The following is a 69,872-nucleotide window of genomic DNA, read 5'->3' on the forward strand; positions in this document are numbered from 1 at the left end:
TGAGTCTCCCCTCCATTCTCCGGACGGTGCAGATGCCTGGCAGGCACAGAGGAGGTGCTGGTGGTGATATTCCCAGTGGGTGCCCTGCCCAGAGAGACCTGAAAATAAACACTGCAGAGCCCCAGAGGAGGGAGCAGCAGGAGCAGGGAGTGGGACAGCCCGGCGCACAGGGCAGCCACACACATCCATGCTGTTGACAGAGCCAAGAGTAACTCCAGCATCTCTATTTGCTGCTGTTTAGAAAAACCTCCCTCTCCAAAGGGTGAACTTCCCCAAAGACAGGATCAATATTTATAAATGCCACAACTTCCGTGCCCTGGTGATCCGTATGGGGCCCGGGGCGGCAGGGCTGCTGCATTAACAGTGTCAGTCACCTCTGTGTTCCCCAGGGCAGGAATATGGGCTGGGGCAGGCGGAGGAGGAGGTCTGGGCTGGGCAGGGAGGTTGCTGGGCAGGGGCAGCTCACACAGACAATGACTTTTCCTCTGTGTGAAAACATAATGAATCCTTGAGGAAATTCCGTGCCAGTGCTGACCCAGTTGGGTTTCAATTGCCAGGTAGCACTGGCCAGTGGTAACCTGCTTTCCCATGTCAGAAAGGGCTGGGGGCTGCTGTGTCACAGCAAAGGGAGTGTGGGGCACCCCAGGACACAGAAGACTCTCTCCATCCTCCCATGTCCAGGGTCCAGATCAGCCTTCCTCTTCTCAGGAGCCTGTCCTGCCCACATGGGGAAGAGTTTGAAGTCAGTGCCTCAGCTTTCAGAGAGTCAATAAGGAACGCTGCAAAGAAATAACTATTTTAGAACAATGTGAACTGGGCACTGAGTTCTCTGGATTGCAATTTCCCAGGCCACAATCGGGCAGCAAACACAGTCCTTGCCCAGCTCTGGTCCTCTCCTACCAGTCCCCCTCTCACCAGAAGTGCAGTAACACAGCATGTTTTCATGGGTGACAAAGATGACTTTAATAATTCCTCTCCTTTCTCTCACGCCTTGCCATCCCCTCCACTGTTCCTACCCAGCTGACTGTGGGCTGCTGTAGAAAGCAAATGGGGGTTATATTTAACCCCCAAGTCATCTCCACAGCTTGATCTTTAGCACAAACAAATGTGTCAGCAGATGGCAGGGACAACAAGCTGTGGCATGAGGACGGAGAGATGATTACCAGCAACTTCATAAACTGATTTTCTCTGACACAAAAAGCCTCCTTTGTAACATCACTTCCCAAAATGTCCTGCCTGGCATTTGGACTGGGATATCTGAGAGATGGCATATGGGCTGTCGGTTGCTCTGCCTGAATCAGCTAGAGATAGGTCCCACCTCAATGGATTCCAGCCATCAGGGCCTCTTCTACTCAGCCTTCAGTGATCCCACCACACAGGACAGGTCCCAGTCCATGAGAAAAGACCCTTCTGAAGTGGTTAGAGCACTACTCCTCCATGATGGAGGCCTGGAAGCAGGATGTTTCCCAAGCAGGATCATAGGGCATAGATCTACTCACGTGGCTGAGTGATGGAGAACATCAAGCCCTTCTCTGCTCTGCAGCTCAACCCTGCTGCCTGGAGAGGAGCTCGTGATCCAAACCATGGCACTACCTTGGCACCATCAGAGGTCTGCAGGAGTCTCCAACTCCTGCTCCTCCAGCAGTGGTGGGAAAGCAGAGCGTGCTTTCTGCTCCCAGCCAGCAGCAGGCACTGGTGTGCAGCCACCGAGATCCAAAAAGGGGACTGGATGGAGCCTCTGCCCCAGCAGGAACATGGTCCATGCAGCAACTGGGGCAGGACGTGCTGAGGGACATGTGCCCCCGGGGCAGTTTGGAGGGAGAGCAGCTAAATCTGCCAGCGAGCGCATGGCTGGAGCCCTGCCAGCACCTGCCCCCTCTGGAAATAGCTCTTACAGAGAACGGGCTGCAGGCACGGAGTCCTCTTCCCCTGTGTTGTTACGCAGCACATGATACATGAAGCAAGTTGGCAGCGGTCAGTCTGGGGAGAGTTGCAGCAAGGGAGGGAGCGAGATTAATAGGAAAACAAATCAGCACCTAGAAACGGAGCAAACGGACAACATGGAGGGACTCAGACCACCGGGGATGCTGGAGCGCAGACAAACCCATGCACATGCACGGAAGGAAAAACAGGCTCTGAGCAGAGCTGGCCACCAGGAGTAAGAGAGGAAAATTAAAGGAAAACCCTTGACTATCTAAGTGGGGATATGATTTCTGGAAGAACAGACCCTTCAGCCCAGGAATGGTGTTTGAAGCACTAGAACAGCTGAGAGAGGTGTTGATGGGTGCTGTCACCAGAAAAAATGAGAGCACAGAGATACTGGTTTTTACCTAAAGCCAAGACACGGCAGAAGAAATAGATACTTGATTCTGGAGTGGGGAACTCTGCATCAGCACGGGCCTGCAGAGGTGGTACAACAGAACCTGTAGGGGAGATGCTGACAGAAGCAGATCTAACACAGAAGAAATGTCACAAGACTAACAGTTATGAGTTATGAGATTGTTAATGAGAGGTAGCTGCCAGTGTTTGGGACATGCTGGCTGAGAGTGATGTACAATGGACACAAGAGAATAGCGTGGGCAGCAGTGGAGGAACTGCTCTGTGCTCAGTGCCCAGTGCAGTTTGCAGCTTCCAGATCCAGGAGCAGGGATCTTGCCAAGGCAGAAGCTTGCTGCTTTGTGAACAGAGCATCTATGGACAGGAAGGAGGTTGCACTCAGACAGAAAACAAGCTGCTGACTGCATCCTCTGGAAGGGAATGAACCCTCCAGCTCTGCAGTGCACACACTGAGGGATCCCCAGTCACCGTGAAGAAGCACTTACTGAGGAGCTTTGGAGATCAGCTCTGAGAAAAAAGGGTTCAAGTAAGTTGAGCTGGGCTTACCTTGCGCTGCACATGCAGATGGATCTGCAGTCTTTTAGCTTGCTACAGCACTGGCATGACTGGAAGGAGAGGCTTAAGGGAAGTTACAAAGATCCCAACAGAAGCAGGTACTGAGACAGGGCAGTAACTTGTACGGCAAGGTTGGTGAGATCACAGAAAATCAATGTGACAGACACCAGCAGTTCCTACCAGCAGGTGAGGGGTGAGCTCTGGACCACATTTAGGGTGGGATTTTGCTTAAAAGAGGCCAGGCACTAATACCAGGGGACTGAAGAACTGACATCATGGACAGATGCCTAGGCATGCTGACTAGAGGATGAAGGCATGCCTGGAGTGGTGCCAGGGCTGGATATTGATGCTCAGCTGAAGACAAGCCCTGTGCCCCATCCTGAAAGGAATCTCTGCAGCCTCCTGAAACTCCAACCCATCTGTGAAAAGACAGGAAGAAACCTGATCGCATTTAGTAATGGGTCACAGATACACGAACACTGCAATAGCAACCACAGAGCCCAGGAACTGGAGTTTCTACAGGACACTGAAGTCGGAATCTGATGCAGGAGATGGACTGAAGATACATTCAGAAAGCCTGATGTCCTCAACATGTTCTGCTCAGACACTGGGACACCATACTCAGCAACAGAGTGGACCCAGTCTGGCATCCTGTGGGAAGCTGGACACAAGAAATCTTTCCCCACATACCCCACAGAAGGGAGAAGGAATGGCAAATGCCAAGAAGAGGGTCCTTGGAGGGGGGGGACCCTGGGAATCATTGCAATAAAAAGCAATAAAGTCAAAAGACAAGGAAGCTGGTGAACCAAAAACTACAAGAGGGCATAAGGAAGTCAGTCACCTCTTAAGTGAAAATTCAGTTTGGCTCGAGAAACACAGCAGTGACATACTCCAAACCCATTTACAATCCCTGCTTCTTAATGTGAATGTCCCCTTCCCCAAAAGACCTCATGACAATCAGTTTTGAGGGCAGTTTAGCTGGAATAACAAGGCAACTTACAGTGTCTGAGTATAAGTGTGGAATGGGCTGGCAAAGGCAAGAGGATGGGGCAAAAGGAGGGACAGAGACTCGTCTGCCATGGAATAGCTGCTCCCCTGGGAGGAGAAGTGAGAGGAAATCTGGAGTTTGGTACATGGAGAGTGCATTTTGCTTGGTAACTCCCAGTGTCTCCTCTGGGACAGCCTGGAGGGGTTGGGCATGGTGTTCTGCTCCATTAGTAATTACTTTATGCCAGCACATGTAAATAATTACTCTGGCACAGCCTCCCAGCCCAGTGCTGTGTGCAGTCCTCCTAAGCCCTTGCAGCATTGACCCCGCAGCACAGCCTGCTCTGCCGGCTCCCTTGGAGGCCGACACTAGGAGCAATGAGAGTTGTGTTTGCACACGGCCAGGCTGCAAGCCCCTTGCATCAACAGAGCTTTGGAAACTTAAGAGTCTGTGCAGGTGGAGTGTATTTCCATGTGAACCAACTCACTGCTTCCCCTCAAGAACTGATTGTGCAGCCCACCCTCTTCCCTGAAATCAAGAGAGAAGCTTTGGGGTTAAAAAGATGGAAGGGGAAAATGCTTACAGAAAAGGGAAGCTAAAAGAAGTCTCCATCACTTATTTTCTGTGAAAGGTTTTGCCTGAGATGGAGTTCACGCCAAAGCTACAAACCCAACTGAACAGCGAAGCTTCCAGTGGAAACGAGAGTCTTTGCAAACTGATGTGCCTCTGAACGGTACGAGAGGAACCGAAATCTGCCTCTTTCTGAACTCCAACAGTGCCCTCAAGTGCTCAAAGGAGAAGCCGCAAGCCAGGGATGGAGCTTGCCAGCACCCAGGCTGCAGTGCAGAGTACAGATTATGAACTAGGAGGAGAAAGATGCGGCTGTATGGCCTGGAGCGTGGCTCGCTGAGCCTGTGCTCAGCTGAAATGGCTGCACCCCCCTGCCTGACTTACTTTTCCCTTCGTGGGCAGGTCTGCACCATGTGACAGCCCTGCTGTCACCAAGAGATGCTCCAAGAGCATCCAATGCAGATCCGTGGTCTGTGTTGCCTGGAAAAGATGCACATGTCAAAAGCTTGTGAAAACAGCGTGGTTAGGACTTGACCACTGAAGTGATCCCACCCAGCCAGACCTGGGCACGTCCCTCTAGAAGAGGGGACCTCCTCTGGAAAGGAGAGGACTGAGCTTTAGCATCCCAGCTCCAAGGGGAGGTTGTGTTTCACCCCATCTGACTCCCTGCTGTGAGCTTTCCAAGCTGTGTGGACAATTTTGGCACAGCAAGGCAGAGCAGTCTGTGCTCCTTCAGTGAGCTCTGTCTCAGCAAGAGGGGCTCTTTCAGGGAACAAGAGATAAGGCCTGTTTGGATGTGTGGGACCTCTGCCTGCTCCCAGTGAGACATCAGGAGCAGGAGACGCTGTACATGCTCCTCTGGGCTCCTCTGTGACACAAGTGACCCCTGATGGTCAGGATGGTGAGCTCAAAACCAGCTCACCTTGGCCACATCTTCCCCTATGGGTTCCCTGGAGAGTCGCTTGGTGGAGCTTTATCCTACGATCCTACACTCAGGAAAGAAAACACTTGGTATGCTTCCCTCACCAGCACTTGCTGTATGAGAATTAAGGTGTTTCTAAGGGACAACAGGATGTTACTATGATGAGAATTGACAACGGTATGTTGGGACACTGTTTTTGTCCCATTTCTTCACCCTCATTTGGGGAGGCTGCTCTTAGCCTGGATCATGGCATTGATTTGATTTACATGATGTGGTCCCAAAACCCCCAGAGAGCTGGCAACCTGGTCTACTGGAATGTGTTCCTGCCTGTGGCAGGGGTTGGAACTGGATGAGCTTTAAGGTCCCTTCCAACCCAAACCAGTCTGTGACTCTGTCATTTTGTCACCCTAGGAAAGGTTTTTGTAGGAAAGGTTTTGCTGCTCCAGAGAAGGCACCTACTGTAACACACAGCTCCTGCTCTGCTGTGGTTCATCACTGCCTCAGACGGCATGAGATGATCCTGCCAGCAAAAGCAGATCCAGCAGTGATGGGGATGGTCCTTCTAGTGCAGCAACAGGAGCACTTGCTGCCCTTTATCTCAATGCTGTTTTGGCCAGTGCCAGCCCCTCCCTGCAGCAGATGGGGAGCAGGTTTTTCATCTGATGCAGCCTGGTCGTCACCTTTAGGTCAGGAGCTGTCAGCAGCCACAGAGCAAGAGCCACTAGTCACTTCTCAGGGCTTCAGCATCAACTTGCTTTGATCATCACCAGTCTGGGGATAAAAATAACCAGATCTGGGTCCAGCACTTTCTCATGGGGGTCTCTTCAGCACATAAATAGGAACACTTAGGAGAAAACTGGTGGAGTGGGAACTGGCATCTCTAACAGAGACAACTAGTTGCTGGACACCAGCAAAGGACCGTGGTCTGAGCAGGTCCCCAGAAGCCTCTCTCCAAACCTCCAGAAGAAAATCTCCTGTCCTGCTTCTCTTGCATTCACCAAGTGACCTTGAAACCTGCTGCTGCAATGGCATTTCTACTCTAATGGCCAGAATTGTGGCCGAGGATCCCAGCCAAAAGGCATTTCCTTGGCAGAGCACAGAGGCCCCAGAGCAGAGCAGGTCTCATCATGACACTGTGGGTTTCTAATTAATACCCATTTGTTTGCAGGCTGATCTACCCGACCACATGCCAGCCCCAGGATTTCATCCGCATCCCTGTGGGGAGGGCCTGACCATCACCAGGACCCACAACCTCGACCCTGCCACCCCCTGCCAGGTCACACAGAGTCTGGTTTCAAAGCTACATAATCAAGGGTATTGCTCTCCTCACCTCCATGCACTTATCCCGAAATTAGCACTTGTTTATGCAAATGAGCTGGCTCATTAGGTCTCTCCCTCAATCCATCAAGAGATGGCAGCAGATAGTCCCCTTCCAGGCCCAGGAATACAAATGGCAATGCCTGAGCCTGCTGCTTGATGCATATTCTAGCAATTTATTATATTTTTTTCCTGCAAAACACAGCCAAATTCTTTCTGTGACCGTGCAGAGGGCAGAGGACACCGCTCAAGTTAACACACAGGAGAGGGATCACATCTTTGCTGTGGGGGCACGATTCACACCCTGCGGAGGTTTGGCGAGGCCGGGAGGGACACTTGGTGGCCTCTTGCTGCTCCCTGCACTGATGGCCGGGGGCAGCCCCATGCTGGGGCCATCTGGAAGCTCTCAGAGCTGCTGAGATGAAATGCACCCAGAGTCCTGCTCTGAGCTGCGGCTGGGCCAGGTCACTGACAGAGACAGAACATAAATACACCCAGGTCTTGGGAAGGAACATTGAGCACCCCAGCCACACCAGAATGAACTAGCTTGCAAAAGACCTTTACGATCAAGTCCAACTGCTCCCCAGCACGGCCAAATCCACCACTAACCCATGTCACTGAGGGCCTCATCTACACGGTGTGTGAACACTTGCAGGGACGGTGACTCCAGCACTGCCCTGGGCAGCCTGTTCCAGTGCCTGAGCACCCTCTGGGGAAGGAATTGTTCCTCATCTCCATCTAAACCCCCCCCGGTGCAGCTTGAGGCCGTTTCCTCTTGTCCCATCCCTTGTTCCTTGGGAGCAGGGACCAGCCCCCTCCTGGCTCCATCCTCCTGTCAGGCAGTTGTAGAGAGCGATAAGGTCCCCCTGAGCCTTCTCTTCTCCAGACTAAACCCCCCCTCCGGTCCCTCAGCTGTTCCTCATCATGCTCCAGGCCCTGCACCAGCTCCGTTCCCTTCTCTGTCCCCGCTCCAGCACCTCAATGTCTCTCTTGCAGTGAGGGGCCCAGAACTGAACACAGGATTCGAGGTGCAGCCTCACCAGTGCCCAGCACAGGATGCTGTTGGCTTCTTGGCTGCCTGGGCACAAGCTGCCCATGTTCACCGTGATACACGGGGGGGGGTCTCGCCACCTCTGCCCTGGTGCTGGCTGCTGGGCGGGCACAGCCCGTTCCACCCCACACCCCACCACACACACAGAGGACCTTGAAAAGCAGCTTTCCAGCACCCAGGACCCCCCTTGTGCTTCTCCCTCGTGCTTCCCGGGGCCAGCCATGCACTTGGGGTCCCTGCTGGGGTTCCCAGCGAGCCACCTTCTGGGTCGGCAGACCCCAGCCTGCAGTGCGGGGCCCATGAGGTGCAGGCTGGCTGGGGACGGGAGGGCAGGGGACACCTTCGTGGGGGCCACGGGAGGTGTAAGGGGGCACTGCAATGGATGTTGTACTGACGAGGTGGCTCCGAGGGCACCTCGGACCCGCCGCCATGACCGCGCGCTCCCTCACAGCGGGGGTAGACCCCCGCCCATACCCCGCCCTGCGTCACGTGGCGCGGGAGCCGTCCCGCTGCCCCTTCAAGATGGCGGCGCGCGGAGGGGAGGGGCGGCTGTTGTTGAAGCTTTATTGTTCCCGCGGCTTCTGCCTCCGCGCGTTGTGTCCGCCGCGCCGCAACCAATAAAGGTAACCATGGCGACGCCGGCCGGGCCTGGGCCTGGGCCTCGCCTGCGCTGCGGGAACGGCCGGGCCCGCCCGGCTCCTCCTTCCGCCGCGGGCCGGCCCGAGGGGCTCGGCGGGCGGCCGTACCCCTTCCGTCCCCCCTGTGTTGTCCACGTCTCCGGCCTCCCCCGCCAGGCCCGGCCTCGCTTCCCCATCTCGAGGCAAACCCGCGCGGGCGGCCCGGGTTCTGCGGCGCCGGGGATGGGGCGGTTTTGCCTCGGCCCTGGGCAGCGGCGCGGGAGGGTCTGTCCGCGCCCGTAGGATGGGGCTGGCGCCTGCGGGAGGGCCTTGTTAAATGGGGGTGTGGTTGGGTGCTGCACGGGTGGCCAAGGAGCCGAAGGGTCGTTGTCTTTCTCGTTAGAGCACTGCACTTGTCCCTTCTGCCAGAGGGAGCTGGTTGATTGCATTATCGCTATGAAAATACTATAGGGGTCTTCCCTTTGTAACCTGCACTGAAAGGTGCTTCCACCAGAATTTCTGGCTCTCTGAGCTGGATTCCACGGAGTCCCGAAGGTGTTTCTTGTTAGATGCACTTCTCAGCCTCTTGCATAGAATCCCAGACTGGTTTGGGTTGGAAGGGACCTTAAAGCTCACCCAGCTCCAACCCCCTGCCACGGGCAGGGACACCTTCCACTAGAGCAGGTTGCTCCAAGCCCCCGTGTCCAACCTGGCCTTGAACACTGCCAGGGATGGGGCAGCCACAGCTTCTCTGGGCACCCTGTGCCAGCGCCTCAGCACCCTCACAGGGAAGAGCTTCTGCCTCAGAGCTCATCTCAATCTCCCCTCGGGCAGGTTAAAGCCATTCCCCTTGTCCTGTCCCTACAGGCCCTTGTCCAAAGCCCCTCTCACGTTTCCTGTATCCCCTTTAGGCACTGGGGCTGCTCTAATGTCTCCCTTTAAGGAACCTTCTCTTCTCCAGGCTGCCCCAGCCCAGGTCTCTCAGCCTGGCTCCAGAGCAAAGGTCACTGAAGCAAGTGCAGGACCCAGCCCAGGAAGCCTCCTTGCCCCTGTCAGAGGAGCACACCCCATCGCTGCCCATTCTGGATTTGTTCTCTAGTGCTCTTTGACTCTGCAGCCTCCCGGGTACCACAGCAGCCTCCGAAAAACAGGTACCTTTCTGGTTTTCTTGCTGAGAAGTTAAGGACAGTGACAGCCTTAAAGCAGCATCGGAATACTCTGTGTGTGCATTTACCAGTTTCCTGTTTTCTCATTACTAAGATGATGACCTTAGAAAGAGGCATATTGGAAAGCCAGAAAATCACGGACTGCAATTCAATTTTCTTACCCCTCTCACCAAAAGTAATTCAGTCTTTGAAGTGTTGAAAGATGCTGAGGGGTTATTACCTGCTTCTGAGGTGCTCCAAAGGTCCAGAGTAGGCAGCTCTCCCAGAGGATAATGTAAAATCCAGCACCAGGAGCTAGGGCACACCAATTTGGTTTTCAATCTATTTTATTTCAGTTCAGAGCATCAGTGCAGACTGATAACAGAGGAAAACAAGCAACGTTTTGACTAAATTCGGCACGCTGCAGTCTCTAAAGGCAGCAGAATACGCTGCTCAAAAAGCACCCAACACTTCAGCTATCTGTCTGAATAGAAATATAATAGTTTGGAAAATGAAGAATTCCACACCTACATTTAAAAGAACTTTCTGGAGTGGTTCACAGCTTCTGACCAGGCAGGGTACACAGCTCAAAGAGGGGAGATTGAGATGAGCTCTGAGGCAGAAGCTCTTCCCTGTGAGGGTGCTGAGGCGCTGGCACAGGGTGCCCAGAGAAGCTGTGGCTGCCCCATCCCTGGCAGTGTTCAAGGCCAGGTTGGACACAGGGGCTTGGAGCAACCTGCTCTAGTGGAAGGTGTCGCTGCCCGTGGCAGGGGGTTGGAACTAGATGAGCTTTAAGGTCCCTTCAACCCAAACCAGTCTGGAATTGTATGATTTTAGCTCCCTTGAGCAGAAAGCTGTGAGTGCAGTGCACAGGAGGGCTGCTCCTCTGAGACCCTCTGATCATCTCTAACAGAAGTTGCATTTACTTAAGGCAGACAAGTTGAGTTTTTCCATTTTGCTTTTCTCTTTCTGTCCCTTACCCACCCCCCTACCCCATCCCACCCTGCCTGCTTTGTTTAGCTTTTCAGAGCTCGCCTAGGAATTGCTCCTGGTTTGCATCGGGTGTGCAGGTTGTTGTATCCATCCGTGCATGGCATCGCACTGCGCTGTGCTGGCAGCAAGAGGGAGCACAAGGCTGCGGGTTTGTGCCTTAAAAAGCCGTGTGCTGGTCTTGCTTAATTCCTTGGCAAGGAATTACTGCTATTGGCAGTGCAGCAATAGTAGTTGGTCTGGTTTTTTTTTAATTATTTGTTTTAAGCTAAAATAAGCCTGCTCCATGTGCATCCCAAGGAAGAATGTCAGGCACGGAACCCAGCTTCAAGCTGGCCACTGAGATGCTACTGATCAATGCAGGAAGGAGCTTTGGGCTTGTTAGTATACTAACTCCAGCAGGTGTGTTGACCAGCACCTTGTAAAAGCCCTTAATTGTGGCAGTGAGGGACACACAGAATCCTTTTGCTAAGGTCGTGGTGGCATTAAAATTCTTTCTGTGCTTTGTGATGGGCTTTCTGATGGTGTGAGGGTGCTGTGGCAGCATCACAACTGCAGGGGAGGGGTGGTCTCACTGTGTATCTATCTGTGGAGCACCCATCTCTGCAGCGTCTAATTGTTAAAGTGCTTGGTTCTAAATTTCGATTATCTTTTGATGAACCTAGTGATGAGGATGGCTTTGGAATCTGTTGAATCTAGATGGGAGTAATTGTATGAATAATGAAGAGAAGTAATTTAATTCGGAAACTCTTTTTCAGTTCTGTAGGTTGAATTGCGTGTTCCTGTTTCCTCCTCTGTGGAGGAGTATTGGTGCTATCAGCATATCCTTTTCCTGTTCTAATGTAGCTTAAAGAAAAAGACATGATCCCCTCAAACTGTGGAGGTATGTGGGGGTGGAAACACCTAGGAAAAGGAAGCTGAAATTGGACAGCAGAGGATAATGTTTGCTGCAGACCCATTCTGGACCTCCTGTACCGGGGAGGATCAGAAAAAGAAGGATCTTCTTTGCTGAAGTGGGTGTCCTGAGAGCAGTCACAGATGATAACTTCTGCTTAAGGATGACAGGAGAGCCTTTATCAACATGTGGGTCAAGTAGAGCCTTAGGAATTTTAGGCACTTGTGAAAATTTTGCTCAAATTGGTTGGCTTCACAGTCTCACTGGAAATGGGTGGAATGAAAACTCCTAAGCCACCTTGGTGTTCCCCCTGGGAAGCTGGCGGGACAAGGCTTAAGATGTCCCCCAGTGTTCCTCAAAAGGTTCATTTTGCAAAGCCCGTTTGTCATACAGCTGAGATGAGCAAATATCTGGTCTCCTTTGTACCCCTTTCTGGCTTCAATGAACCAATACTGCAGCAGAGGGTAGTTCTGGTGTGGCTCAGGTGTCAGCGGCCCCAGAAGCAGCTTAAACCATGTTTTACCTGAAGTTTGAAATCCATAAGAGGTTCCCAGTGAGCCTGGCTCCAAAGAGGATGCTGAGAAGCAGCTTTAAGCTGAAAAGTGACCAGTGGTGCTGGCAGAGGCCTATAGCTCTCGCTCTGCAAGCACTCATCACTGCTGAAGTATTAGTTACCTGCTCTCAGAGAGATTCCCAGTTCAGCCCAGTCTCTCAGCCAAATCTCCTGAAAGCCATCTAGAAGGTGGCTGGGAGATGAAGCCAGACAAATTTGGGTAAGAAACGAGGCATGTAATTCAACAGAATAACTATGGCAGTGAAGGGTCCTCCACCTAAAAATCTGAAAGTTCTTACCATGACCAGGCACCTTGCTGGAAGAGCAAGGAGGAGGCATGTAGGAGGCAGTGAGGGAGAAGTCACGTTGCTGGTGGTGGTTCCTCCTGGCTATAAGCTTTGCAGAAAAGCCTGAAGCATGTTCTAAGTAGGGGGCAATTGCCTTGAGGATGGTCTTGGCCCTCGTTAAAAATGTCTCTTCTCTTTGGCAGTACTTTGGTTCCCTATAATTAAAGAAGTAAAATGTATTTAAACAAGTACGTCTGATCTAATTGTATTTTCTAGTGCTCTGAGTTGCTGTAATAAAGGAGGGGAGGTGTTGCTAGGCTGCTTAGAGCTTTCCTGTTTCGAGCTGTCATGGGCAAATATGTCTTCTATATTCTTGCCAGGAATAGAGGGAGCAGACGGTGCTGCAGCTTCTTCCAGCTTGCTATGGTGGAAGCAATGGGTTTTATGCAGAAGGCTATTTATGGCAAAGTGAGCAGACATCTCTTCCAGGACATTGATGTTTCCTGCTTGTCCTTTTGTAGGAAGAGCCACAACTATTACTATTTAACCAGCAGATTCAATTTCTTCTCAGATACTGGAAGTCCTTCAGCTCCAGAGAAGGAGTGGGTGGACTAAAACAGCTATTACACTGAGCCTGGCAAAAGAAACGGATCTGTTTCTTCTCCCACAACCAGCAGCGACTCCACTGATGGCAGCTTGGTTACTCATGATTTACAATGGTGTGGGAGGATCGCAGAGGCTGTGTGGTTCATAGGCTGGAAGTGCAGGTGGCTGGCCCTGTGCACGGGTGAGGGGCTGGATCTGGTACTTGCAAAGCAGCAGAGATGAGCTGCAGACCAGACAGCCTTTGGTAGCAGTGTGCCCAGAGAAGCTGTGGCTCCTGGGAAGCAGGAGGGTGGGGTATCAGGGGCTAATTAGGTTCCCTACCTTCCAGAAAAGGCCCTACCTACCCAGTGCTCTCACTTCAAAGGTATTCAGATGGGGAACATGACACCTCTGCTTTGAGGTGATGCCAAAACCATCTATGATCTTACCCTGATGGTTGAAAAGCAAGTTATAGTACTTCATCTTTAAAGCACTGGGGAGCTCTTGGCTGAGCAGGAGCACTCTCATGCACGGGTGGTATCCACCAGCTCAGCTGTCTGTGGCTTTGGGCGGGAAGTCCTGCTTCCCACAGCCTCTGAGCTCCAGAGGGGTTGGCACCTTGTGAGACACCAGCTCAACCTATGCCCAGTGTCTGCTTGCAACTTGCACTTCTGTGCAAGCTGGGAGTAGCTCCGAGCCTGCTGTTGCGTGAGGCAGCGCTTAGGATGGTGTATGAGCATCGTCACACCTCATGCCCTGATGATAGGCAACATTACTCCTGTTCTCTACAAGACAGTAGGAAGCTGAGTGCAGAGATGTAAAGCAGTTGAAGGTCATGTAAATCATGTCCATCCGGGTGCTCTTCCTCCAGCACTCATGCTGTTTTGTTTCAGCATCATTACCAGCACCAGTGTTAGGCAGCCTAGAGTGTAGACAAGGCAGTAACAGCTTTATCCTGTCTGAGATAAAAACTCCAGATACCCCACTGATAAAATTCTGTTGGCAGGTGTCCTATCTGTTCTCCCTCCTGCAGTGATATGGGGGAATTAAAAGGAGGGCTCTAGTAGATGGGATTAGGGCTGTGGACTTCTGCAAGAAGTTACAGTTTGGGGTAAAAGACTTATTAGGACTGTGTTGTGCTGAGAAGGGAGGTGCTGAAGGCTCTGGGCTGAAAGCAGATCTCCATCTCTAGCGCTCATGTGCCCCTGCTGATCTTAGCAGTGACATTGGGAGAAAATTAACTGGTCCCAAACCACTTAGTGCTTTGCAGGGCAAAACTAACACCTCAGGTTCTCCTGTGTTTGGTGGATGATCTGAACAGGTCTTCCTACACCTGCCCTTTCAGAAACCAGGTCCAGCTTCTGGATGCAGGCAAAGCCTGCCACTTCAGTGCCTGATCTGAAGGGTACTTACACCTCCTTGAACTCCATGGTAGGAGGCACATCAGGGAGTCTCTTCTCCCTTTTTATGCCACCTGGGACTCAGTATTCATTCCCAAGCTCTTTCTGAAGTATTTCTATTTGAAGAGTATCTAGACTAGCTCTAGCAGAGTAAGTTGATAAATTTGGGGACTGGAAGTTCAGTCCATGGGGCCTCTTGCTGTAGCTACTGAACTGCAGTGTAGTGAACTACTGGGAGGTGTAAACTGAAAAGTAATTTTTGCTTCCTCTCTTTCCGTCTGGCTCCTCTCTGAGTGAAATGCTAACTGCATCATTGTTTTTTTCACTAGCAGGGCTTTGTGAAAGCAGTGTGGAGACCGCAGCAGGAGGAGGCCAGTAGACCCTGTCCTGGTACCATGGAGCTTCCTGGTTACAGCAGGCAGCTGCTGCAGCAGCTTTATGCTCTCTGCAAAGAGCAGCAGTTCTGTGATTGCACCATCTTCATTGGGAATGTTCACTTTAGGGCACACAAGGTGGTTTTGGCTGCTGCCAGCCTGCTTTTTAAATCCCTGTTGGACAGCACAGACACCATCTCCATCGATGCTTCTGTGGTGACCCCTGAGGAGTTCGCGCTCTTGCTGGAGATGATGTACAGTGGCAAACTCCCACTGGGGAAACACAATTTCACCAAAGCTATCTCTGTGGCAGATAGCCTGCAGATGTTTGATGTGGCTGTTAGTTGCAAAAACCTTCTCAGGGACCTCATCAGCTGTTCTACTCAGGACCAGGTAGTGAGCGAAGTCTCCAGCCAGGTGGCAGACTCATCTGAAAACCATGCTGAAGCTAATAACCTGCCCCAGTCTGAAAAACCTGATGAAGGAAAAACAGATACCCTCCTCCCACAGAAAGTTTCCCCTTTTCCTGGCCCTGAAGAAGCAGAAATGGAAGCAGATGTTTTTCCTCCTGGCCAGGAACTTACTGTGAATCACACGTGGGTTCACCAGGATGGGATGTCGAGTGACTCCAGATCCCTCCAGGAGGACCCAAGCTCTCATCCTGATCAGGCTGCCCGTGCTGAGCAGGGTGGCTGTGCAGAAGAGGAGCTTCCTGAGCCTCCAGAGGAGAAAGGAGGAGCAAGGAGGGATTTAGGTGAGACTTTGCAGGTCTGGACCCAGCATTGCCTCTTGTTTGCAACCATGTTGAATGATGATTTCCTGTTATTGGGCCTCTTTTCCTCTGTGTTTGTTTTTAGTTTGCCCTAGGTTGGGAGCAAATCGTTTTCCTGCAGGGATTTCTTCCTTTGGCACTGTGGAATACTCTCCTTTGGTCTTTGCAGTTGCTTCATGCTCACCACTTTACCACAGCCATAGGGAGCAAAACTTTTCTTACCCATGCATGTGATTGCATCTGACGTAGAGTGAGATCTGCATTAGTGCAGAATGTGAGGTTGATAAGGCAATCTGTATAACAGTAAGTGAACAGAGTTGCCTGCTAATGCTGCTTTATCCTTTAAACTCCTGTTCAGCATGGGAGGAAAACAGAGGCTGTACTGGGTTTAAAATAAATGTTCCATTTATAACTGGTGTTAAATAAACTGTTGGTTTTCCCTCCAGGCTGTGTGATATCTTCAGAAGGGATTTGTGAGTCACAGTTTCCCTATTATAACCAATGTGCTGGTTACAAACTGGTGCCTTTCAATCACATCATGCTTTCTGTGAATCCCTTCAATTAGCAAATAACTCATCTTGTTTCTCTCACACAGCAGCAGACAGCAAAAGCTGTAAACTGGATTTCCTTCTTCGATATGAAAGCATTTTCTCTGAGGCCCTTTCTGATGCCCGGGCTGTGCTGAACAGACTAGAAGAGTGCAGAGAAATTGATGCCTCTCAAAAGGAGGTAGGTGTGTTGACTTGGGTGAATGATGCAAGTTTTTTCTATCCCCTGCTGAGGGCTAGAATAGTTTGTGTCCTATTCAGGAAATTGTTTCATGGCAAACTGGGGCTCTGGTGCCTGGCTGTTTGAAGGGCAACATGTGCTCACCCGAGCAACACCCTGGGCAGAAACATCTGTAACAGCAAGCTGCTTGTGCACGTAGGTAAAGAAGTGTGTATCCTGCCCTGAAGACATCTTCATTGTGTTGTAGGAGAGCTCCACCACTGATTTCTCTCCTCCTGTTTAAGGCATTTGCTTTGGGAACTATATCAACTTGTCAACATATGAGATCCCAAAATAGGTTTCCCGAGCCCTGGGTGAGGACTGGCCGTGGAGCATCTGCTCTGCTCTGCGTGTGGCAGGCTGCTCGTGGGGGGCGTTGCGGGGGGCTGCGGGTTCTGCCCCGTGGTGCTTTAGAGCTGTCATTGCTGATGAATGGTGCTCAAGTTACTGCTGGGGGCTTATTCGAGTCTGGTGCTTGCTTTGTGCTCGAGGATTCTCTGGGCTCCAAATGATGAAACCAGCCGTTGTACTGGCTTGAAGCCGCCACAGAAGCAGCAGATCAGCCTGTGCTGGTGTGGCAGTGGTGCAGGAGGACACGGAGCTGGCAGTGGTGGTGTGTGTGGTGGGTGCTGGTGCTGGCTGCACTCTGCTGTGTCATCGCAGGCTCTGCGCAGAACACTGCGGCCACTACAGAGCGAGGTTGGGACCACGCTTGCTCTCTTCACCCTGGTAGAACTTTTACCACACCAGGCTGCATGAGCTGCCCTGTGTGCCTCTTCTGCATGTGGAAAAATGGGAGTGTGACTGTTTTATGGCTGGTGCTCCAGTGGCTCTGCAGTTAGCTGACCTTTTGAAGGCAAGAAGTGATGTTCGTTGGGGGGCTGTGATGCTCTCTAGGTTCCCATGCCCTTGCTAGCTGGGAGGGTGTCTGAATTCAAGTCACTTGGTCCCTCCAGCACCAGTGTGACCGCAGGACACGGGACATCTGGGCTGTGGTGGCATTCTGCTTTTAAAACCCAAGGCATCATGTTTATTAGGAAAAAACCCGTATGACAGCAGGGAGGAGAATTCCCTTGGGTCAGGGAGTGCAGGTTTCTTTTCTGATAAGCCTTTCAGTGTTCCAGGAGGGATGCCTGTGTTCCCTTAGCTGCTGACCCTCCTGATGGTCCCGAACTGAACATCTTTAGGAGGGAGACGTGGGTCCCAATTCGTGTTTGTAGCAGCAAGCCCAAGCACTGAGAAGCACCTGTGAGCGCACTGCTCTCAGCGTGCTTGCATGCCTTGGGAAGGATTAGGGTTTCCTATGTTTGTTCATCACCCTGATCAGAAAAATAAGTCAGGTTTAAGGTTTTACCTATTCTGCACCTTGGCAATTGGAGCAGGGCAAGAAGGGTGCTGTACAATGCGGATGGGCACTACCAGAAGGGGTCTGGCAGCTCCATGCACCCGTGCAGGCAGGCAGCACCCATGCCACATGCCTTCCCCTGCCTGCTTGTGCTGCTCCAGGGTCACAGGGCAGAACCTCACTGGCAGCCGTGCTGTCTGGCTTCTGCTCTGCATAACAGCCCCGTTTTCTGTTGCTTTCCAGTAACTGTTGTTTCATGTTTCTTCAGCACCTCCAAGACCCAGCAGGTAAGGTTCACACACCCGTGCCTGGCCCTTTGTGCTCCCAGATGAGCTGTTGCAGCAGGAGCCAAGCGCGGGGTTGTCGAGCTCAGAGGCAGTTCGGTGTCTGACCACAGAACAGCAGCTGGACAATTTTTCTGCAGCTATAAATAAACACTGAATAAATGAGAAATGGATTTTCTTTAAGCCTCCCAAAAAAATCACTTCTCGGCTGTGACAAGCATGAAAAGTGCCAGCCCCAGGGCAGTGGAGGGGACAAACTGCAGCCTTTTGTGAGCAAGGGCTTAGCTAGATCTGTCCCTCTCTGAGCTCCCCTCTAGGACAAGCAGGACCTGTGGGCACCAGCACTCAGTCTGGGCTCTGTTTGCAGCAGACAGAGCAGCTTTTTCTCCACAAGAGCCTCGTGTTTTCCATGGGGGAGGCACAGTTATGTGTTTCTAAAGTCATACTTAAAGTGCAAGTTCAGCTCCAAAGAAGCCAGGTCGGGATGTGTAATTAAGGCTGAGATTTGTGCCAGTGGTAGACATGAATGGATTTGGGTTTTTTTTCCTCTTTCCTTTCCCCCCCACCCTCTATCTCCCAACTTTTCTGTATTATTTTGCTGCTCATTTGCTTGCAGCCTCTTTGGTGCCTCGGGGCGAGTTGCAGTGGGTCTGGAAGCAGGTGAGATGCCATTTCTTTGCAGTAAGCAGTCTTGCTGGGCGCGCTCATCCTGCTGCAGGGGGATCTCCCACCCCTCCTGCACATCCTTCTTCTGCTCAGAAGCCTTTTGTGGGTGGCTGTTCTCTGTAGGCAAGCAGCAATGGACAGCAAAGCCTGGGAATGTGGGGGTTTTGCAGGGCTGTCCTGGTGTTCAGGCTCCTCTGATTTCAGTGGGATTTTGCCTTGGACATAGCCTCTGTATTTCTGGTCCTTTGCTTGTGAGCTTGTCCCTGCATGGGTGCCTTGTTCCCTGCAGCACTGCTGTCTGCTCCCCTCCGGTGTTGCTGCCTTCTTTCCTTCTACCTCCAGTGGGGGTTTGTTAGGTCCTGGGCTTTTTCCCCAAGGAGGTTTGTGGTGCAGAGCTTGCTTTTATGAGAATTATTGCTTCTCTCCAAGTTTGATGTTACATTCTGCTCTCTGGGCTGAAAAATGCGGATGAGTTGCTTTTCTGTTTAGGGAGATGTGATTTTGGGGGGTTGTTTTTGTTTTAGAGTCTCTCTGTGTGTCTCACATAAACTATTCCTATCTAATTTGGTTCTGGCTTGGATGAAACCTGCTTGGAAATGAGAACAAGGCTGAAATTGCAGTAATTTGGGGAAGCGTAGAAGAGCTTTGCTGGTGTCAAGTCTTATCTTCCTGTGCTCTTTTAGAGAAACTCAATTCAAATTATTGCACAGCTCATTTATTCCCTGTGCTACTGGGTTCAGATGAAGTGGGGGAACACTGATACTCCCGCATAGAATAAATGTCACTGTGCTTGTGGATCATTTCCATTGCCTATGGGCCTGTCCAGCTATTGTCATCCTTTGTTTGCAGCTGCAGGGATTTCTGGATGCAGCATAAAAAAGAAGTTTCCCGTTGTCTTCTGCATCCTGATTAGGAGTGATGGCTTCTGAGGGGGTTTTTGTGGACACAGAGCTGGAGAACTCTTTTCCCCTGCTCTGATGTACTTGTGTGGAAGTTTGGGCTGAGGTTTCTGAGTAGGGAAACAGTCTCTCTTGGTTTCCCGCCTCAGAGAGATGGTCTCTTGCTCCATTCTGGAAGCTGGATGTGTGCTGATTTGTGCCATAAAGGGCCAGTTTGGCCATGAAGGCTCTTGCAAGTGTCCCAGAAAATGAAAGCCTAATGGATCAGACTGTACGGTGCGGGCATGTTATGACTAAGTGGAAGCCGCGATTCCAGCGAATATCAGTGTCTCTCCGTTTTCTCCAGGATCTTTGGGAATTGTTAGTGCTTCAAAGTAAGTCTAAAATGCACTGTGTGCTCTTTCAAAACAATGCTAAAAGGCTCTTGTGTTCCCACTGAGCAACGTGTCTGAGGAAAGGTCTTCTGGAAAAAGACTATAAATAGCAGAGCCTTTCAGTTTCTGAAAACTCATTTCCATTAAGCAAATCCGTGCACTGAGGAAGGGGTGTCACCTGAGCCCTGGGTAGCAATGCTGAGCTGATTTGAATTAGAAAAAAATGAGAAAGAAAGAAAAAATACTGCGACAATGCAAGTTACTTTTCATCCATGCCATAAACCCACGAATTTGGCAGGGTGATGAGCCCCTTGAGAATGGTGAGAGTCAAGATGGTTTGTGTTTTACAGGTTTATTCTGATCTGGAAGGGGCCAGGCATGCAAACCTTGGGAACAAGCATGATCTGGTTATCAAGTCTCATTACAAATTAATGTTTGCATTAAAAAATACCTTTCAGCTGGTTCTTCAGCATGGCTGCAGCATCCCCTTTCTTCCTTTATAACGGAGCCCTTCATGTCCATGTCCCTGTTTGGCAGGAAAAATGCCATTAGTGGGTAAGAGCTGGGACTCCTGCAGCTTCCCCTCTGTGGATACTCTTTGCGATAGGTCATTGCACTGTCATGCTGCCCTAATATGTGAGCATTTACACCTGCTAGGAAAAGCAAGTCCACCATCCCCCTGGTGCGGCCTCAAGCAGTTGCATTCACTCTTTTTATCATTGAAATAAAAATGACAATGACAGCAGAAAATGGTCGCTCTCTCTGGAGCTGGGCTAAGCTCTCCACTTCAAAGGTACGTTTGTAGCATCCCTGGAGTCTCTGATAAAGGAGCCTGCTCTGAAAAGCTGGCATCTCTCCTGGAGAGCTGGGGAGTGTGTGTCTTCAGGGGCGATATTTACGGCGTTAAAGGGCTCCAGGGAAATGGGAGCAAGAGTTCCAGCTTGTTTCTTTTCCTTTTATTTCCGTAACTGCACAGGCATGTTTGCCTCTGGTCGCTGTTTCGGGTCACTGGAGTGGGTTTTGGAGCTCTGGGCATGATTGCCAGGCATGCAGAGAGCCCACAACATGAGGTTTGCTGCTTTCTCTCCAAAGCTTTCTCTGGGAGGTGCAACTCCACCGTGACTTGAGGATGGAGATTCCTGAAAGTCCCACTTAAAATGTTCTCTGCCTTCTGTGGAAGTGATCTCCCCTTTTTCTGCAGTGAAAACCAGTATCCCCTGCCCTGGCTTTGGGCTTCCAAAGTACCGGTGTTTAAACCATGTTTTATTAGGTCTCTTATTGGCATTTGGCTGGTGGGGGAAGAGATGAAGTGATGTTTGGTGCTGGAACCAGCTCCAGTCTGTGGGACTTGCTGTAAAGGTAAGGGCAGGATGGCAGGGCTTGCTGCCTTCCTTCACAGGGCCGGTGGCCACAGACTGGAGCTGGAGTTCAGTGGTGGGTGTCTCTGTGGTAATTTTGTTGTTTTAATTTTTTGTCCCCTGAACACAACCCCAGGATTATGCTTTTTGTGTCAGTTTGTACAGAGCAGTTGATTCTGTTGTTAAAACCTTCCCTGTTGTGTTGCAGGCTCTGGTTTCCTGCCTGGCAGAAACAGGGGAACAGTCAGTGTTCAAGAAGCTGCTGAGCAAAGTGAAGGATGCTCAGCCCCTGGATACTCAGCCCCTGGATGCTCAGACCCTTGTGTCTTTACTGAAGCTGTTTCAAGACACAAACCCCAAGCTGAGAGTGGCTTTGCTGGAGAGGCAACAGGGCAGTGGAGAAGCCCTGCAGCAAGCAGGTAGGGAATTGAGTGCAGCCACTGGCAAAGTGGGTGGGCAACCTTACAGCCAAAGTGGGTCTCCAGAAACCCTGTGTCCTCACTCAGATTCAGGAGGTTTCTCTCATGCTGGCCAAGATTCTGGAGCATTTCCATCCTGCAGCAGTGGGTGTGGGCAGCACAGGGCTCTCCCCATCACTGCCTGCAGGGCTGGATCGATCCATGGCTGCATGGGTCAGAGCACAGCTGAGCCTCAGGACTGAAAGCTCCTTTTTCACTTGAGTCTGACACAAAGCAGTGGCCTTGCAAACCTGGTGTTAACCTCCAGCTTGCTTTATGGCTTTGTGCTCTGTTAGATAAATGAGACGTTTTCCTTTCATAGAGTTTAAAGAGAATAGTAAAGTGTTTTTCCTCTGCTGCTTGTGCTTGGGATGAGCTTTGCTATTCACTTAGATCTTTCACAGAGTCTCACTTGCTTCAGGAGCCTGTCAGTTCCTTCAGACTAACTTTGTGTTTCTGAATCCTTTTTCCCCCCAGAGAGCACAGATGAGGGAGAGACGCTGACTGCTCGCTTGCTGGAATACAGGGAGGAGCTGATCCAGAGCGTGACACAGCTGAGCCCCATCCTAGAGTTCTTGGAGGCAGCAGAAGAGGGATTCCTGACTGCCTCGGAGAAGCGGGTAAAACAATCTGAAATAAGGAAAGCTCTGGGTGAGGGGGGGGTGTCTGTGGGGCACTGTCTCACCGCTCAGTTTGCCAAGTGATGTGCTTGCCTCGCCTGGCAATTTCATCTCCCTTTTGCACAGCACGGGCTGCACAAGTGTTGTCTCGGGTCCTTCTGTGCTGAGCTGTGGGTATGAGCTGAGCTGCGAAGGCAGTCTCAGGATGATCACAGCTTGGTGCAGGTTCAGATTGCCTGGCAAGCAGGAGAGGTGCCTGGTGCTCCTATAGACTCTGAAAATGCCTTTTTGTGAGCCAGGAGAAGGCTCTCTAGTTATTTGGTTTCAGCAGAACCACTAATAACCTCTGTGCTGCCTGCTTGCTAATGAAGTCCTTGTGTGGGTGGTCATCAGCTTACCTTTCAGCTGACTCTCCCAGCATTAACTCTTTTCTTAACTCCTATCACACAGTTGCCTGCAAGAGCAGCACATCCACTGACTGGTATTTTTAAAAATATGTGTTTGATGTGTTGAATGCAGCAGTTGGTGGCAGAACTGTTGCTTTCCTGCAAGCAGTTGCGTTATGTATACTGATTTGCAGAAGCCACAAAGGAGAAAAGATTTCCTTTGTGCTTTGTGGGGAGCTGGCTGTACCCTGCCTGTGCAGCTGAAACCTGTTGGGTGCCCTGGCCTGCTGTGTTCAGCACGCATCCTGCACACCTCCTGTCCTGGTTTGTCCTGTCGACATGAGGAGGACATGGAGCTGCTGGAGCAAGTCCAGAGGAGGCCACGAGGATGATCAGGGGCTGGAGCACCTTCTGTACAAAGACAGGCTGAGAACATTGGGGCTGTTCAGCCTGGAGAAGGGAAGTTGCATGGAGACCTTAGGGCAGCTTCTAGTATCTGAAGGGAGTCTAAGAGGATGCCGGAGAGGGACTCTTTGTCAGGGACTGTAGCAATAGGACAAGGGATAATGGGTTTAAACTGAAACAGGGAAGTTCAAGTTGGGGATAAGGCAGAAGTTCTTCCCTGTGAGGGTGCTGAGGCGCTGGCACAGGGTGCCCAGAGAAGCTGTGGCTGCCCCATCCCTGGCAGTGTTCAAGGCCAGGTTGGGCACAGGGGCTTGGAGCAACCTGCTCTAGTGGAAGGTGTCCCTGCCCGTGGCAGGGGGTTGGGACTGGATGAGCTTTAAGGTCCCTTCCAACCCAAACCAGTCTGGGATTCTATGATTCTCCTGGTGGGCTGGGCTGTGGCTGGCAGCTGATGAATTTTCCCCTCCCAGAGCAGCATGCCTCAGCCTGGAATGGGGCTGTGAGAGGATGGAGCAAGGTGTGTGTGCAGGAAAGGGCTCAGTGTCTGCTGGGGGTATTGTGGCTGTCAGCAGAGACCTGCACGGTGGAGCCTGGCACTGAGCCATGAGAGCTGCATCAGCAGCAGGGAGATGATGATTTTTCATATATCCCTGTTCCTTTTCCCTGCGCTCTTCTTTTTGTCTTCATAAAATCAGGTAGTTAAAAATGCAGCCATTTTAAATCTCCTTTCCATTGAAAATCTAACAAACAAAAAACCCCAACCACCAATGCGCCAAACCATTCTGCTGCCATAATTGTGCTCCTTGGGCACAGGATACAGCCCTGGATTGCATCATCACATACTATGGGACCCCAGCCTCGTTTGGTGAGGGGGTGATGTTGTTGGCTATTTCTTAGCCTCTTCAGTCACTGTATGCTCTGTTTGCTGCAGAGCCTCCAAACCCTGCTCCAAATACAAAATCCTTCTCTCCACGGGATCCCTCGATGCTCTTGTTTTAGCCCCCAGGTTCCCAGGTAATAATATTTGGGGAGCACACCAGTGGGGCTGGGTGCATAGCTTTGTCTCTGCTGTGGCACAGGAAAATAAAGCAGAATTGCCAAGTGTAGAATGACCTCAGGGGGTGTGTGTGTGTGTGTATTACTTTTTTGCAGGCTTGCTTTATTTGTTTGGGGTTTTTTTTTCTTGCCCTCCAGACAAGTGGAAAAGTGCTTAATTATTTCAGAAGTTAAACTGATTAAAACAGTGGGCCTATGGCATATGTGCATTTGAGATCTCTGGTGTCTCAGGTGCAGCACTGGGAAAACAAAGATGGAATTAGCAGCCACCTCTGAAAGTTTCATCTTACCTGATTGATCCAACGTTGCACTAGAGCTCTGGGCTGGCAGAGATAGGATCTATTTCTCCAAGGGTTCCTAAAGACGAGGCTTTCCTTTCTCTTTTCACAGTCACTGCCACATTAGCTACACATTTATTCAGGAAGACAAGGGAGTTTTAAGTGTAACAGCCTTTTTTCTAGGCAGCTGGGTTCTTCCTGTACCTGGTCCAAGCTGTGCGTGGAGCAAGTCTGATTTTCTTTGCTGGAAAACACGTACATGATCTGTTGTGAAGCCTCTTTGTAAAACCCTGGGTTTTGGGGAGAATTTTACCTAGCATTTCTTTTTTTTTTGAGTGCTTAACTTTGTGGCTTTATCAGTGTTTCTGTAGTGTGGGGAGGTAGGGTGGAGGATTTGGGGAATGGCTTGGATGCAGATTATCACTTAAAATGGATAAACTTGGATACAAAGGAAGAGCAGGTAGCCTTTCACGCATGGTGTCCTATGGCTTAGGTTGTTGCAGAGTTCAGAGCAACCAATCCACAGCCCTGAGCTTGGAGCAACAAGAGTAGATGGTAGAAATATTCATCCTTTCCTTCTGTCCAGGCTCTCATTTAGAGGGGACGTGGGTATTTTGAGCTATGTGCTTTCCCTCCCCTTTGGCTCCAGTGCCTACACAGCTCGATGCTCAAACCAAACTGCTTCAGAGCTGGGACAGAAGATCATAGAATTGTAGAATGGTTTGGGTTGGAAGGGATCTTAAAGATCAAGGACCTTAAAGATCAAGATCTAGAAATCCTGCTGCAAGTAGAATGGGGGGGATATTTTCTGACTGTCCACCCACTGGTGTCAAAATAAGTCTCAAAGTGTCAGTGCTGCATCTCCCACTGCCATGGACATTACTTCTGCACCTGTTGACACTAGCCTGGGAGCAGTGGTAGGTTACACCATGAGCTCCCCAAAATGATGCTGCTCTTGTGCCTGTTTTTGTGTTCAGGACTTCAGACTGAGTGATCCAGAGTCAGCTCAGTGAGAATTAGATGGGAGGATATGTCAACAGGTTCACTAACAGAGTTTTGGCTACAAAAGGACAGATCTTTAGAAATGAGAGAAACTAATTAGTGAGATCAGGTGGTGGTGAGTGCGCAGGAGGAGCTGTTGGATTAGCTTCTTTTATGTTAAAGGTAGGAGAACTGTCTGAAGTTTGCATCCTGAACAAGAGAGGAGAATTTGTATGAGAGGTCACAGACCTGAGTGAATGGATAACTCAAGGAGGAGTATTAGGACCTACAAGGAATGGCTGAAATGTCCAACAGGCAGAGAAACGTACTTTAGAGGTATGAAGAGAGGCTTGTGGCGCATCACAGCGTGTATCGTGACAGCAACAGGCATTTGTCTGACCACGTAAAGAAAAAGAATAACAAGAGATGACCTGTAAACTCACAGCTAAGCCTGGTGCCCCGTGCAGGAGAAACACACAAACAGACATTTCCAGCAGCTGAAGTGAGATCACAACTCAAGAGAGGAAGAGCTGACGTGTGGCTGTGAGAGTGACAGTAAGGTTTATTCCTGTATTTTCCAAGTTGAGTGGTCCCTACAGTTGGTGACCAGGACAGAGATGTAAAAACAGTTGTCTAGGCAGTCAGCTCTGTGTGTGCACAGGAATGTGTGTTGGGACAGGCAGGAGGGCACTGTGTGTAAGTAAATGAAATGGGATAAAATGCAGCAAAAAGTGTTAAAATTGCTTCTGCCTGACCTGGAACCTTCATTTGATGAGATAAAATGTTTGGGGTTTTTTCTGCCTCAGTCTAGATTTGAGCAAAGCATTTGAATTTCATGTGAGGAAATTGTTAAACTAGAGGAAGCGGTGCTACTAAAAAAGGATAAATCTTATCGGGAGTTAACTGCAGATTGTGCTGAAGGCAAGACTGACAGGATGGAGCAAGGTTACTAGTGGGAGTCTTGGCACTTACTTTAATATTAACACTAATGTTATTGACACAAAAATACCAAAGCATGCTTAGGAGAACTTGCTGATGAGCAAACCCGACATCTTTTGTCCAAACAGAGGAAGATCTGCAAGAGGGAGAATAATTACATGGCCTGACAACTAAGTAGTGAGAATTGAATGTCGTGGTAGTCTAAAATGAAAAGTTTGCATTTGGATGTAGTAATGAGAACTAAGACCTCATGAGAAATTTCTGTGTGCAGGTTCAGTTTTGTTCGAAAAAGGTGAACTCGTGTTGATGCAGAGACATCTGGAGTTGTAAGATTATGGGAGTGGAGAAGCTGTTTTAAGAGAGGAGTTGCCTTATTTAGACAGGTGAAACCAAGACGGAGAGGGAACATGATTGTGCTCTTATAAAGAAATTGGAGAAGAAGGGGAAGGTAAACCACAGAGGGTTTAGAAGGCTTTTTAAGCTAAAAGATAATGTTGACACATGAAGAAGTGGGTATGCACTGGCCATGAATAAATTTGAGCTGAAAATTAGAAGAATTAACAGGGGAATGAGGCTGTGGAAGGACTTTCCAACCAGTGCAAAGGGAGAAAAGTGTAACTAGTTTTAGGACAGATCTTAATTTTATTAATGGGGCTGTGTACTGTAGTGCTTGTGGCAGCAGCGAACTGGGCTGGTGACCTGCAGAGTTTGTGCCAGTCCTACAGGTCAAATGCTCAGGAGCACAGCATTTGCAGAGAGGGGTCAGCCTGTATTATCAACTGGCTTTCCCTTTTAGGAGCCTTGTAGGGATTAGGCTGGCGTACTAGAGCTTTTCCAAGCCACAGTGACTGCATCTCACTTGAGATGTCTCATGTGGCCTCGTCATAGAAATAATCATTCGATTAATTTGGCCTTCTATGAGGGGGCTACAGAACTGATAGATAGGGGCAAAGCAGTTGATGTCATGTACCTGGAATTGTGCAAAGCGTTTGACGCTGCCCTGCATGACAACCTTATCTCTAAACTGGAGAGACATCAATTTGATGGATGGGCCACTCGGTGGATAAAGAATTGGCTGGATGGCTGCACGCAAAGAGTTGTGGTCAACGGCTCAATGTCCAAGTGGAGACCAGTACCAAGTGGTGTCCCTCAGGGGTCGGTGTTGGCACCAATCCTGTTCAACATCTTTGTCGGTGGCGTGAACAGTGGGATTGAGTGCACCCTCAGCAAGTTTGCTATTGACACCAAGCTCTGTGGTTTGGTTGATATGCTGGAGGGAAGGGATGCCATCCAGAGGGACCTGAACACGCTTGAGAGGTGGGCCAGTGCCAACCTCATGAAGTTCAACAATGCAAAGCCCTACACCTGGGTTGGGGCAATCCCAGGCACAGCTATGGGTTGGGCGGAGGAGAGATTCAGCGCAGCCCTGCGGAGAAGGACTTGGGGGTGCTGGTCAGTGAGAAACTGAACATGAGCCAGCTTCAGTGTGCGCTTGAGCTCAGAAACCCCGTGTGCTGGCTGCATCAAAAGAAGCGTGACCAGCAGGTCGAAGGAGGTGATCCTGCCCCTCTACTCTGCTCTAGTGAGACCCCACTTGCAGCACTGTGTGCAGTTCTGGTATCTCCAACATAAGAAGGACATGGAGCTGTTGGAGTAAGTCCAGAGGAGGCCACAAGGATGCTCAGGGGCTGGAGCGCCTCCCGTACGGACACAGGCTGAGTAAATCGGAGCTGTTCAGCCTGGAGAAGAGAAGCTGTGTGGAGACCTCAGAGCGGCTTCCAGTGTCTGAAGGGGGCTACAAGGATGCTGGAGAGGGAAATTCATCAGGGACTGTAGCTATAGGACAAGGGGTGATGGGTTTAAACTGAAACAGGGGAAGTTCAGGTTAGACATAAGGAACAAGTTCTTTACTGTGAGGATGCTGAGGCTCTGGCACAGGATGCTCAAAGAAGTGGTAAATGCTTCATCCCTGGCAGTGTTCAAGGCCAGGTTGGACAGAGCCTTGGGCGACCTGGTCTAGTGTGAGGTGTCCCTGCCCATGGCAGGGGGTTGGAACTGGATGATCTTAAGGTTCTTTCCAGCCCAAACCAGTCTGTGATTCTATGATTCTATAAATGATGAGAGGTTTTGTTGTGGGTTTTTTTTCTGTTCATCTCTGTCTTTTGACAAGCAAAAAAACTGGGGAGACAAGGGCAAAGACTGCCAACTGATCAAGTATTTGCTGAAAATATTGAAGGAAATGCTGTTTTCACCCCATCTTTAAGTCTGTTTTTGTTTCCTTTTGAAAAGAAACAGAAGTGGCTTGTCAGCCACTTCCAAGAGCTAGACTTGGCAGAAGAACCCACCAGGGTAGTTTGCAGGGTGACACGTCAGGTATACCTGGGATGTGTTTAGATGTTCCTGTAACTAGGACCTCATGACACCTCCCAGTTAATCAAATTAGGGGAAGCAGTGGGTACGGATTTACTGCAGTCATGTATACTGTGACACTGTTCCTGTTTCTGTGATCTCTATTCAGACCCAAGAGTTTGTAGGAAGCTCTCACAAACAGGTTCTTGGCTGTTTCTTTGCTGCAGGTGGTTTTGGATTGCTGTGGAGGCAGCTCTCAGAGGGAAGCTGTGGACAATCTACTCAGGAAGGTGGATGAAGAGAAAACCCTAAAAGTGGAAAGTTTGGTCAAACTTCTTGGGGCTGTGAAAGCATCATTCCCTGGTCTCCACCTTCTGCTAGACAACTTGGTGGCAACAGCAAACGTCTCTGATGGCAAAGGTATGGGCGTACTAAACTTCAGAGCCTGGGAACTCAGTTCAAGGAATTGCCAGGAAGTTTGGATGCTTGTCTGGACTTCACCATGCTCTTATGGTCTTGCTTTCATGTAAGGGAATGGGATGGCTATTTTATTCAAACAAAAATGGACTGGGAGCACTGGGGTAGGAGCACTATGCCAGGAAGAAGGCTCCTGCTTTGCAATGAAATGAGCAGTGTGGGGCAGAAGCCTGTTGGCTCCTTCCTTTTAGTTTGACACTGATAGGGTGGAAACTAGGATGTCATCTCTGGAAAACAGGAGAACATTCCCTCCAGTGTCAAACTAATTTTTGGTTTTGAGTCACTTGAAAGCAGCAGCATGAGTCTCTAATAAACAGAACAATTTTCACAGAATAAATGCTTCACAGGTGAAGGCATCTTTACCAAACTCTGGTCCTTTGGTGACTTTAACTTGTGGTACTTGGTGGCTTTGAATGCAAATACCTAAAAATTCCCCAAAGTCAGTCTTGACATTAAATACAGACAGTGTCTTACCTGCCTGCTGTCCTTGTGAATTCCTTGTGATTGAGTGAGGTTGTGGGGCTGAGTTTAGTTGGGCTGAGCTCCTGTCCTCGATCCAGGTAGCATTTCTGCACAGAGTGGTTGCTGATTCATGGTCTCTTCTGTGGAGCAGAGTGTGATGATGGGAACCCCACACATACTGTCTCCATTAGACATAGTTATCTTGGACAGTCAGTCCCCTGCTGTTTGTTTTGGTGGGTTTTAGTTTTTCTTGCCTGCCCGTGGTGGTGCAGGGGCTCCTGAGATGAATGGTGGGACAGCTTTCCAAGTTCTGGGTTTAGGCACTTCCCCGAGCAATTCAGAGAGAGAGGCAAATTTCACCAGCTCCGAATTCACATAAAAATTAAAAACTAAATTAACACACAGTGAAATGTAAATGAGTGTTTAATAGAAAGCAAAACTGTGCTCATAATGCTGATAATTTCCTCTGTAGCAAACGTTCCCGACAGGCAGTTTGCTTTGTCATTTGTTAAGCATGATTGCTTTCTTAAAACACCAGACTCCCAACATGGTTAATTATGTAGTGGTAATACCCAGTGCAAGGAGGAGCATTCCTTAATTACATAGAGCTGAATCTCCTCAAATTGCAGGTTGAACAAACAGAAGCACAAATATTTCTTATCATGAAAATGAAGAGGGAGGGAATGATTTGAGCCACTGGTGGCATCTATTGATGTCCTGTGCTGTCCTGCTAGCAGAAAGGAGGACGTCTTGACAGTGGCACAGGGCGTGCTCTGGTGATGGAGCTCACCTTGGTGCAGCAGCAGAGCTGAGAGCACTTTCCTAACAACTGAAATTTAGGTAATAAAATCAGAAACATTCTGATGGGAGAAGAGAGGATATATTTTTCATTTGTAAACCATCCTCTGATCCCTGTAGGGCACATCCAAGTCATACCTAAACCTTACGGAGCTCAAGTGCTTAATGAATTTCCTTTAGCTCTGCCAGGGAGTAACTCATGTCTCTAAGAAATCTTTGGATTTCAGGAAGTTTTTCATATTGGCTTAAAATCTTGCAGTGGTAAGTCCCAGGGCCTGTCACTATCTCCTTCCCCATCCTGGAGAGCTTTCTCCTCTTACCCAGCACTGTGTGCCTTCTGGGTCTCAAGCCTGTATTTTCTTTTCACCAAGCTGTCTGTATTTAGCTGCTTTTCTCCCAGGCAGTGCTGTGTGAACAATAGATTGTTCTGTTTGGTACTGCACCAAAATGATGAAAAGACCTAAGCACACACAGAAAACGTGCACAGATGTCTTGGATGAACTACAGATTTTTGCTTTGGTTTCTCCTACAAAAGTGTAACCATGCATCTTCTCCAATTTAGTAACTCCAACAGTGAAAAAAATCCTTTTCAGATTCATCTATTTGGCAATTTCCAGTTTTATTTATCAAATAATCTGGTCACAAGTACAATCATATATTACTTTTGGTACTTTGCCCAAGTCTCTTTGTTACCCTGTATAAACACTGTTCCCCTTTCTTGAATTAGTCCATTGTTGGGTAAGGGTTGTGATGTTACTCTAGAGTGACCATTTCTCAGATTCATTAGGGCGAACTTCAGCAGTCCTAGCTTGGAATTAGATGTGGGAGGAGGAAGGTGTTGTCTTCACAGACAAGGCCATGTGTTTACCGGCTGAATATGGCTAAAAACTGAGACGACTCTTCTGGGCTCAGACAAGGACTGAGTCTTGGAAGGTATCTGAGTGCCAGAGATCTATTTCTGAAGGCACATATGAGCAGAGGATATTCTGTGTTGTTTTTGATTTGGGAAAGTTTTGATTTGTCATATTCATCCTGTGCTTGAAGGCAAATCCAGGTGTGCTGAGCATTAGTGACCCAGGGAGAACTGGCTGCCTTGGCTTGTTTGGTCCTTGGCTCTGAAGCCCTTTGCAAGCTGAGCTGTTCTTATTTTCATTCACTTGCATTCAGCTGAATGGAGCCCAGAGGATTATGGAGCCAAACTGTTGAGGCAATACCAAGAAAACTTCGTGGAGCTCCTCACAGACAGTGAGGTGCTGCTGGAGGGCATCTCTGCTGCACAGAGCCTGGCTCCTGCTGAGAGGGAGGTGAGCAGTCTCCTGCATGTGTGCAAGCAAGTACTGAGCTTTGATCATAGAGAATACCAGGTTGGAAGGGACCTCAGGGATCACCTGGTCCAACCTTTCTTGGCAAAAGCATGGTCTGGACTAGATGATCTGGGCAGCACCCTGTCCAACCGAATCTTAACAGTGTCCAACGCTGGGGAATCCACCACTTTGCTGGGGACACTATTCCAATGGGTGATTGTTCTTACTGAAAAATTTTCCTCTTATGTCCAGTCAGGATGTCCCCAGAAATAACTTGTGCCCATCACCCCTCATCTTTTCCATGTGGCTCCTTGTAAAAAGGGAGTCTCCATCTTCTTTATAGCCACCTTTTAAATACTGGAACATGGTGGTAAGGTCTCCCCTGAGCTTTCTTTTCTCAAGGCTGAACACATGCACTTCTATCAAGTCCTGAGGAGTTTATTTGCTACCTGTCATGGCTTGGTTTGGAGCAGTCCTCCAGCAGGACTTGATTTAATGATTCCTTAGTAACCCATAATGGGAGTGAAGCAGGTAATGCATATGAAGGTGAAAGTCGGCAAGTAGGAGTGGCTGATTTGGGCACTGAGGAGAGATGCTCAGCTTTGGAACGAGTTGGGGAAGTGGGTGATGTGTTTGGATGAAGAGCTGGGCTTCCAGGAGGTCGCCAATTCAGCTGCACCATGAGCCAGGTCTCCAGCAGCGTGGTAGCAAGGGAAGCCTGTCTCTTGGGGTGAGCGTGCTGGAGGGCAGAGGGATGGGACCCTGTGTTCGTGCCTCACTGTGGGTCTGCCGCAGGTGATGGAGCAGGTTGTGAAGTGTGGGGCCGGTGGCTTTGCCCCCCTTGCGTCGGCAGCGCTGGAGGATCGGTCCTTGTCCGTCTGTGCCATCTGGCAGCTGCTTCTGGCTGTGCAGGGGCCTGCGCCGCTGAGCCTGCTCATGGAGCAGATCCGGAAACAACCTGGTGCAGAGCTCTTCTTCCAAGCAGGTAACGGCCTTGGTGTCCCCCTCACGCTCTCCCTGAGCTTCTCTCGCTGCTGGCAGAGCTGCTTTCTGACTCCTCACCCTCTCCCTGAACGGGAACCCCTTTTCTTCCAGTGGCTCTCAACACCCGTGTCCTCAGTGAAACAGTTGATTGGTTGGAAAAGCCCTTTGGTCTGCAAACACAGCTGGCTTTGCTTGTGGCTCTGTGCCTTCAGGTTTTGAGAACTGGCCACCATCCTGCTGTAATAACCATCTGCAGGCCCATCAGGCTGAAAGCAGGCGTTTCATCTGAGGTCTTTGTGCAGCCACCACACCGTCCTCTCCAGAGCCTTGGCCTTTGGCTTGGAGATTTCCTACTTTGAAACCTAAATTGTGCTTTTCCCCCAAAAATCTCATGCAAGTGTGAGGGGTGCTCAGGTTAATGGTCCTGTGGGGCTGTGCAGAGCCCATACTGGCCCTGTGGGCACCTGCCATCAGATGCCTGTGGTGTAGCTGTCTCCATCCAAACTCCTCTCCTCCATGCCCTCTGTGCCCAGCCTGGAGAAACCAGCACTGGGCATATGGTGCATCCTGCTGCTTTTTATGTGGCTGTCCTTGGATGAGGCAAATTGTGCCTAAAAATGCCTGTTTCTCAGCAAAAGTCAGAGTGGGATGTCTATAACTGGGGGTAGGGGAGAAGAAATCCTGAGTTTTGGGAGAACCATGCCTGCTTCTTGAGGTTATCACCGTCTCTTTCAGCAACATGCTTTGGAAAACCTGATTTTCTCACTGAAAGTTGGGCAAGCGGTGAGAAGTGAGGTCTGCTAGGGCTTTATGCTTGATGTCAGTGCTGCAGTCAGTATAACCAAAGCTTGCCTGCAGTTGTTTGCTGTTTTCTATGCCCTACAGGAGTCATTCCTGCTGTTAACTGCTCAGCTTCAGGAATGGGCTGGACAAAGCTAAGTAAAGTTTAGGCCTTCAGGTTCTCTTTGAGTTTCGTGTTTTTAAATACCTTTACTTTTCATCCTTAGTGGCCAACAGCGAGAGCACAGCCATTGAGATCATCCTGAGGCACAGCAAGCTGATCTCAGAGGCCATCCAGAAGAGAGGGGACCTGGAGGGCTTGGCCCCGTGTGAGGCAGGACTCACAGAAGCAGTAAAAGAGGTACGAGGAGATGCTGGCATGGTTCAGAGCTCAAAGGGTGCGTGGACAGGCCCTCGCGTGCACTGAAATCAAGGGACATTACTTAGGTTGGGGAAACCATCCAACATTGGAGATGCCCCTCTGCCGAAGTGAGAGTGTGTTTGGTGGGTTATGTAAATTCTGCGGGAGTTTTTGGGCAAAAGAAATTGCCAGTGAGATTCTCAGTTTGTGAAATTGTGGGTGTTCAAACACAGCAAAACTGTTTCAGCTCTGCAAGGGTGCTCAGGTCCTAGGGAAAGCAGAGCTGCCAAGGAGTGGGTGTCCATTTCAGTTGGCTGTTCCAGGATATGTGAGAATGAAATGCTCCTAGAAAGTGCACTGAGGATGCCATGATTGTGTAGCACCCCAGAGTGCTTTGCCTGTTTTCCCTCTGGCAAGGAAAACGGGCTGTGTTGGTAAGGAGCTAGCCTTTTCCACCCAGCAGTCTCTGGTTGCTCGTTCCTGCTCCAATAGCTGCTGCTGGAGATCTGGATGGGTGAGGTACGTATGGGCGTGCACAGATCCTCACCTTGGGTCTCCTTGCAGTGCCTGGCTGAAGCAGGCTTGGGTTTGGAAGGGAGAGAAAAGCCCAGAGAGAGGAGAGCTGTGTATGAAGCACAGGTTTATGAGTTAGGGAAGCTTGTAGTGCTGTAAGGCATTGAGGAGCTGCTCTTTCCATGGGAAGGTGGGTTTCAGTGAGCTAATAACAAAACAGAGCGTGAAATTTTCATTTGTTGTAACTTTTTTTAATCCTGAAATTCCCTCAGCTCATGCACATGCATCGGTGGAGGGGCAAAGACCCGTATGGAAGAGGGTTTCATTTCTTCTTTCTCAAAGCAGGTTCCCAGCAGTAGAGATGAAACAAAGAGGATGTGCCCGCATCCCGACCTTTCACAGCCCAAAATCTCTATCATGTGATGTTTTCTTCTTCTTACTTCTCCAGCTGCTGAGTATTTCTGCTCAGAAGGAAAGTTCAGAGGCTTCCTTGAAAGCAGCTCTGAGCACAGCCCAGGAGAAGTCTGTCCTGGCCGTCAAGATCTGTCAGCTGCTGTGCAATGTCCATGAGTCCTTCCCAGACCTGCAGCCAGTGATGCAGGAGCTGGGGCATGCAGGTAAGAAAAACACAAACTTTTGTCCTTCTATGATCTTTTAGACACAGTTATAGGGGTCATGGGCAGTTTGGTAGTGGACCTCACTGTCCTTCCTGGACACTGGTGGCCTGAGGTCATTTCACAGAACTACCCCTGGCCAGATGTTGGGATTGTAAGTACAGGAGGATTCACAGGAGTGACCTCTTGGATCCAAGCACTGTAAAGTGCTTTTCTTCTGCTGGCAAAATGCCTCATATTAATGTTTTGTACTTTACAAGGGTTGTGGAGACTGTGACTGACCTCGTACTGATATTCCTTACCTGCGTTTGCATTTCTACACCTCAGCCCTTGCTCTGGAGACATTTAAGCCACTTACCTATGTAATTTGTATCTATATTGCCTTATTTTTCAGACTTATTATCCTTAAGCTGTGGGGTTTCTTTGGCTCTTCCTGTGATGTTGAATCTCTGTGAGTTTGGGCTTGTATTACAATCCCGTGACTTCACATGTATATGTGTGGATACTTTACAGGCTCATTGCAGAAAGGTCACGTCAGGACGTGCTTGTCTTGTGCAAAGATGACCATGATGGTGCAGTTTGTAGTCCCAGGCTATTATTTTCTAAGTTAACTTTCTTATAGTGCCTTAATTTGATCTTACTGTGTATACACTTTACAGAGCAAATGATCCCCTGGGAGGGTCCCATAGCAATAGGGGAATGTTACATTCTGTACTAGTTTGGCAAAGGGATGAACAAAACATACGCAGAGAGCAATTTGGTGAGCTCCAGAAAACAAATGCATGGTACTAACCATGTGTGAAACCCTGCCCTGAGCTGTGGGATGCTTTCAGCTGAGCGAAATTGTATCTGTGCATCCGTCATTTGAATGCAGAATGCTTAACAGAATAATTTGGTGCTTTAATGAAAAAGATAACAGAGGGCCAGGAAGCTAAATGCAGGTTTGCATTCCCTTGAAGAGGATGGAAATGGGACTTGCTTATTCGGTTTGTTCACAGACATTTTTATGGCATCGTGTTTCCCAGCGCATCCAGATTCTTTGGGCTGCAGAGTCCACTGGGATGTACATGGCGGGATTTTTATCCAAGCACAGGCACTGGTTCAGCTCAATCCATCCCTATTTACTCGTGGTGCCAGAGCTGCTTAGCTGATGGAAATACTAGCAGATTGCTAGGTGGGTAGAGCAAGCAGGTTGTTAATGTCTCATCTTTTCTTAGGGGTTGAAGGTTTGATTTGCTTTGTCTGAAAATTTGGGTCAGGGCCATGACTGGTCTGTATGAATGAACATGAGCATCATGGCTTTGACACTTGCCATCATTTCATGTTTGACAGTGACAGGCAAAGCCAATATTCCCTGTGTGCTGGGAAGGGACAGAGGGTGACCTGCCCCTAGGATACTCTCTGCACCCAAGGTTCATTGGCTTGCCTGTGCTCTTGTGCGATGAGGGAATGTTTTTGGAGTGGTAGATGGGACTGGGTGACCAGGAGCAGTGCATGTACAGCAGAAACCAAGGATCTGGATTACTCTCCAAGCTGTAGGTCTCAGAAGCACATGCTCTGCTCTGCTTTCTTGACTCAGTGGCCTTAGTGGTCTCCCTGAGAGATGTCCTGTACTGTACATCCAGTATTCATGGCCAGTTCAGATCTAGGTCCTCTTTTCTAACTCCAACAGGAGCTGCCACCATTCCAGTTGGCTTTTTCACCATGTCATGGCTCTGATGAGGAATTCCAGAGAAAAGGTGATTCCGTCTTACCTGCCATTCCTTCTCTGTCTCCTTCTGATGCTGCAGGCACTTGTCCCACTCCCCTTGACCCTGTCTGGCTCTCTGACCCTAGAGGAGTTAAGCCAAGCAGAGTTGCACATGCCTGTGAACGTGCAGCCCACCTTAGCTCCCGGACACCTTGCAGTGCTCAGCAGTGGGGGAGGCAGCTACATTGCTCTGGCAGATGCCTGCGTCTCTGGCACCAATATCAAAGAGAGCACATTGCTGTTACTAAGTGTCTTTGCAGGGCTTCAAGCCAAGGTTGAAATGAAATCAAGCAAGGAGCAGCATCAAAAACAAAAGCCCTGGAAAAACAGTATTTACTTGGCAAAAAAATATAATCTGTATGAAGTGTCCCAATCTTCCCAAGGAAGATTGCCAGTTACCAGCCCCTTTTTTGGCATCCTACAGATCTTTACAGTGAACTTCCATATCTTAATTTCTAGGTCAGTCTCCTTAGCTCTGATATCACTGCTTACCAGTCCTAAATGTTGCAGGTGGCTTTATGGATCAATAACCATGTGGCTCTTGGCATGAGATGTGAATGATAGCTGCGGGCCTCGTGTTTGAGGGCTGTGAGCCTCCACCTGAAACAGAGATCTTACATTTCTGAAGAACATATGTGCTGTTCACAGTTTGCATTTCCACTTGAAAGCAACAGTTTTTACATCTCTGCCATGCAAAAATAAAAAAAAGGGGTTAGCTGAAGCACTTGGAAAGCACAAGGCATCCCTGTGGGGGAAACTGTCTGCACCCATCCCCAACCACACTCAGCGTTATCAAAGTAATAGGTTGGTTTCTTTGGTGAAGGTACAGTGTGAAATCTGTTAACTTCTCCTTGGGTTCCTTCAGTAGTCAGAGCACTTTACTGTTGGCAGCTGGTGCATGTAAGGATGAGGTTTGGCTCTTCCAGCCAAAACTCCGTAACCTCCTCTGTAGTCATCTGCTTTCCAGGTCTCCATACAGTCACTTCTTGGGAGATCATGTTTGTCAAGATATGTCTCACTTTCAAATCTCAGAAATGTGAAGAACTCCAGCAAAAAGGCTTTTCCTCTGCATAGTCTTGTGTTTAAAAAAAACAGTTTAGCATCTCACTTAGGCCAGAGTCAGCTTCTGGAATCGTTAAATCAGAGGGTCTGCAAGCAAAATGCCATTCTTCCCTGTAAAAGTTATGCATTAGAAGCCACCATGCGTGTCAGAAACCATTGGATAACCTTCAAGATGCAAAGGGGTAGGTGGAATTTTCTTCCAGCTTAAGCTGAAGAGTTGGGAGATGGAATGATCACACACCAAGAGATCTGTTTCTGGAGTTCTGCAGGTTGGATAGAGCAGCCACCAGGGTCACAGACTCTGAAGGCCACTTACAAAAGAGAAAGAGAACTCGGTGTGAAATACGCCATAATTATCAGCAGGGTTTTCTTCTAGTGCTAAATGTCTGCCACCGGAGAATGGAAAGTGACACAAAGTCCAGAGTCCATGAGGACCCCGCAGGTGGGAATCCCTGTCTGGGGCCTTTCTTGACCTTTCTTGGTCTCTGTCTGCCAGGGGCATGGCCAAGGCATGCTAAGTTCTTGCCCCTCAAACTTGATGTGCAATCACTTCTTCAGTCTGGTCTTATTTCCCATGGGAGCACTTGGGTTCACCTCCAAACTTCCTGCATCTCCAAGGACAGAAGTTGACTGGGTAACATCTGTTGCTGATGCTGCTCAATCAAGGTATGAAGTGTTGTCTTCATCCATAGGAGGGGTTCTGGGAAACATCCTGGCTGCCAAGTGGAAAGCAATTGCTGCCCTGACATAGCAGTGCCATGTGTCTCCTCTTCTGTTCAGGCAGCAGCCAGCCTGGTACTTGCTCCATTCAAGAAACCTGCAAGTTCAGCACCCTGACACCTGACCTTACTGTCACAGCAGCTGTGTGTCATGCAGTTTAGCATGTCTCCCATTCTCCCCTCATGTTTCATGTGATCTGCTTCAGCTTTCCTTGAAAATTATTCCCTGGGAGTAGTAGCATCCCCCTGAAGATGAGACCTGTTCCTGGTCTCCATCCCTCCATTCCCTTTATGCATTTCCCCATGAAGGTGGACTCAACCTGAGAGCTGCCTCTGCTTTTATACCATTACAGTCATGTGCTGTTGTCCAAGCTAAAGGTTTGTAATCCTGAACAACATTTTCACAGGCATAAGAGCAGGAGGACCTTGAAGTAGCTCTTGGTGCACTGGGGTCTGTGCCAAGACTCTGTTTCATCTGACTCAGATTGCACCCCTGCTGCTTCTAGACTGCTTCTAGACGTTTCCAGTGTTGGTTTCCTTAGTGCTCATCTCTTCATCCACATCCATCCTGCCCAGAAAGATGACTCTTTTTGATGTTTGACATTTCTGGGAGGTTTAAAGATACTTCTTCACTTGGGTCAGAAAAACTGGCAGTGTTGGTTGTAGGGAATGTGGGAAGAGACCTTAGAGGTGAAGGGTGTGTGTTGCTATCTTGGCCGAGCAGGACAGACTGGAAACCTGTCATGCAGTCTGTTTTTCTCCCTTGTTGTGTTCACAGGTTGGTGGGTCACTACCACGTGAAGTATTAAGATTTCCAAGTCTGTTGGACTATGTAACCTGGTTTTTAGTTGGTTGGAAATCCGGGGCAGTAGCACTGTGCAGGGAGGACACTTTGCTGAGCTCTTCCCATAGTGAGGAAGGCAGAAATGAAGTTTTGCAGGCGCAGGCTTAATTTCCTGTGTGTTGGCAAAAGGAGAAGTCTGCACTGGTTTCCATGGCCACACAGTTGCATGGTTCTCATTAGAACAAACAAGCCAAATATATCTGTTTGTATTTTGATTCCTTCCATACGTACATTCCCCGTGGGTCTTTTCTGTAGATGGAGATCCTAGGTGAATTTTCCAGCTTTTGCTTTTTGAGATGACGGTGTTACAGAGACTCAGAAAAGCATTAGACTCTGTAAGAAATGAATGTAATGAGTGATTTAAAATACCTCAGGGCACTAACCAGAAGACTCAAAAGGGTTGTAACAAGATTATCTGTTCTCTTTCTAAGAGTTTTTGTTTGGGAAGTGTTCCTGAGAGTTCTTGTAATTAATGGCTAGATATCCACTCTCTATGGCTTAGACCTTCAGGCATTTAAGTACCTCTGTAACTTCACGTGTCTGAGTAGGAGGCAGATGCTTGGAAACAACAGTTGCTGCTGTTTGAGGAGCAAGCTCTTTGGAAAATTGACTCTTGCCACCTCATCCAGCCCCTGGCATTGTGGATGAAGAGATTCAAGGACCGAGAATGCAATTTCATGCATCGTACCATGCATGGCCAGGGCCACTTTTGGGCAGAGGCACGTGCCACCACTGTGATGGGGAAAGTGTGTCTGATATGTGTCTGTTACTGCTGTGCAGGCACAACTGTCAGTGTAGGAGCATTCAGGAGATGGGTGACCAAGGGGCTGGTGCCCAGTCCTGCTGGTCACCACCAAAACAGGACTTGCTATTTCTGTAGGTCTCTTGACTGAGGGAAGTGGGGAGAAGCCTGGGATTAGGAAGTGGAAGGTGAACAGTAAATCCCAAATTGAAGCTCTGGACAAAGATGAGGACAAGACAGGAGGTGCTGGTGCCAAGGAACCAAAGGAACCCCAAGAAAAACCTTCTTCCAAGAAGAGTTTTGTCTGCAAAGCCTGTGATAAGACCTTCCATTTCTACTGCCGCCTGAAGGTGCACATGAAACGTTGTCGGGTGGCCAAAGGGAAGCAAATGCAGTGTAAGGAGTGCAGCGAGGTCAAATCGACGAAGAAGGAGCTGGAGAAGCATCAGCTGGAGGTCCACGGTGTGGTGGGGGTGGTCAAGAAGAAGAAGAAGCGGCTTCCTGTGACATGTGACATCTGTGGCCGAGAGTTTGCTCATGCCTCAGGTAGGATTGGTGGGAGCAGGGGCATTTGGACAGAAGTCTGGGCAACACAGTAAAGAGATAGTTAGAAATCTCCTCCTCCTCCCCGGGCTCTGTGAGCATCGTGTGTGAGAAATGCAGCTCGGCTCATTTCTCCTGCCCCACTGAGCACAACCGCTTTCTGATTAGTTCTTCCTTAATTGGTTTTCCACATGGCTCATCAAGGAAAAGTGGGGCTACTGGCACATTTAAAAGCCTCCAAAAATAATCAAGCTGTTCCAGTTCTGTGACTGGTTTAGCAGGATGAGTAAGAGGAGTTGAGTCTCTTTCCCTCCCTGTGGCAGCTCATGATATCCTGGTGGACCTCTGGGCTGGAGGACACTGGTGGAGCCCTGCTGTAGCGGGTGGGCCGGTGGACCTCCAGGCTTGGGTGGAGTGGTGCCTTTGCAGTAGGGCAGGCAGGGCTGTCCCTGTGTCTCACCAGTGCCACCTCAGTGTCCTGCCTGCCTCCGCAGGGATGCAGTACCACAAGCTGACAGAGCACTTCGATGAGAAGCCCTTCTCCTGCGAGGAGTGCGGGGCCAAGTTTGCGGCCAACTCCACGCTGAAGAACCACCTGCGGCTGCACACCGGGGACCGGCCCTTCATCTGCAAGCACTGCCTCATGACCTTCATGCAGGCCTCGGCCCTTGCCTACCACACCAAGAAGAAGCACGCTGAGGGTGAGCCTTCCCCATGGAGCCCAGCCATGGACTTAGCTTGCTCCATCCACCCCCTTGTGCCTTGTTCCTCCATCTATCTCCAAGCCGCTTCTCCGTCCTCTGGGCAGCAGGCTGCTCCCAGATCTCCTTCACCTGCATGGTTTTGCCTGCGGTTCCCCACTCTGCCTTTCCCCCATCCCCTTCTCTACGTCATCCAACTAGCTACCCAGTTTGCTCTTAGTTAAAAGGATCTTCCTCTTCCTCTGCCTTCCTTGTTTTTCTCCTGAGTAGCTCCTCTCTATTCCCTTACTCCTGCAATGCCTCCTCCTCCCTCTGGTTAACTTTCTTTCTCCTGTCCCTCTCTCTGCTGATTTTCACATAGTTTTTCATGCCAGTGCTTCTCCTGCCCCTGCACTCAGCCCCGTGCACTACTGAGGCTTAGGCACGCCTCTTCCAGCTCATGGGCACAGAGAATGCATTGCTGTGTTTGTGATAAATAAACTTGGGTATATTTCCCACTGTTGCACGAGTATGATGCAGCTGGGCAATTTTGAACATGAGGCCATTAGTGACATGGTTTAGTGGTGGATTTGGCAGTCCTGGAGGAACAGTTGGGCTTGATGATCTTAAAGGTCTTTTCCAACCTAATTGATTCTATGATTCTGTGAGACACACCAGCGTGTACTACCTCTAGAAGTGTGTAGTACATCCAGATACTTAAGGTCTGGAGTAATTTAACACTCCCTGTGCAGGTGTGGTGTTCCCCAGCACCTCTAGGACCTTTTTGACCCTGCGCTGAGATGCTCTGGCTACCTCAGGAGAGCCACCTTTTCCACTTTACAATCTCTTCCCTCTCGCTTTGAAATTAGGCGTAGTCCAGAGACAGCTCCTGTCCTGTTAGGTGCAGGCTCTCACCCTGGTGTCACTGCAGGGAAGATGTACGCCTGCCAGTACTGCGACGCCGTGTTCGCCCAGTCCATCGAGCTGTCACGCCACGTCCGGACACACACCGGGGACAAGCCCTACGTCTGCCGGGAGTGTGGGAAAGGCTTTCGCCAGGCCAACGGGCTCTCCATCCACCTCCGGACCTTCCACAGTGAGTGTGGCCAGCAGCCTTCCTCGCTTGGGCAAACCAGCCTGCGGGGCTTCTGTGGGGTCACAGCAGACCCATCTGTGCCAGTGGAGGCTTATGTGGGTGTTACTGGTGCCTGCAGGCTGGCTGCGTGTCTTGTGGTGGGATTTTTTCCTCAGAGGGAAAGCAAGAGAATTTAGTGTTTTGTTGCTATGAGTAGGGTTATCCCAAAGAAAATGGGAGGAATGGCTTCCAGCAAGCTGCTGCCAACCCACCATGGGAAGCTGTAGGTGAGCAGGAGCAGCAACATCTGTATGCAAAGCCAAAACTCCAGTGCTACTTTTCATCTGGGAAGTAACAAGAATTTCTTCCCCTTTTCTTTCCTCACTTGGTGAATTCCCCTCTTAATTCTTTTATTTTTGTCTTTATTTGTTTGCCCCCTGTGTTTTCTGGTGTGTCTCTGGGTGGCAGACATTGAAGATCCCTATGACTGCAAGAAGTGCCGGATGAGCTTTGCCACCCTGCAGGAGCACCGCAAGCACGTCCATGAAGCCCACTCCCGGGAGTACCACCCCTGCCCAACCTGCTCCAAAGTCTTCAGCGCCCCATCGCTCCTGGAGCGCCATATGGTGACCCACGTTGGGGGAAAGCCCTTTAGCTGTGAGATCTGTGACAAAGCTTACCAGGTGAGCTGGAGCAGCCAGGTTTTGGTTTCATGTGCTGGAGGTTGTCATTGCCCGTTCCTGCACCAGGCTGTGGTCTTGCATGCTACATGCAGCAGTTCGGGGTCAGCAGAGGGAAAGATTGCACAGAGGAGGCAGAGTCCGTAGGGAAAAGGCAGGTCCATAGAATCACAGAATCAACTAGGTTGGAAAAGATCTTCATGGATCATAAAGTCCAACTTTTACCCCAGGACTGCCAAGTCCGTGATGAGAGACGGGCTGTGACTGCCAAGGGCTTCATGCCTGCCCACCTGGCCCCTCAGGAATCTCTTTCACCCAAGGTTCTAGCTGCCAGGAAGTGTAGGAATAAAATGCTTGTGTTTCAAATGGCATGCCTCAGTGGGAGTAAGTGTGGGAGCACATTCCTACTGGAGAACAAAAATTCACACCAAAAAGAGATCTGCAGCAAGTGAGATCAGGATGAGAGATTGTTCAGTGAAGGGCAGTGTTCATCTCTTCAGGGGCAATGGAGAACAGAAGTGAGGTGTTAGGTCTTTTCCTGTGGGAGGATGAGTAAGTCTTGTAGCTGCTGAGCACAACCCCACTGATTCTGTTGCTTTCCCTGCAGTTTCTTGCTGTCATGATGCCCCTGGAACAGCTTTGTTTTGTAACCATGGTTTGATCCTTATCATTGCAGCAGTTGTCAGGGTTATGGTATCACAACCGGACCCACCACCCTGATGTCTTTGCAGCTCAGAATCATCGCTCCTCCAAGTTCTCCTCCCTGCAGTGCAGCTCCTGTGACAAAACTTTCTCCAGCACCGCTGCTCATCGAAAGCACGTCAAGGCAGAGCACACAGGTAATGGCCCATTTGTCAGCAAACACAACCACGTGGTGACTGCTGGGAGAGGTGTAGTAATAATGCTAATAGGACAAGGCTGCACACCCTCTTTACCTGCAAATCGTGATAGATTCTTTGTATACTGTAGCAGTCTCTTCTGGCAAGTCTCACCTCAGCACCTTGCAGCTCACGTGTTCTTGGCCTCTCCTTTTCCTGCCTTATCTCCAAAGATGCTCCTCTGTATGTGTTTGTGGTGTTGCTGAAGTATTACCAGAGCTCTGGTCCAGAAGATCTCTTGTAGAAGGCCTTGGGAGCACACATTTCTGTTCTTGGCTTTGTTTGCAGATGTGAAGTTCCATGAGTGCGAGACGTGCAAGGAGCTCTTCCCCACCTTGGCCCTCCTGCAGGTCCATGTGAAGTGCAGGCACTCAGGTCTGTTGCATTTGCTGTTGTTCATGTTACCTTGTGGGCAATGACTGCTCCTCTCACTGAGTAAGTGATGTCTAAGCTCTAAGCAGGAGAGTGAAGGTGGACATGGTAAAGAAACAGGGTGTGAGGAAACAGAAAACGTGGATGAACTGGAAAAGCACTGGTTTTGGTGGGGCTGGCACATGTTTGTTAATCTTCTGGAGCCACTGTAATCAAGGAGGGTTCTGGGTTTGCTTGTTATGGCAGAGGAGAGAGCTAAGTGTAGGTGAGGAGACATCAGCACAGAGAAACAAAGAACTGAGCCCTGAGCACTGGAGTTTGTAGAGGATGGAGGTAGTGGGAGACTGGAGTAAAAGGGAGTTAAGCACCAGAAAGATCAGAGAGGGACGTGGGCTTTGAGGGCAGTAAACTGGCAGACCCGACTGCTATGAAAGGTGGGTCTGCAGGGCTGTGCATGGGATAGCAGGATCAGGAGAATTGGAGGGGGCAGCCAACAGCAGCCAGGAGTGTGGGGAAGGAGGAGACTTGGACATAACTCCCTCTGAGAGGAGAAAGCCCCTGGGGTGGGTAGTGGGTTTGCAGTAGCTGCATCAGGAGGTGCAATCTATGCCAATAAAGACCAGTGCTGAGTGGTGCAGGGGAACAGGGAGAAGAGATTACTGTGAGAAGGGACAGCCACAGCTAGAGCTAAAGTGGACCTGAACAGCCACAAGCTGTGTGTAGCAGGAGAAGGGATGCTGGCAGATGCTGTACCTGAGTCCCTGGTGGATTTCAGCCCTGCATGCCCTGGCCATCTGCAGCTCCCTGTGCCCTTGGGCTGGTCCTGTTCATCTCATCCCAGGCTCAGGAGGGTGCTTCTCCCCCCAGGCTCCCAGCCCTTCCGCTGTCTGTACTGCTCCGCATCCTTCCGCCTCCCAGGGGCCCTGCAGAACCACGTCACCAGCAAGCACTTCAAGCAGAAGGAGAGCACCTTCCCCTGTGAGCTCTGTGGGGAGCTCTTCCCCTCCCAGGGCGAGCTGGAGGAGCACTACAATGCTGAGCACCCCAAGATGGTCTTCTCCCAAGCCACCACAGCCCAGATTGTGCAGGTAAAGACTGCTGTGTGCCTCAGCCCCCACAGTTGTTTATCCATCCTCCCTCTCCAACCTGCCTCTTCTTCCCAGATCCACCCTGTGGCTCCTGTCACCCCTTCAGCTCCCTGATTCCCCCTTCCTGGAGGAGTCCAGGGTGTGAGCTCCCCAGCCCTAGTGCTCTGGGATTTCTGTGCTAGTGTGAGGTGGGCTCGCTGGAGGGGAAGCAGCTCAGTCCTGGTTTTCAGGAGCCAAGGAGGAGGGACTGCCAGTGTGTGCGGAGGTGCCTGGTCACTCAGAGGCTGTTAAAACCCAAGTGACATACCCTGTTTTGTTGGAGGCCAAATGCTGGGCTTGAACCAGACTCTTCTGTATCTCAGCCTTCAGTGAAGAACAGCTCCTTGGTTGAGGGAGCCCAGTGATTCCCTGGGCTGGCATTCCTCCAGCAGATAATCACAGAGTGTTTATTGTCAGCGATTGCTTATGGAGCTAAATAATAGCAATTTTGTGGAGAGAAATATTTAAATTACTCTCCTGTCTTCTCTTTTGCATCATCGGGGTGTGTGTGGTTTGGTGTTTCCCATTAGTCTCACACCTACTGTAATTGCAGACCTCTGGTGAGAAGCTAAATGTTATTACCAGAGCTAGGGCTGGGAAAGATGTGGGCAGCAAAGTGGTCATGGGGGAAGTGATGCTGGAAGCGTCTGACTCTCTGGTCATCTTCCATGCAGGTGATTCAGACGTCGGAGCAAGGAGCAGCAGAGCACATCATCTCTTTTGATGACGCCCAAGGCACTGGCTCCCAAGTCTTTGTGACATTGCCTGAATCTCAAGTGAGCCAAACTATCTCTGAGCTAGTGGCAGTGACCATGGAGGACTTGTTTGATGACAAAGTCATGCTGATTTGTGAAGAAACCAAGTGAGAGTGAGCAGCGGGTGCCCATGCAGGGTCCCTGGTATCCACTGGGCTTATTCAGGAGCTGTACCTTAACGTGCTGCTCCAGCAAGGAGGTTCAGGGTTTCCTTGGGAATGTGACATTGCAAAGAAATGGCATGCGGCAAGTACAGCATGGCCAAGGACAGGAGAGGTTTGTAGACATTCACAAGGGCCTGGGACATCTCTCTGCAGACAGCACCTGCCAGCTCAGGTGAGCTGGACCACCCATCTCTCCCAGCTCAAGAGAAATAAAGCAGCAAAGGAAAAGATGGAAATTGAGCGTGTTCACATGTGTTCCTGCACTGCTGTGGACCAGAGTGGAGGGAGGAGACTAATGAGGACAAAGTTGCGGTGGTATGAGTATTGTGAAAGCAAAGAAAAAGCTGTCCTGAGAATTTGGGGTGGAGATTTTTATAGCTGAATCAGTGATGTGCTCGCAGGTGTCTGCTGCTCTGCAGGGTGCATAAGGGCTGCTTTGTTTCTTCTTTTGCTCTCCCCTGTGCCACTGTGCTGCCTGTTGTGCCAGCTAGAGAAGCCCTCCAGTGCAGCGTTTGGGACTCTCTACTGAAGCAGACACTTCTTGTGGGTTGTGCTAAATGGCTCTGGAGCTGTTTAGGTGATACCTTGTGTAGCACAAGTCTGATCCTATGCATGTTTTGCATTTGTCTGTTAGGAAGGGTCACAGGCATGTCTGGGCATCCATGTCCTCTCAGGACAAACATCCCTGAGCCCTCCTACCCCCCTCTAAATCACCAGGACATGCTGAAGCTGCCCGATCTGAGAAGGGAGAAGGAGCTGTGCCTGCACCCCAGGGCCCCTCGCTGCTGGTATCAGTGGATTGCCACTAGTGAAGGTATTTCTGAGTGTGCAGTAGCTGCAGTGACTGCACACAGATGTCCCCCTGGCACACAGGGCAGTGCTTTGTAAAATGCATTCAGATACCTACTGTAAAGTTTGCCTCTCTGGTGCCAGCCCGATGCAACAGCTTCATTGCAGCACGCTGGCCCCTTTAAGGCTAAATTTCATGACGCTTTTTTATCTTCAGTTTCCTAAAATATAATCTGATAATTAATGGTTTGCTGAATCCATTATGAAGTGCAATTAGATAGATGCAGGGTTCCTGTGGCTCTAAGGGGACTGGTAGCATTTATCTTCCTTTCCCTCATGCCAAAAGGTTGAACTCTGCCACTGTGGTATTTACATACTGAGCGGTGATCCCTGAGCAGCCCCGTTCCATTGCACTGCCCGGAGCCACGGGAGCACAGGAGAGGAACAGATTGGAGTTTTCCAGCAGCATCTCGTGCTGGCTGCTCACAGGCACCAGGCAGAGATGGTTGCTGAGGTGGTGGTGCTATGAGAGAGGTTTGTTCCTGTTACAACTTGGAGAGAGGTGAACAGCAAGGGATGCTCCCAGGAGAGGGGCTTGGAGGAACTGGTTTGGTGTGTATGGCAGCAAGCATATGACTGTTGAAGTGTTGTGCTTGCCTTGAAGGGTTCCCACCTTTCTCTTCCTCAGTTGCACGCACAGTTTGTCCCCCAGACTTTGCAGTAATGGTGAAATGGAGGAAGCATGAGGTTAAGTTGCCACTGAATCCAGGGATGACCAGGAGATGGTGCTCAAGGTCTTGAGGATTAGTGCTAATGGCCAGGTGCCTCTGCACCTTTGCTGAAGCTCCTCTTGGCCTTCCTAGGCCTTCCCCAGCTCCTGGACTGGCAGGGAGAGTCCTTAAGCTGCTGCAAAGCTGAAGGACAGCTCCAAGCCCTGGGCAGGACACCTACAAACCCTGGATATTGCTGCTTAAATGAGAGGCTGAAACTGGGCTGTGGCCACCTGTGGAGAGGGTAAAATACATGCGTTACTGAGGCAAAGCAGTGAAAAAGCCTGGGACCTTCCTTGGCCAGGAGAAGAGCAGAGGTGGAAGTGCTGAAGACAATCTCATGCCTGCCTGGGCACAGGAGAGCTCTGTGTGGTGATGAGCATGGGAATAATGACAGGATGAGCAAGTACATCTTGGTGGTCTCAGAGCAGATGTGGTGGATTTTGTCCTGCAGGCTGATAGAGGTGGAAGCTGTTCCCCCTTTTCTGGCACCCTGGGGCTGGGAGCTGGGGAAATCCTGCACAGGCTGCTTGAGTGCTCTGGAGCAGGGGTGAATTGTCCAGGCAATGCTTTGCAAAGTCCTGGCCTTTGTTTGAGAGCCAGTATCTGCAGGGTTGAAGATGATTTCCCTTTGTTCCTGAAAAAATCTGGAGGAAGTGGAAAGATTTAGCAGAGCTTGTGGAGAAGTTGCCTTATATATCGCCCTCTCATAAGGCAGAGGGAGCTTGGCTAGTGATGCATTTTGGCATTGATCCATTTGCTCCCTTTTGACCAAGCATTGTCACAGGTGAAGGGGAATGGTGTCAATCACACATCAGGTGCAATTCAGGCTTGTGTCCCCCATTTAGGGCCATTTCTCCTGCCTTGATGCCCTGCAAGAGCCTGTGTGGACATGTCCTCGGCAGAGTCCTGCCAGCAGTAAACACCCAGTGAGAGCTCTGCAGCTGTACCATCAAGCATCTCCCATATCATTATGAGGAGATAACAACTCAAATTCCCCCATTCCAGTTTCTTCTTGATGGATGAAATGTGCACATCAGAGCAAATTGCAGTGTTAGCAACACCTCTGTCGTACCTGGGAGGAAGATGCGTTTCCCAGGGCACATCCTGGTCTCATGTGCATCACGTTGAAGATCCTGATCACTAGAGATTTCTTGTTGTGCTGCATCTTCTTTTTTTTTTTTCTCTGTAAAAATAAAACACAGAGAAGGAAAGATGTGGTTACAGATTGTCACGTGAAGCACTTGATTGGAAGGTAAAGTGCTTGTTTCTGGGAGTGTGATTTTTGCAGGTTTTCTCCTAGGTGCTGGATGACCCACGGAGGTTTGTCAGGTCCTGTGCCCCTCTTGACCTTGGTGCCATCCCTTTTAAGGGAGCAGAGGAGCTATTGTCACCTCAGACTGGAGCATGGGACCATCCTGCCCTTCTCTGTGTCCTCCACATGCTTTTGGGAAAAGGGCAGAACGCCTGTAACAGCAGCCTGGGGAGTAACATCCCATGAGGACATTAGATCAGATAATGATTTCTCTATCTCCATGCATTAATTGGTAGCATTTAGGGTGCAGGACTAAGCTTGTGGCTGTTAGGAAATGTCTGTTCTCTGCCCAACTTTTACTGTGGCCTGGCGTCTGCCCTGTTCACGGGAGGATCCTTTGGAAAAAGGCAGGATGCCACTAGGCAGTGGCTGTGAGCAGCCCTCACTTTGCATTTCCCAATGCAAAATGTGCTTTTGCAGGGTGTTATTGTAACACAGCGTATGCAAGTTCAGTGCTGCTGCCTTGCCCAGGGGCAAGGGATGGAGGTGGCAGGAGCATGGGGATGGTGCTTGAAGCCCCTCCTGTGGGACAGGAGGAGGAGAGCAGGTACCAGCGGTCTGAAACCCTGTGTGTGAGTGGGGCAAGCCCCGGCTGATGCTGATCCTGGCAGATTTCATGATGGGTCTGTCAGGCTGCTGGCACATCCGCAGCGGATTCAAGCACTGGAGGAGGGAAATGATGTTTTCGATGGGCTCCAGCTTTCGATGGGAACGCCGCGCGGTGTTCCGCAGGGCAGAGATGAGACGCTTCAGCAACCAGAGGCAATTCCCTCTCCCAAACACCGGCGGTTTGCTGCAGATGGGGAGAGCCGAGGCGCTGCCCTGGGAGATGGGCTCAGTAACCTTTGCAGCAGGGAGGAGCAGGCTGCTGATGGAGGGACTCGGCTGTCTCTCCAGCATCAGTTAATGTGTCTAATCCTGCGACACAGTCAGCTGTACAGTGCTTCCTTGCAGTCAGTTGCCACGATTCCTAATTTCCTGTGTTAAAGCAGCAGTTCCTTTTATCAGGTCTCCAACCAGCCTTTCGTACAGAGGGTGAAAACAGAAGCTCTCACTTTGCCTTCCCCGCACTGTGTATGATCACTCAAAGCAGGAAATCTGCCCAGGTTTCTAATCATATTTAAACAAACCTGATAAAGTGTAGCTCTTAGTTCATTTAATATGAGGCACACGGATGCTGTATGGTGCCTGCTGTTAAATTACTATATATAGCTCTCATCTACAATTGGGATGGGGTTGGGAAGCACCCATGGGTCAGACCATGGCACCTGTTTCTGTGACCTGCAAGGAAACAGAAAGTCCTTGTTGGCAAAGCGTGTGGAGGATACAGGGGCTGGAGGAGTGATAAGGAGCAGTGGGGATCCAAATTGCCAGGCACGTGCATGCAGCCAAGCTGTGTGTGCCTTACCATCACTAAATGTCAGGCTGTGTATCTGGGAAGAGGTGATGCTGGTGCATGGAGAGAGGAGGGGACCATGGCCAGGATGTCTGAAAGCATCCTGAGGTCTGCTCAAGGTAACTGGGGCCATAAGTGACATTTGGGGGCTTTAGTAGCTGCTTTTGGCAGGAGTCAGGAGGTGTTTGCTGCTGCCCCTGCTCTGAGCGCCGCTGCAGCTTGATGCCATTCCCATACAGCTGCTTAGCCACAGCCATGTAAGACAAGTAAATGACAAACTGGAGGCTGTGCAGGAAACAAATGACAGCACGAGTCAGGAGCTGGAAAATCTGCCTTATTGCATGAGAGTGAAGCAGCAGTAATTGCTTGGTGTGGGTAAGGAGTGACCTAGGGCAGTCTTCACCCCCTGCACTGTGTTCATTCCTGTCTCTGGACTCCAGCAAAGGCAAAGTGCTGAAGGGCATCAATGCTAGCAAGGGTCCAGCTGTACAGAGCACAAATGCTTAGATTTGCCTTATTTCTCTTCCCCTCTTGGATGCCTTGGAGATGCCCAGCATTGAGGGCAGTCCTTTTCAGACAGTGACCTTTTCACTTCTAACAGGAGCAGTCGGTCCCTGTCTTGTTCCTGGGGAGCTCAGGGTCAAGTTGTTGGCTGATATTTCCTTCACCCCCTGGATCAGGGATACTTAGAGCCCTGCAGCATATGGGAAGCCTGGTCTGGGCAGGCTGTCTGCTTGTGTTCTTCTTTGTGCTTTCCAGACCTTCTCCCAGTGGCCCCAGAGCCTCTTGCAGATGGGGAGGGCTGGCCAGGGTGGGTCTGCTGCACACATTCTCACTTGGAGCACATAGTAGCTGCCAACAAACGGGTCTGTGCAGATAGATTAGATCTTGTTTCGTGCCGTGCAAAATCATCTCAGCCCCCAGGTCTTCAGCCACTGGAGGCTTTCTGCCGGTGGTGGAGGTTGCTCTCCTCCTCTTGGCTGTAATGAGGTGAGCAGAGCCCTGCCTCAGGTTTCAAACTGCCTGCGGAGATAATCCGTGCCCCTCCAGCTGCGCTGAGCCTGCTATCGGGTATGATGATGGCTTTCCCTGACGTGAATCTGGCTTTTTCTGCCCAAGGAGGCCAAGGCCATATGCCACCAGCTCCATGGCATTGGCTGCCTTGGCCAGCACTTTGTTAGGGAAGAGATGAGTTCCAGTCCTCATCAGCTGCCTTCATCCCTCCACTCTGCTGTGCTTCACCTGGACAAGGTCTCCCTGCAGGTTCACCCCAGCCCTCCACCACCTTCACCTGGTTTATCATCACTCAGGAGCATCTTCCTCAAGGCCCATTCCATGGAGATGGTGCATCTCAAAGTACACTTGCCATGAGCCCCATGCAGGGCTTTGCTCTCTGTAGGGACTATATGTGGATGCACATCTGTGAAGTCTTCAGTTGCTGGTAAATAACTCCCATTCTGGCCTTCTGCAGGAGTCGCGAGGAGGGCTCTGTGCTGGGTGGAAGATGGGTGGGATGGATGGATGGAAGGACCCCTTGGCAATTACAAACGCATGAATCGTTCCCTTTATCCAACTTGTGTTGTATTAATTTCTTCCAGCTCAGAGGCTACAGCTGAGGCAGTATTTAGAGCAGGGCTGCCCTGTCAGTTGGTACTTAATGCCATAATAATGCCATTAGTTTATCCCATTGCACTTCAAACCTTGTTTCTTTTGACTCTGAGCATTTAATACCGGTTGGTATTGAGCTGTCCAGTGACACACGGGGTTTTTTCCAGCATGGTGTAGATGATAGTGAATTTGGTGATACGCAGGAGTAGATCAGATGATCCCTGTGGCGTGTGTGAACTTCCATTTATCAACAGTACGTTTTACTCGCAGCGAATCTGGTCTCTGTTAGCAGTGAATTCCCTCTGCAGCTCCCTACAGCCTCTCTCATCGACTAACCCAGATAATCCTCAGCTATCTGCCACATCTCTGTAGATCTATTAAACACACAAAAGTTCTGGTGTCCTTGTGCGTAACCAGGGTAGGTTGCAAGATTTTAAATCCCCCAGTGCAGGATACTGTCAAAGTTTTATTGAAAGCCTAAATAAATAAACCACTTTTACTCAGTGGCTGGAGAGGGCTTTTCCTTTTTAGAGGTCAGGCATTGCTTTTCACTTGATGGGATCATTCAGAGCACTGGTGATACAGCTGACCAGGAGGTAATGCATCTGATGGGACGCTGTGGTAGGTGATGTGATGTGGGATCCCAGGAGCTTTGCACAATTGGTGCTGCGGCTGCCTACAGCTCTGCTGGAGGATGAGGACAGGTAGGACTTGCTTTGGGGGTTCACAGTGACTGAAGAAACCAAACCCTCAGCCCTGCTGCGTGTCCAGACTCTCTTTGCCTGTGTCCCTGTGGGATAGGCACAGGCGATGCCATCCTCTGCTCAGCCTTGGGCTGGTGGAGCAGGTAGCACAGAAAGAGCGTTACTGCTCGTATGTCAGTACCTGTCCTCCCCTCCCTGTTTCTCGCTGTGAAAGGCTCTACCGCTCCTGCATGCCTAATGCAAACACTGCAGGAGGATGATTCAGCACTTGGCAGAGAATTGCAAATGCCCGAGAGATTATTTTGAGCACCTCGGAGCTGCTCTGGGGGGATCAGGGGCCCTGCACTCCTCCTTGTGCCAGCCTCTGCAGCCTGCCTGCCTGCTTCCCCCTGCCCAAGCTCCGCAGCCTGCAGGGACCCTGAGCTCCCCTTTCCCTCTGGGAGCTGCAGCTCACCTTGCCAAAGCTGTCAGAGTTTCCTTCTTTCCATGTCACAAACCCATTCCCAGGGCTGTGCTCAAACCTAGTGCTTGCAGGGAGAGGTGTCGTGTTGGGAACAATCCCTTTCCCTGGGCTGGGGACCTGTAATTTGAGGGGGAACTAACTGCTGTTGGTTTAAATGTGAAAGGTGCTGAGTTGTCTCCCACATGGGAAGCAGAAAGAATCTGAAAGCAGCTGGGATCAGTGGCTGCAGGTCAGGGGGGTGGAGGCAGCCCCGAGCTCGTGATGGGCTGCAGTAGGGTCTGCTTGACCCTTGGAGACACTGGCGGGGCCCTTAGGGCTCAGACATTGGAATCTCCAGAACCCTCTGATCTCCAAGAGCTCCTCTGCTGCCCTGGCCCTTTGTACCCCCAGAGAATCATAGAATCAACCAGGTTGGACAAGACCTTCAAGATCATCAAGTCCAACTCTTACCCCAGGACTGCCAAGACCACCCTAAAACAGTGCACTCTGTCATGGGGCTGATGGGGAGTGTCTTGGAAGGGGGAAACAGGATGCTGGTGCTCTGGAGACCCCAGACAAGCCTTTGGGGGCTGGAGCCTGGCAGTTTAACCTGCAGATAATTGTTTGTCTTGGGGTCCTTGTGATGAGGGCTGGGGAGGAGCCATCCCCATCCTCTGGTCTTGTTTGGGGCAGGTCTCTGCTCATCAATAGGTTGCTCCATATTCTCCTGGCCCTGCCTGCAGTGCTGTGTCCCTCCCTGCCTTCAGTGAGCTCTCTTTGTGAATCTTCCTCCTTGCCTTCTACATCATGCTGTGTGGTCTGGGCAGACCTGGACAAGGTTTTCTCTCCCTGTGGAGTGTGGCTGGGAGAATTGTCTGCTGAGCCTGAGTGCCTCCTGCCTTGTCCTGGCATTGCTGGCTGGACCCGTTGGCACTGAGCACAGGGGAACCAGCCTGGAAACTCTCCCCTGGAGGCAACAGGGAGGTGGGGACTGGGGGGTGGCAGAGTCTTCCCTCTGCCTGCCCAAGGGATGCTATAGAAGGCTGTATCAGCGCCCAGTCTCATAGGAGGAGCAGTAGCAGGACAGAGAGGCTGTTGCTGGGCAGGATGATGGAGGAAGAGGATTATGACAAACAGAATTACCAGGGAGCACTTTCCCCTCGCTTTTCTTTTTTTCCAAGCTCAAATAATGCAGAACACATCCATGGAGATTTCATCTTGGTTTTCTCCCCAAAAAACCTTCATCTGTGATGAAGCCTGAGACATCTCCAGCACAAAGAATCCTTTGTTATTATTTTTTAAGTTGTTAACGCCTGAAACGAGGGGTTTAGGAGAGAATGACCTTCGGTGTTGGTTATAATCTCACTGCACGAGTCTCTAATATCCCTTGCTCACACGAATACATACACCCAGCTTCCTCCAGAGCATCCTTCAAGAAAATCGATGAGGAAATGGGATTTGCCACGCTGGTCCAGCTCGCTCGGGGTCCTCACTTCAGAAGCGACGAGTTTCATGCTCCAAAGGTGAAAATCTTCTGCTACCCATGCAAACACTTCTGCAGTAGCCTGATGGGGAAAGAAATCCCTTCGGAACACTGTTGTAGCCCCCTCAGCTTTTAAGTGAGTGTTTTGATCATCCCTGCTGGAGGGCAAAACTCTGTCACAGTGCAGCACAGCCTATGGGTGTTGTCCAGGTTAAAATGAATTTAGGGATCAGTTGGCAGGACTTGGTCCAGGCCCCTTGTGTCCAGGGGACCAGTTCTGGATATACACACTCCAGGATGTTCCACCTGTGAAATATAATCACAGGATCACAGGCTGGTTTGGGTTGAAGGGACCTTAAAGCTCATCCAGCTCCAAGCCCCTGCCACGGGCAGGGACACCTTCCACTAGAGCAGGTTGCTCCAAGCCCCTGTGTCCAACCTGGCCTTGAACACTGCCAGGGATGGGGCAGCCACAGCTTCTCTGGGCACCCTGTGCCAGCGCCTCAGCACCCTCACAGGGAAGAACTTTTGCCTTATATCTAACCTAAATCTCCCCTGTTTAAGTTTGAACTCATCATGGCCTTAAACACAGTGAAGCAGAAGTCACATCTGTTGGGACTTGTTGATGATCACCCACAGAAGAGTGCTGGCTGAATGTCCTACTGTGCCTCTGTGTGCTGCTATGCTCCGCAGCATGAACCATCTACGCCTGTGCGGCATCTCCAAGGAGTCCCATGGAAAAGATGAGAGGTGATGGGCACAAGTTACTCCGGGGGGATTTCAGTTGGACACGGAGCAAAATTTTTCACAGTGAGATCAATCAGCCATTGGAATAATCTCTTCAGGGAAGTGGTGGATTCCAGAACAGTGAATACTGTTAAGGAGGTGGTGCTGGGCCATCTTGCCTGGATTGTGCTTTTGCCAAGAAAAGGTGGACCAGATGATGCTTCAGGTCCATTCCAACCGGGTACTCTATGATTCTATGATATCCTGCGATTTTGTGATTGCAATTTTTTTGCAATTCTCTCCAATTTTCCCCCAAGGATTGGGTCCATGGCTTTGGCTGGGCTTCTGTACTGCAGCACAAAGCAGTATCATGCAAACCTTAAACTGAAGAGCTCTGCTTCCATTTTCCTGCTAGAAAAAAAAAGAAATTGAACAAACCCAAGAGACCTTTGGTGTGGGCAGTCCTAGTGCCAAGATGGGATGGAGCAGGGCAACTCGAGGTGGACAGTTTGTGTCACCTGGCTCTGAGGGAAGAATATCTGACACCCCGTTATGCCACTGATCCAGAAAAACTGGTGTGTGATGCTTTGATCCACTCTTTACAGAGCCATGGAGGTTCCTGTGGTGAACATTTGGCAGCTTTGTGCCCACCGCAGTAGCCCTATGACAGCACCATTACAACTGCTCCTGCCTTTGTGAAGACATGAAGAGGCAGTTTCTTACTACTTCAATTTCCCACAGGTCCCACCAGCTGTATCTTACTGTGAATATGATTTAGACCCAGCCCTTGAGCTATCAAAATGACAGGTCCCTCCGTCCTGCACCACACTGCTCTCGCATCCCAGTGATGTTAATCTGAGCTTGCAGTTTTCACGAGTACCCAGACATCTGGCTGGATGGCAGCCCCATCCGGCCCCTGTTGCAGTTCTGGGGTCCAGGTTTATGACAGTGCAGGACACCACAAGGTGGGTCCTACAAGCAGTGGGCCACACACCTGAGCAGTACATCACAGTGAGCATCCTAACTAGGGGTAGGCAGAGATACAGGTGCTTCTCTTTGTGTCCAGCCTCCATGCTGGCCATGGCTGTTTTCCAGCCTGATGCTGCCCTTCCAGGGGTTTCCTTTCTTTGGGGAAGCTGTATTTTCTCAGTCACGTTTGACTCCCGTCTCCCTTTCCCCTGGCAGAGCCGACCATCCTCCCCCCATGCTGTTGCTGCGGCTCCAAGCCACATGCTCCATCTGTGCCAGGGACACAGCGGCTTTTGCTGCCTGCAGGCATGTCCCAGCATTTGCAGAGTTGTTTTAACTTTGCCCTTCTGCCTTCTGTTCACCATCTTCCAGCTCTGCCCTTGCTGATTTTCTCTATGCTGCAGTCTCCAGGGTCAATCCAGCTCTAGGATGATACCTGGCCTTGTCTCCAGGGCCTCTCCAGCTCTAAATGGAACATTCCCGCTCTGGGCATGCTCCAGCCTGTCCTCAGTAGGTCTGGAGAAATCTCTCCTGGTACCAATGCAAGCAGCCTGGTAGTGTTCACATTGAAAACCCATCGCTCACCCAAGCTGTAATGCGCTCAGGTCACCATTATTCCTACCCAGGAACCATGCAGCAGTTAAGCTTGACTTCATTTCTTTTAGCAACCATGCTGCTCAAAGAGCAGGAGCCACAAAGGATGCTGCCTCCCTGCCCATCACCAAACAGGGCTGCAAAACCCATCCCCTCATGTCCCACTGCTGCTGCAGTACTCCCGGCTGCCCTTCCAGTGGGCAAATCCAGTCCACTTGCAAAATTCCCTCTCCTGCTGGGTGCATGGAGGCAAGCAGATCTTTTAATGACAGCTGGGATTTGTGAGTATTGACTTCATTACTCAGTGATTAAAATATTCCAGCTTCATTGCGACACGGGGGTGCATTAATGATTTATAGTATTGCGTTTTGATTCGACACCTTTAGCAAACTGTAAAAGCGACTCGTGCCGTGGGTTCTGCTGAAATCTGGGAATTAAATCTGAAAATGTAGTAGTTCATTGGCTTGAAAGGTAGGAAAAGGGACTGGATGCACCATGGAGAAGAAAATCTTAAAGAGTCTTTGAAAAATGACTGTAGCCAAGACCACGGCATGGATGCACCTGAAGCAGCGGCGCTGGCCGTGGGGGCACAGTATCCATCTCCACTCATGACAGGAGGCTGGTGCGTGGGGCACTGCTCTGACCCTCTGCCATTCTTCTCGAGACAGCTTTTGCAGAGTTTTAAGTCTCTCTATAATGTGACGGGTCCTGGGAGCAGGGGGGCTTCCAGGAGTGTTTCCGGGCCATGGGGGCTCCAAACCCAGCACCTCCCTCCATGCCGCTGTCCCACTCCCCTGTGAGACACTGCCCTGTGACCGTCTGTCCCAGCAGACCATTGCAACCCTTTCTCTTCCTCCTCTGGTGTGGGAGGCTGGGAGTGAGACACAGCCATGTCTTTGCTGTCCCTGCAGGAATCCGGCATCACTGAGTGTCCATCTTCATCCTCTGCCTCACCTGCTATTATCAGCAAACACTTTGAGACCTGTTTGTCTGAATCTCTTGTACGCGGTGGGGTTCCCCATCGATCGCTTTATTTCTTACCTCTGCTCTTCTGAGCCTCCTGGGGCTGTGTCTTTTCCTCTCGCCTGTGTCCTGAGACAAGCTGGAGGGACAGCGAGGGGGGAGTGCGACCTGCTCTGGCTGCAGCATGTACAAAGGAGATGTTCCACTCCAGACGATCCTGCCACAGGATCTGCCCCTTCAGCTGATGGCTGTGGCAGCCTCAGCCCCTGGGGACTCCCAGGTCCCCTTTGGGTGTGTTTTGTCCCCATCTCCTTTTATCCCTCAGCCCAATTAGCTGTTTGCTTAAGGTACTGCAAACCTCACTTGATAAGTTTACCTAATTGCTTCACTTAAGTTAATTACTTCTTGGCTGAAGAAGAAAGCAACGTAATTGATGTCAAGGCGTATTTGTCACTTCGATTAATGTCCCGAGAGCGGGGAATGTGGCCTCCCTGCATCCTTCCTTCCCGGCTGCAGCCATGGCAGGGATGGAGCTCTGCTCCCTGCAGCTCCTGACTGTCATAGGAGTGTGGAGATGGGTGCTGCAGCTCTGGTAGCCTTGCCATGCCTGCCTGCCCTCCTGGAACAGGCTCTGGTATGCTGGTGATGCTGCCTCCTGCCTCCTGCTCTTGCTGGATCCTGGGATCAGGGGATAACTCCCGTTATACGGCACTGTCTGCCTGATGTGTGAGTAGGGGAGGTGAAGGCAGGGAGCCTCTCCTGCTAAATGAGGCTGGCAGCGATTATCAGGGAGTTCGCACCCGCTTCTTTCTTGTGGAGGTTTTTCTCTCTCTTCCGTTTGCACTGAAAGGATGTAAGGCAGTAGGTGAGCTCATAAAGAGCTTTCCCTGGGAGCGGCTGCCTGTCGGACTTGGGGTGAATGCCCCGGAGAAAACGCCTCCCACTCCAGTGAAATCTTCCTCCTGTGACCTGCACGGAGAGGTGAACTTTTGTGTGAGAGAAAGATAATCCCCTTTGCTCACCGGGACTGAAGGCTCTGTGATAAAAGCTTTATTCAAGATCAAAGACATGTGCTGCTTTTGCTGCTTTTTGGGTTTTTGTTTTGGTTTTGTTTTCTTTTTTTTTTTTTTTTTTAACTACTACCTTAAACAATAAGTTTGGTTTATGCTGGATTGAAGCTCCGAGCAGTGACAGCTCCGGAGCTCATCTTCCCAGCCAGTGCCGCGGGACATCGTGGGGACGTGAGGCACCGTGACCATTATCCCGGCACAAAGAGCGTTCAGGGGCTCAGCTCCATTTCCCATTGCGTGAAACCACTCAGGGTTCAGGTTCCCTTTCAGCCCAGGGGATTATCCGGGCAGCTGGAGGAGGTGGGGGGGGCCTGGGGCATGGGTTGTGTTTGATCTTGCCCAGCAGCTTCGTCTGCAGGAGTGTCTGGTGGGGGCTTTGCTCAGGGGCTCCGGGACACCTCCTGCCATGGAGGTGACACAAAGGGCTGTGGGCTTTTCTCGGCAGTGAGCTGGGCAGTGGGGGGGGTGCTGTGCTGGTTTGCACTTCAAAAGCCATGAGATGGGCTTCCAAAACTGTGAGCTCAGCTACAAATTACAGGGTTGTTTCTTCATTGTCAGAGCCCCGAAGCAGGGACCCTTGTTGTTGGTTTCTTCCCAGCTGCAGACCTTTCCCTGCATCCAGCCAGGCTTGTTCCTAGTGAAAATGAAGCCAAAGTGCCTCTTTTTGGGCAGCTGGGTGTCCTGTAGCACCCATACCCTCAGGACACCCCGTGCTGTGGGGAGTGTACCCTCAAATCTGCCCTGCATCTGAGGACACCTTGAGGATATCAGGCACCCAACTGCAGGACTCCCCAACACATGTACCCCGGGTCTCCAGACACCCTTTAGTGTAAGATGCCCCATACCCCATCCTGCAGCACAGAAGAGCAGCTATAATGTGAGAAGCTCAATTGCCAGGACCACACATTTCAGACGGTGAAATAAGCCTCACATAACCTTGCTTTCACCCCAGCACTGATTTTCACATCACAGCCGTGTCCTCCTGTGTGCAATGTGGCAGAGAGTCTCTCACTTACTTCCACTGCTCCATCCTCTCTGCGTTTAGCCCTTTGTAAAATGAGGGATCATAGGTCAAACTGTGTGCTCAGGATAACTCCTCTGAAGCTAATGGACTTATTATGGTCCCTCATTTCAGAGCTAAGCTCAGCAAACCTGGTCTTGGGGGGGGAAGGTGGGGGGAAATATCTCTCCAGGAATGAATTTCACTCTGTCATGTGTGGCAAGTTTTGCACGGAGATAAACCTCGCTCCTCTGTGTGGCTTCTGCATGGACCATGGACCAGTCCCTCCTGTGTCCTCCTCGGCTCCTCGGGCACTGCTGGAGTGAGGGGTTCAGATGATGTTTGCCACCTTGTTCTGGTGAAAACCCACAGGCCAGGGCACTGGGAAAGACCAACTTGCCTTGCACTGTTAGAGAAATAAAGTAATTTAGAGAATCAGGCTTGACCCCAGTGTATCTGCTCTCCAGCATCCCTCCAGCTGGCTCAGGGGCAACTGTCTCCCCAGATCAGCATTGGGCAGGGAGAAGATCATCGCCAGCAGGACCAAGGAGCCAGGAAGGGAGGACAAGCAGCTTTATGGATGTCACCACCTGCAGTTTGAAGCCTCCTTCACCTTCTGCTCCTGCTGCACAAGCTTCCCCTGTACCCACAAGCAGATGCCAACTTGGATGTGTCATGGAGAAGATGGCTGCTGAGGTTGAAATGAGGGAAGTAAGAAGCTGTGGGGACTGGTTGAGTTTGACCTCATGGCCCAAGAAAAGGGAAGGGGTTAGCCCATGCAGATTTAGGAAAGGGGGACAACTTTCCCTGTGCAGCCCATGAAGACCATGGTCATACTGTAGGCTGCTACCAACCACTGGGTCTGAGATAGAGACGGCTTCTGATCCCTGGTGGGCACAGATCAGCAAACTCTTCATTGACACTCACCACAGAGCGTAGTGGAAAGTGAACACAACGTCCTTACGCATCTTTTCAGAGCCACGGGTGATGTGGACACGTGGTCCCACTGAAGTGTTGTGGGGTTCTACCTTGCAGCTTCAGGTCTGTCTTTAATTAAAGGAGGGCAACTGAGTTGGGATAGTTCTCAGAGCTTGGGAAGGATTTTCCTTCTCTGGGAAGAAGATGCAGGATGTTTGTACTGTGGGGAAGAGCTTCCCCTGGGGGCTGGGCCAATACCGAGCTCTTCTGCTTGGTCTTCTGTGGTTGAGCAACATCCCCCTCCATGCTGTGCAGCAGCTTGTACCAGTGTGGTTGCCAAGGATGTGGCCATGAGCCATGCAGATCTGTGAGAGCAGCCAGGGAAGAGGTGGGCAGAGGAGAAGGGCACGATGCAGACCTCCTCTGAGGGAAATTGTCCTTTTCTTTAGATTCAAAGCTCCACCATGGAAGGGGTCGTTCTGGACACAGGGAAACCAGCAGCACAGCAGCTGATGGAATTGCACTCTCACTGGGTAATCCAAGAGCTCTAATGATCTGCCTTTGATCTCCTATTCAATGGGGAGATTTATTACAGCTTTCATTTCAAGTCAGACTGATGAATTTCAGTGGACCTGTCGAGTGGCTACAATCTGGAGGCATTTATCTTTCAGGAAGAAGAGACAAGGCTCCTCTCTTTGTCTCTTTGAAATGATGGGGGGAGACATGGTACCCAGATAGTGAGGGTCAAATGATACCTGCTGTATGACAGCAAGGTTTGTGTTGCTTAGGGCAGGCTCCCAGCTCCAGCTGTGGCACAGCAGCTGCCTTTCTACTCTGGCACAAAGTTAATCTGCTTAAATGTTGCTATCTCTCTTCCCTTTCTTCCTTGGTCCCTTTGAAGATCCTGTCCATGGGAGCATTATTGGGTTGCTTGGGCTCCCCTTGGACATGCGTGGTCCCCTGGGACCCTGCTGCTGGCCCCGCTCACATGCCGCAGGGAAAAGCCACATCCCTGGGCCAGCACAGCTCAGTGTCATGCAGGGGTATTGTGTGGAGAAGAGCTGGGTACCAGGCACTAGTGTTGCAAGGAGAGATGTGTGTAGACAAAGAGCAAGTGCTGGGGAGAGGTGGCACCATCCCAAAGGGCCTTTTGAAGAACCAGGGTGCAGCCAGTGCTGGAGTTGCCCAGATCCATTGTGCAATGGGATGGACATGGGACTTTCTGGGAGCAATCCCTGGCCCATTTGGGTGCATCTCTGTAGCTTTGGTTTGTTGGTTTGGGCTCTGCATCAAGACAGAATAAGCCAGTTTAAAGCCAGGGTGCTGAGCTAAAACCTTTTCTTGCTCCTGATCATGATGCCTACATCCTGGTGTTCATCTTTCTCCTGCTGACAGTGGCATTGCACATGACTGGTGTGGATGGATGCTGGTGGCATCATGCCATGAGCCCTCTGCCATGTGCCCAGGGCTGCTCTCTGGCCCGGCACAGCTTTGGCTATGGCTTGTCCCACTGTGCTGTGCAGTGTCCAGGGAGCATGTGGTGCTCCATGGGGCCTTGGAACAGGGGGGGTCCTATGGAGGCCAACACTGTTCCAGCACACCCCTGAGCCACACACGTCTGGGTTTAAACTGCTCATGGGATGTGTGCCCTGGTCCCTGTGCCTCATCCCCATCTAATTCCCTGCTGGAGCTGTGCAGCAGAGCTGCCATTTGTATGTAGGGGTGGCAGTGGAGGGTGCAGAGATGCCCGCTGTCAGTGTGTCCCCTAACCCGTCCTGCAGACAAGCGGCTGTCTGCCTGGCACATAGTGCTGGGAGGGCTGCTGCTCCCTGCCAGGGACTGCTAAAGAGCAACCACCGTATTGATTGGCGCCGTCACCGCTTGAGGGATGTGTTGTTGTGAACAGCCTCTGGCATTAGCAGTCTGCTCGCATGTTGACTTGCACCAAGGGCCACCGAGGTCTCCATCCCCAGCAGCGCCAGTGCCTAAAGGGGCTCCAGGAAACCTGGAGAGGGGCTTTGGACAAGGGCCTGTAGGGACAGGCCAAGGGAAATGGCTTTAACCTGCCAGAGGGGACATTGAGATGAGCTCTTAGGCAGAAGCTCTTCCCTGGGAGGGTGCTGAGGCGCTGGCACAGGGTGCCCAGAGAAGCTGTGGCTGCCCCATCCCTGGCAGTGTTCAAGGCCAGGTTGGACACAGGGGCTTGGAGCAACCTGCTCTAGTGGAAGGTGTCCCTGCCCGTGGCAGGGGGTTGGAATTACATGATCTTGCTCCTGCAATCCCCACATGCAAGGTCTGAGCTGGAAACCTCCCAGGCTTGCGCTTACAACATAAGGACCGCTTGGAACGTGACTGAGTCTTAGGTCACTAAAGCAGAAAACGATGACATTTTAAAGCCTTTCTCCGTGAGAGGAAGTGGCAGATGCAATGCAGAGTTAATGACGGTGGCTGTGTCCCTCCGAACCCGGGCTCTCCTGTCCCTGCCATCCTCTCCATCTCCAATTAACGCCCTGGGTGGCCAGGCCAGGGTGTGTTTGCTAAGGCAGGAGGCAGCGGGGCAGGGGTGGATCGGAGGAAGCATCGGCTGCTCCTCTCATTGCACAGGATGAAAGGAGCAATCCTCTGTGTGTTTGATAGGGGAACAGAGGCTCCTGCACTGCCTCCTGCTCTCCTGTGTCTGGTGTCTTGGGAGCCAAGCACTACAGGGGCAGTAATAAAGAGTTTGGCAGCTACTGTTATTGATGCCTGGTGGGTTTTGGTGCTCAGGGTGAGCGACGGAGATGTCTGCCCCGGGGCAGGATGCTGCTGCCCTGGCACTGCTGCTGTGTGAAAAGCAAAGCAATCCATCAGAGCTGTAGCACCTCAGCTTCTGGCATCACCTTAGAGAGAGAATCATAGAATCATAGAATGGTTTGGGTTGGAAAGGACCTTAAGATCATCTAGTTCCAACCCCTAGAGCTGCAAGAGATTTGTTTCTGGCATGGCTTTCTGGCCATCCTACTGCCCTCCTGTCCAGGCTGCTGGCAGTCAATGTGGCAGAATTCCTGGGGGAATGCAAGGGATCAAGGCAAGGCTCTGGAAAACAGGATGGGAGGTTTCAACCTCCAGCTCCGACAGCATCCTGCCCAAAGTGACTATGGTGTGATGCCACTGTTTGCAGACCTGCTTGCCAAAAGCAACGGTGGTGCAACTGGTGCCCGGTGATCCATGGGCACTGCTTCTTCTTCTAAGTTGGAGGCTGATGACCCTCAGCAAACTGCAGCTGCTGCTTCAAGCCCTCCTCCTGCCCAGTGGATTTTGATTTCCATGGCAGAAATATACATTCTCATAACCCTGGCACTGCCTTCCCTGCTTGCTGATCCTGCCTTGGAAATTGGGGTGGTGGACCATATGCAGCACAGTCTGCATGACCCCCAGAGTCCCATTTTGGTGTCGGACCCAACCAATGCTGGGAAATGCAGCTAAATGCCATGAACTAACCAAGATAGTGGAGGAAAAGACTTCTCACTCTGCATCCTGATGGTGTATCTGTGAGATTGGATCTGAGCCTTTTTGTGCCCCTTTGTCAGAAATCCACAGTAAGCAGCTAACAATTTGGAAGAGTCATTCAGCCCCGGAGTGCAGCGACCTTTCTAACAAAACCTGCAGCAAAAGCGTCTGCTCAGCAAGTGCTATGTGTGCTCGTGATGGTGGGAGCTCATGTCTCCGTCTGTGTTGGTGCAATTTGCATTAACCCAGGAAAATGTCACAGGTTACATGCTCTGGGGCAAGTTCTGTCTTCTCCTGCAGCTCAGGGGGGAATTGGCCACACTTCCTGCCTCTGACCTGCTCCCAACCCCTCTCAGAGCCGTGTGAAATCTGCAGCCGATAGCTCTTGGCTCAAAGACATTATGTGGAAAGACGCAGGAGTGTAACTAGCGCCACTCAAAATCCCATCACATAAGGTCGGTAATGAAAGAAACAGCTCTATCGGAAAGCAGCTGACAACTCAAGGTTTCGGGCTGACAGGGAAACCTCTGCTTAGAGATTCAGGGCAGGCAGAGGAAACTGGATGCCCTGGGCTTGCCGGGCTGGGGGAAGAGCCAGCAGTGGCTGGCTGCCTCCTGGGCAATGCAGTGCTCAGCCTCTCAGGAGAGGGGTGGATGGTGTGGTGCAAAGCCTGGGAGATGTGAAGAGGGTTGGTGCTCATCCTAAGAGCCACCATTTCTGGGCAAATGCCTGTGCTGGACTGAACTGGAGCTGGACGTCAACCCAGCTTTGTCTGTGTTGAGAAATATTCACTAATGGGAGGTGCTACAGCTGCTCCCAGGGCCACTGGTCACCACCCCACTGTGGCCAGTCATTGGTTTCCAGTGTCTCAGTGTGCTTCCCTTAGTCCCACCATGCTCTTTGGCTCATGAGGGCCTCAGGGACCATGACTTATCTGCACTCATCTCAGACAGGCACCTTTGAGAGGGAAAGCATGTGGGGTTCAGGTTAGGAGGGTCCACTCCTTGGGCTGACTCTTTCAGACCAGTGCCAAATGATCAGAGGTGGTCTGCCCTGGAATCCTGCTGACTCTGATGCAGCTTCCCAGGGATGGTCTGGCAGTTTCCAGGGCCCTTCCTTGAGGCTCAGCTACCTCTGGGTCAGCCCAATGCTGAGTCCAATCTGTCTGGAAGGTAGTGGAAGGAAGCACAGCTTGGAAAAAGCCAGTGTTCGGGGGACCAGACCTGCTTTTGTGGGACTGATCCTGGCCCTGCATCCCGCTCAGAAGGCTGTGAACACCACATCAACTCTGGAAACCACTAGTCCCTGGACTGGGACTGGAGACGACCCTCTTCCCTGCCACCAAGTTGGCTCTGCTAATGAGGCAGCACCTCATTTACATGGGCTTGTGATGCTGCGGCCAGAGGTTGGCTCCGAGGGCACCAATGCAGGGACAGCACTGACCTGTCTTTGCCGTCTTCTCTCTAAGTACCAGCCCGTCCCCCTTAATGGGGAGCTTTGAAACGACTCATTCATTTAACCTAATGCAATAAGAGCCCGGTTTGAGTGCGGTCTTTGTGCAGGAACAAACTGTCTCTGCTCCCTGGAAAGGCAGTATTATGCTGTCTCTCGCACTCCAATATGCTAATACACCAACTCCCTGCAATTTCATTTTCAACAGGGACTAATTTAAAAGAAATGACCAGCCTGCCAGTGGACTTCAAAGATATCTTTTGATGAGTTTTAGCAGCTTCAGCAAAACTCTAATTTGAATTTCAGTGGCTGCCGTGTGATTTTCTCAGTGACAGTTAAGAGAGATGATAGCGCCAGCTCCATCTGTCATTGGAGCCTCTTCTCTTCCCTCTTTTCACTGATTTGTTACAGAGGGGGGGAAAAGAGAGAGGGGAAAAGTTGAAAGAGAGGGTGGTGAAATTCTGGCGCCCTTGTGCAGAGCCACACAAAGGGGAAATGTGGAGCTGGGAGGTGGGGGATGATGGGGGCTCTGGGCAGCATCCCTGCCAGTGCGGGCAGCACCCTGGGCAGCTCTGGGGGTTTGACACAGTGGTGTAATGGCTCAGGCAATCCGGGTTAAACTGATAATGGCAGAGAAAATGCTTACAGGGAAATTAGCACACATCTTCTGTCCAACTTGGCTGCCCAGGCCAGCAGCCCAGGGAAGATGAGCTCTTGCAGCAGGTAAAAATGGCAGGCAGGTTGTGGGCTCCTCTGTCTGCCTTCAATCCTGCCTCCCTTCAATCCTGCACCCTGCGTGCTGCCATCCCCTTGGTGGTTCAATGCATTCCGTTGGGGTCGCAGCAATAGATGGTGAGCTCCAGACAATAGAGTCTGCAAGCTGTGGTATGGCCAGAGTTGGATCCATGTGTTACTTGGTGCCAGTGAAAGATTGGACCAGCACCACCAGGCAGCGGGTCTGTCTCCATCTCACACAGTGGTTCTCCACCCCACCACCACATGCGCCGCTCTCTACAAAGGCGTCAGAGCCTCCCGGGTGGATGCGGCACAGCTCCTGCTCCCCCTCTCATGTCTGGAGCTGCCCCTGTTATGGTTGTCACCCATGATTTCATGCTCCTGCTTACATCTTTAGTTTCCCTTGTCAGAGACAGCTTCATCGCTGGCTCCCCTGCGCCTTGGGGAGTCCTCTCACGCTGAGCTGGCAGCTTTGGGGGCAGAGGCGCTGCAGCCTTTTGTTCCCAGAGACCTGGATTTGCATCCTCTGTCTGATGCCTGTGGACAGAGCCATGGCCGGACACATTTAAGCACCAGTTCCAGCATCTGAGCTTGCCCTCCTCTCACAGGAAAGCCCTGGTCCGGATGTCAGGAGCCACTCAGGGCTGCTCCGGCTGGCCGGGGCATCCGGGTGGCGTGGGAGCCGCTGTCAATCCCACTGTAAGCCTCAGCAAGCTGATCAAGACCTGTTCAGCTCATGTAAAACCTGGGATTAGAGACTGGTTCAAGTGCCCCCATTCCTGATTATAGCTGCTCCCAGAGACCCAGGCCAGGAGTCATGCTGGCAAAGCTGTGTTTCATGCATGCTCTCTGGTACCCTGTCCCTGGGAATGGGATGCTCCTAGTTCAGGTTTCTCAGTGGTGAATATCCTGCCAGTGCTCCACCCCACACGGATGCCAGGCTGGGTCTCTGCCCTGGCAGAATAGCCTGGAGAAGGAAAGTATGTGCTCCATGAACATGCTCCCATCCCATCAAAGTACTGCCCATGCACCCTGGAGCTGTGCACTCTCAAATCTCTGGGAGCCCAGGGATGCAGGGGTCAGTGCAAGAAGGTGCTCATATGAGGCACAGCACACTGCCAGAGCAGCTAGCAGGACCCTGGGAGCCGGAGGTGGCATCTCTCTGGATGCAGACAGTGCTGGAGATGTGATGAAGACCATCTTTGGATGGGATCGGCTGCATGAATGCCCTGACAGCTTTGCAGAGGTCTTTGTACCATGTGAGCAGAAGACACAACAAGAAACAAGACAGGAGCAGTGAGGAAACCCTGCACAAAGACAAGGAGAGCAGGCGGCTGAGTGCATCCTGGAAGGCATCTGTGAGGCAAGGAAGGGTTGTATCCGGGAGCTACTGGGGCCAGGACTGCCAGTACCGACAGTAGAGGTAGCACCTCAGTGGTATGGGCAGGCTGGCGACCCCCTGCACACATCCCTGCTGCATCCATTGTCTCCTGCAGCATCTTTGCTGGGGTCAGTGGCCATCTAAGCCGATCTGACCGTGCTGCTGAGGCTCTGCAGTGGAGACCACAGCTCCCGGAGTCATCCCACCACCCTGAGACCCACCATGAAATTGCTACGACGTTAGGCGCTTCCTAATAAAGCTGTCACAGACACCCCCATCATCTCTCGGCTCAGCCCCCTGCCCTCTGTTTAACCAGATAATCTGCTTTTTAAAAATACCTTTTCCTCTGGCTCAGTGGAAGCTCAGGCCTGTCCCAGTTCCTTGTCACTGAGGCGCGCTGAGGAATTATCAGCACGCAGGCCTTTTTTATTTTCCTTTGTCATTGTGTGATACTGAAAAGTCTATTTTGTGGCTAATTATGCTGGCATCTGCGTGCCTCCCTCGGTGTGCATTTGAGTTTGTTCCTGCTGCAGTGGAACAGCCTGTGTGGGAAGGCATCTCTTTCCATTAGACATGCAGAGATCAGACCTGAAATTTGCCCAGGCACTCTGCACAATGCTGATGTTCGGGGTCCTCATCCGTCCTTTTGTCCTCGACCCTGGGAAATTCCAATTCCTCTGCCATAGCCTGGGGGATGAGTGGGTTTTCTCTCCAGTGGCTATGGGACATGTCAGGATTTGAGAAGGTTCCTTGGATCAGTCTGCAAATGTTGACCACAGCACCATGGTCATCATCTCTTCCTTTCCTCCAACCTGGGCATATTCCCCTCTGTTCCCTTTGCCCATGGCCCTCAGCTGGGCAGCCAAGTGGGGCAACGCGACTGCAGATGTCACTGCCCCTGACGCTCACCCCAAGGACCATGGTGTGAATCTGTTCACCTACTCCACCTTCTCTGCTGTGCTCAGACCAGGTACTTGCTCATGATGTTTTAGGCTTAGGCACAGGGGGACTGGAGGGGACAAACTACAAGAAACCTGGAGAGGGGCTTTGGACAAGGGCCTGTAGGGACAGGCCAAGGGGAATGGCTTTAACCTGCCAGAGGGGAGATTGAGATGAGCTCTGAGGCAGAAGCTCTTCCCTGTGAGGGTGCTGAGGCGCTGGCACAGGGTGCCCAGAGAAGCTGTGGCTGCCCCATCCCTGGCAGGGTTCAAGGCCAGGTTGGACACAGGGGCTTGGAGCAGCCTGCTCTAGTGGAAGGTGTCCCTGCCCGTGGCAGGGGGCTGGAACTGGATGAGCTTTAAGGTCCCTTCAACCCAAACCCGTCTGGGATTCTATGATTCTATGAAACAGCCCAGCCACCCAGATTGTTTCCACAATGTGGAGAAGTGGGGCAAGCATTAGGCTTGTTAATCACCTGTGAAGTGCCATAATTGTCCCTCCTGTCAGGTCTACCCTTCAGAAACACTCCCTGAGCATAGCAAGTGTTCTGGCAGAGCAGCATCTCCCTGCACTGTCCTCAGGGCTGGCACTTTCTCTCTGCAGTGTTCCTTTCATTACCTGACCTGGCTCTACAGGAAAGGGACAGGGCAGAAAGGGTTAATTCTGTGCTTTCATTGCTCAGTTTTGCAGTGGTAGGGCATTGGTAGGGGGAGCCACCATGAGCTCTACCAGGCTCTGCTGGTGGTGCTGCTCAGGCTTGGTGCGACACGTGGTCATAATCCAGGATCCACACTCAATAATCATTTGGCCATGAACCGGAAGACATCAAAAACCAGCTGCAACTGCAAATGCTTTGGTTTGTCACAGGGGAAACGTGGTATGAAGCATTGCACCGTGCTCTGAGGGTCATGTGAGAAGGGT

The 69,872-nt window shown here is 50.8% G+C and overlaps 1 protein-coding gene across 6 annotated transcripts; it reads left to right on the forward strand.

Annotated features, from left to right (window-relative positions):
• The first annotated feature begins 8,232 nt into the window (after positions 1-8,232).
• On the forward strand, positions 8,233-52,589 carry ZBTB40 (zinc finger and BTB domain containing 40). 6 transcript variants are annotated; one of them, XR_003994614.1, is made up of 18 exons: positions 8,233-8,363; positions 14,545-15,340; positions 15,954-16,087; positions 21,261-21,471; positions 21,988-22,130; positions 28,752-28,944; positions 31,429-31,565; positions 32,361-32,550; positions 33,557-33,690; positions 34,652-34,820; positions 40,073-40,480; positions 40,972-41,178; positions 42,089-42,253; positions 42,701-42,915; positions 43,644-43,751; positions 44,079-44,165; positions 45,030-45,250; positions 45,964-46,438. XR_003994614.1 is itself a non-coding variant. In XM_030508087.1 (18 exons), the coding sequence occupies exons 2-18, from the start codon at positions 14,608-14,610 to the stop codon at positions 46,153-46,155; spliced, it is 3,702 nt and encodes a 1,233-aa protein (XP_030363947.1). In that variant the 5' UTR covers positions 8,233-8,363; positions 14,545-14,607; the 3' UTR covers positions 46,156-52,589. The 6 variants fall into 6 exon arrangements, 5 of the variants coding, with proteins under 5 accessions (XP_030363947.1, XP_030363950.1, XP_030363951.1 ...); XM_030508087.1 differs by having other exon boundaries at positions 43,589-43,751; positions 45,964-52,589; XM_030508090.1 differs by having other exon boundaries at positions 15,957-16,087; positions 43,589-43,751; positions 45,964-52,589.
• Positions 52,590-69,872: the final 17,283 nt, after the last annotated feature.

The sequence above is a fragment of the Strigops habroptila genome, chromosome 16, assembly GCF_004027225.2.
Source record: "Strigops habroptila isolate Jane chromosome 16, bStrHab1.2.pri, whole genome shotgun sequence".
Classification (NCBI taxonomy): Eukaryota; Metazoa; Chordata; class Aves; order Psittaciformes; family Psittacidae; genus Strigops; species Strigops habroptila.

Excerpts from the sequence above, each read along its gene's own strand:
- ZBTB40 (XM_030508087.1), top strand. The coding sequence starts at position 14,608 with ATGGAGCTTCCTGGTTACAGCAGGCAGCTGCTGCAGCAGCTTTATGCT. Across the intron at positions 31,566-32,360 it reads TGGCTCCTGCTGAGAGGGAG|GTGATGGAGCAGGTTGTGAA; the intron begins GTGAGCAGTCTC and ends GGTCTGCCGCAG. Across the intron at positions 43,752-44,078 it reads CGTCAAGGCAGAGCACACAG|ATGTGAAGTTCCATGAGTGC; the intron begins GTAATGGCCCAT and ends CTTTGTTTGCAG.